General features: G+C 36.1%; 3 protein-coding genes across 5 annotated transcripts; all 3 read right to left on the bottom strand.

The window, feature by feature from the left end:
- Nucleotides 1-25,231: 25,231 nt before the first annotated feature.
- LOC112037823 (uncharacterized) lies at nucleotides 25,232-26,065 on the bottom strand. The gene has a single exon (XM_024070654.2). It carries the CDS (start codon nucleotides 25,869-25,871, stop codon nucleotides 25,482-25,484), a length of 390 nt encoding a protein of 129 aa, XP_023926422.1. The 5' UTR covers nucleotides 25,872-26,065; the 3' UTR covers nucleotides 25,232-25,481.
- A 3,733-nt stretch (nucleotides 26,066-29,798) lies between these two features.
- Nucleotides 29,799-45,608, bottom strand: LOC136071551 (uncharacterized). Of its 2 annotated transcripts, XM_065782995.1 has the most exons (9): nucleotides 45,134-45,608; nucleotides 44,166-44,234; nucleotides 43,720-43,815; nucleotides 43,378-43,502; nucleotides 42,624-42,819; nucleotides 42,142-42,317; nucleotides 41,630-41,759; nucleotides 38,675-38,835; nucleotides 29,799-30,114 (listed from the first exon to the last, which is right to left on the bottom strand). In XM_065782995.1, exons 1-9 carry the CDS (start codon nucleotides 45,458-45,460, stop codon nucleotides 29,883-29,885), a joined length of 1,512 nt encoding a protein of 503 aa, XP_065639067.1. In that variant the 5' UTR covers nucleotides 45,461-45,608; the 3' UTR covers nucleotides 29,799-29,882. The 2 variants fall into 2 exon arrangements, with proteins under 2 accessions (XP_065639067.1, XP_065639068.1); XM_065782996.1 differs by lacking the exon at nucleotides 29,799-30,114 and having other exon boundaries at nucleotides 38,758-38,844; nucleotides 45,134-45,607.
- A 6,665-nt stretch (nucleotides 45,609-52,273) lies between these two features.
- LOC112039599 (uncharacterized) lies at nucleotides 52,274-55,701 on the bottom strand. 2 transcript variants are annotated; one of them, XM_024072489.2, is made up of 7 exons: nucleotides 55,203-55,698; nucleotides 54,888-55,098; nucleotides 54,204-54,274; nucleotides 54,035-54,112; nucleotides 53,491-53,578; nucleotides 53,260-53,315; nucleotides 52,274-53,174 (listed from the first exon to the last, which is right to left on the bottom strand). In XM_024072489.2, exons 1-7 carry the CDS (start codon nucleotides 55,504-55,506, stop codon nucleotides 53,098-53,100), a joined length of 885 nt encoding a protein of 294 aa, XP_023928257.1. In that variant the 5' UTR covers nucleotides 55,507-55,698; the 3' UTR covers nucleotides 52,274-53,097. The 2 variants fall into 2 exon arrangements, with proteins under 2 accessions (XP_023928257.1, XP_023928258.1); XM_024072490.2 differs by lacking the exon at nucleotides 54,035-54,112 and having other exon boundaries at nucleotides 55,203-55,701.
- Nucleotides 55,702-72,089: the final 16,388 nt, after the last annotated feature.

The raw sequence follows: 72,089 nt of genomic DNA, 5'->3' as shown, positions 1-72,089 counted from the left end.
AATACATCTTAAATTTGTAATATTTAATTTAAATCATTAAATTAATTCATTTCAAATTCTAACACATTTTGTATGAATATTGTCCTTTTTAGACTAAACCTGAAGAATATTTTCCGCAAAAGCAAAAGGACATCCAAACGTAGCAAACCACATTCAGTGTTGTTGTTTTTGTTGTCTTTTTTTTTTTCTTTTTTTTTTTTTTTTTGAGAGATAATTACAACAATAATCATGTTATTGTGTTGCGGTTGCTTTTGCAAATTTTTTTTTTAATACTAATTAAGGACACAACTTTATATCATTTTGCATGCTTTTTCTATTTTAGTAATATTAATGAGCAACTATTTTCACAACTATTCATATGTTTTTTTTTTTTTTGAGATAATTACAACAATAATCATGTTATTGTGTTGTGGTTGCTTTTTAACTATTCATATGTTTTGTTGTATAGTTGAATCCAATACTCAATTATGCATCAACTATAGTAAGTCATAAGATACTAGTACGTATGGAAAATGTTGTGTGCCTTGACTCTTGTTTAAACAATATTGTTCTAGATGATGAGAATAATAAAATCTGTATTTGTGTATATTAATTATCAAAACTATACAGAGAGGCATATATATGAGTTGAGTTCAAGTTACATATGGTATAATTTTAAGCAATATTACACTACCTAATAACTTGTTATTGAATTCATATTTTGAAAATCTAACTATTCTTGTCTTTTTATATTATGAAACTGTCAGCATTTCACTCCGCCGAAAAAAAAAAAAAAAAAAAAAAATCTGTCTGCAGGCTGCATTTCCGCCTTGTTTCACGTTTGCAACGCGTTATTAGTGCATAAGCAAGCTCTTAGTTTTCTTCTATCGAAGAAAAAAGGCTCTTACTTTTCTATACAAAGAAATGTCGCAGTAAATAGTAAATACAATATGCATTTTGGCCTTTAAATAAAATGGAAGCTTCCCGCTTTATCAAAAAATTTTATTCTATTCAAAAAATAAAAAAAAATAAAAAAAAAATAAAAAGGAGGCCATTCTATCAGATCAGTAAATGCTAATAGGAACATCCATGATATTCCCTTCCTTTTTTTCGATAAATCTTAAACTCATATGCCGCAACCAGAACTACATGTGGCAATTAGTTGTGCAAAGCGAGTTTTAAGGCAAGAAACACACCACACGCACCCGATGTGGGACAAAAGCCAATGATTTTTTCGATAAACCTTTTTCCCTTCCTTTTATCCCATCAAAAAATAGATAAACATTGTAAAATTACACATTTAATAAATTATTCAATACCTTTATAACTAATTTAAAATTAATTGTTTGATAGCTTTATAACTAATAAAAATAAAAATCAAAGATGTATGGTCTAAAAACCAAGCAACCCAATTTGGGCTGGGTTTCTATCTGGAACAATTAATTTTATAAGGGGTGAATCTTTGAATTAATAGTTAAGAAATTGAAAAATGCTCAAGTAAAGAGAAGAAACTTTAGGGTTAAGACTGTTGACAAAAAATTTCTTTTCGTTTATTAGCTTTTCATTCCAAAGAAAGTCACTATAATGGTCTGAATACAAGATGAAATTCTCCTTAGGGTTTACAATGATCTCTCTCTTTTCTCCATCTCCCACCAATCCCACAACATGAGGGATATTTTCCTATTTCTAGTTATAATACTTCCACCTTAGCCGTCCATCTGTAGAGTGGACGATCCTTTAGGCAAGATACGTATCACATCATTCTCCTTCCCTCCTTTTGAGGTTGAGCTAAGTAGATAACAGGTTATTGGGACACTGTTCAGAAGCGTATTTAGCCATTAATGCGGCATGCTTGATTGGTACAGTACATTTAATGTGGATGGGACATTGGCTTTGTTAGGAAGCTTCTTCCAAATTTTGTTCGGACTAGTTATTGTTCCTTTCACCAGTTATCAGCCTAGGCACGGCCTGACAATCCCCGGTCCTCTTCGTGATATCCCGAGCTTTTTCCTTCCTTAGCTCAATCTCCAAATTTATACTCTCCTCGAATTACTTGGGCCCAAACATTCTCGCTCCTATGGGCCCCTTTTGGCTCCAATCCAGGCCTAGTCTTCTTTAGCTCATCCTCAACCACACAACAAAATTTCAAAATAATTTTTTATTAAATTTTAAATTATAAATAATTTCTTATTAAAATGCAAGGATAGCCATTACATGTAATCCATAGGTGAAAGTGTATTTTTCTATTTTTTTTTTCTCAAAAAGAATTAAGACAATAGTTATGAATAAAGGGAATATATCATTTTTTTTTTTCTTTTTTGTAGATGCTATAGAAATTTTAACTTATGGGAAATTGTTTATTGGGATTTAGAAATATGGTGTTCTTGCTTAAGTTAGGTTACTTTGAAAAAAAATTGAAACATAATGTTGTTCCTAAGAACAATAATTGATAAATAAATAATATTCGAATTAACATTTAAATAATAACATATTACATAAATTATAATTGACCATAAAATTAGAGAATAGTGGAAAGATATTACCTCAATAATGCTTTAAAGTAGTCTCATAACATGAGAAAAATTTATTGGCAATTCAAAAGTTTTTAGATGGCGGAGTTGATACATGGATCATGTCATTATCTTGAGACGATACACGTCATCTACATGGTGTTTGGTGTAGTAGACTAAAATACTGTGCGTGCTACCCCTAGAATACAACAACACATCCACCTTGCTGATTATCCTTATTAGCCTACACAACTTGTAGTATCAAGAACTCTCTCAATAGTACTTTCTTTTACCCAGAAATATAGTATATAAAAAATATAGTGATACGTTTATAAAAGCTAAAAGTTGATTGTGAAAATGTAAACTGTGTAAAAAGCTTAGAGATAAAAAAATATGTATATAATCTCATTGCTTACACCAATTATATAAAAGGTTCCGAACACCCTTTTCATTTGATGATTGATATCAAAATACATTTTAGAATTTCTTTTTTAAAAAAGTTTCAACCTATGACGTTCGCTACTGATGATAGCTTTTTATCATCAAACCAAGACACCAATTAGTTTTTCGTGTAGGCAATGATTGAATCCCAAATTTCTTATACAACCATTAAAGACTCTACCAGTTGAGTTAACTGGAATCCACAAGAACTTAATTACTTTTTTTTTTTTTAGAATACTAAGTATCGAACTTAATCATATATCTACTCAATAAAAATTATTACACTTTCTATCTTATTAAAAAAATTAGAATAAAAATGATCACAAGTAGTATTAAACTTAGGCAGAAATTTTAACATGAATGTAATTATGTTTATTTTTTGTAATAATTCAATCAATTATGTATATATTTATGATTAAAAAATGTGTTTATTTTAAATGCATCCATGTGTATGTACATGCTAGTGAGTATTATACATAAGTCATAAAATAATTTTTTACTAAATTTTTTAAAATGAACTTATAATGTACACACCTATTGTGCGGGACATAGACTTGTGTTTACAAATATTAGCAATGGGCCTGCGCGATGCGTGGATAATGTTATAAGCTTCTATGTGAGAATATTATATAGAATATTCAAAATATTTTAAAGTAATAACATGAAGTAATGTTGCCATAATATGAAGAGATTTTGTTTAATTAATGATGTAATACAAAACTAAGGGAACGGAGAATTTAGACTATAGAGTAAATGTCATATAAAATAGAAATTAGTTATTATGTACATAGAATAAACTTCTTTTGTGGATTTGGTGTGAGAATCTATCACATAAATTTTTTATAGCTCAAGATTTATTGCGTTCGGGTCACCATCAAACAAGTGTGAGTAAGAAGTACCAAATGTTGTTTCTCAACATCTTGTCAAACAGGGAGTTTTTTATACCTTAAGTAAGGCTAAATTAATTTCCTTACTCAGTTTCTTAAAAAATCAATACAATATAATTTAATGGCTGTAGTTTTAAGATATGATAATCGTGGGAGTCAGGTTGTTTCAATCATCTCTAGTTTGTAGGGCCCATTATAAACCATTTTTATGGCAATGATTGATGACATATTTGATATGGAAAAACAAACATCAGCTTCAAGCTTAATTAGTAGGTACAAGCATGTTTCTGACAATTTATGATCAGATTTTATGTAAACCAATTATAAGATACAAAGCATAAAGTATTTGATTTTCCAGCCAAACTAAGGTGTTAATAATGGCTCTTAGGTGAGAATCTGAGGACATTTTTCTTAAAGAGCATCAAGGTATAAAGTTTGCCAACCATGCCACACACAATGATCATTCAAATTAGCTGTTTGTTATTTGTGGAGGCCTTTCCATTCTTGTTCTTTTACCATTGTCGGTTCTCTCTCTCTTCCATGGCTACACGCGTGCACATGGAGGCACGTGCATAAAGTTTTTTTTTCTTCTTCTTTGTATTTGTTTTTGGTAAAGATAAAAAAGAACATGGTGATATATTTTTTTTGTAACAAAGTAAAAACATGGTGAAATCTTTCATGGGTTTAAGTCCTAATTAGGCCCCCAATGGTTAGGTTTTCCCTTTTCTGGTACAAGCATGGTGAGGAATTTGATGGGATTTCAATTAGGTCACCAATGGTGAGAGATAGTCAATTTTTTGTCACAAAAATGGTTAGAACATTTGGGGGCCAACACTGGCCTCTAGTCCTAATTTGGTCATCCGCAAGGGCCTACATTAATTCAATTTTATCACTTTCCCAACTGCTAACTGCTAGGTGAATTTCAAGGTCCCGAACAAGGATTTTCTTTTCAATTAAGTTTTCTTTTCTCCCTTTGCTCTATATATACGAGGCATGAAAATTAGACAAAGAGTAGCATTATTCGCATTCAGTAACCAACAACAATTTTCATTTCTTGTACCCTTTCATTGTTTCTGAGGATTAGTATTGCTAAAAATTCAAGGTTAGTTGGGGTGGTTGGGCCGGGAGTAAACTTTTTAAACTTTAATTGACGTTCCTCCTTATCCCACTAAATAATCATAGCCTCTTAGGCATATTGGTCGTATACTTGTTTAATCAATGAAATTTGACTCTTAAGCTGCGCTTTACTACTAGTCCTATCATTTGTGTGTAAAGGATAATTTACAAGAAAAGAATACTAAAGCTGACGTGCACTTCAACACAAAAACAAAGTTTAGTTCTAATTATATACATCACATTGAAAAGAGATGGCAGGCGCAGCTAAAGTATAATGAGCTGAAAGAAATGTTTAGCTGGAAATGTCCTTGAACAGATAATGACATATTCCAGTTAGCAAAAGATACTGTTGAGACTGATTTAATCCATTACTTAATCAAGACTTTTTTTTTTTTTTTTTTTTTTTTTTTTTTTTTTTTTTTTTTGAGCAGAATGGCACCGTCAACTAGAATTGAACTTGTTCGTTTGTGTTTACATTTTTTTTTTTTTTATCTCATCGCTTTTATTTTTACTTTTTTAGAGAGTATTTCATTGCTTTTATAGTTCATATAATTGAAAACATTTTTTAATCCTTTTTCTCTCTTTCTTATATCATCACACAAGATGGTATATTATGAGATGGTTTCATAAGACTTATTCTTTACAATATACGTGAAGTATGAATTCCACATATTATGAGAGGGTGATCTTATGAGATTGTCTCATAAGATTCTATCTAGTGTGAGAGAGACAGTGATAGAGGAAATAAAGAATTAAAAAAAAAAAAAAAAAGTTTAGCATTGAATCACATCACAATGGCACCGACAACCTTTGCGTAAAGTTCTATCAGATTTGCACTTCCGGAAAAAAGCATGAGAACGACAATCCCACGATGGTGTTACTTTGCTATCATACGTTATTGACATATAAATTTCATTCCTTACAAATTTTAATTATTTAGATAAGACAATAACTGGACTAATTTTTTTTTTTAATTGCTGATAAGTGGATTATCAACTAACAATGTTCAATTGTAATTTATATGTAAATATATACTAAATTGTAATTTACACCGTGATAGTTTTAATTTAGCCTTTTTAAAGATTTAAAATTTCAATCCATACCCTTAATATTATGCAACATTTGGAACCAAAAAAAAGAAAAAATCATTCCCCCATATTTGCTAATGAAATGGTGTTAAGTGTCATCCCATCTCAAATGATGTAGTTTTATTGCATTGAAACTTTTTTGTTTGTCAACAGTCTTATAACTCAATTGACAACTCTTAATATTTTTAATGAAAATGTCTAGATTCAATCACTCATTTTTCATTGGTGTAACTTGTAACTATTGAATGATAAAAATGAAATTACGGCGTTTTGTCCACAAAAAAAGAAAATAGAACTTTTTTTTTAAATAAAAATTTTCTGTATCTTTTAGTGATATATATTTTTTCTCTTCGCACTTTTGTTTTCTCATTTTCTCTCTCATTGGGCTCTTCAAATTGGAGAGCCTAGAGCAACATACGTGGTACATTTGAGCTCCAGGATGAAGCTGTGTTGGGTGTCAGAGTGTGGTGGCTGCGAAGCTCCAAGATAGAGGTTGGATTTAAGAGTTGGTCGAGGCAAGAAACTATAGCCTTGAAAAGCTAGGGCCCCAAACGGGCCTTAGATATCTTAATGGGATTTAAAACATTGGTTGTTGTCATCTTATGTGGCTTTGTCTACATCGTTTAGGTCATTCAAACCATCACAGACAACAAGGAAAAAGGGATCATCGAACACCCTTGTCAATTTCTTTTTCTCCTTTGATCAGTGGGCTTTTGTTTGCTAGTTAATCGGGTATGCTCAGTTCAATTGGGTGAGAATGAGGAGGCTTAGAGATTATATAAGCAAGCTGTTAGGGGTCATTTTGGAAACAAGTCTTTGAAAACCAAGCCCAAAACCAAGGTATTTGGGCCAATTTCATTACCACATTACCACACATTACCTCATGCACCTAGGGCTCACGTTTAGGGCCTAATCCTTGACTAAGTGATGTCTGTTAGCAAAGACCACAGGCCCAAAATTCACAAATCACTTTAAAGCTCCAAAGGGCTGCAAGCTGCAACAGCAGCTTTGAGTTCATTCAGAAAAGAAATGATAAGTCCATTATTCCTTCACAAAAGCAGAGACCTAGCCCACGAAGGCCCACTAGAAGAGAAAGGGAAGAGAGCCCAAGACTTCCTTTGTCTAACGCAAGGCCCATGAAGCCATTGGTAAGGCTATCCGACTTATGTTACCGTTGCTCTGCCATTCTCTTTCTTCTCCTTCTAGCTTTCCTGCGTAGAGTCTCTCTCAAAAAAATGCTCTCCTGCATAAAGTAAATCAAATGGAATAGCAGACTTTAATTCCCAGCTATAAGCAGAAGGATCTCACATTCTCCATGAAATCTAATCTCCATTTCTAATAGCATGCATCAGTCCCTTTCAACAAAAACTAGTAAAAGCAATCTGGATTTTTGGCGGCATGCATTTGTCTTTCTCAATGCTGATCTTCGTTCCACTTCCACACAATCCAAATCTCTAACAACACAGAGAAGAATAATTCCTTCTTCATGAAATCTCATAAGTCCAACTCAGGCAGCAGAACACATGATCCAAGCCATGGGTTTACAACACGAATATAGTGAAAGGGAGGGGGATACGGTATGATAGGATGGGTTACCTTACAGCTATAGAGGGCATGTGTTTCTCACCCATTGGCTCATTGTGAGCTTGGAATAGGTGTAGTTGGGTTGAGGTATACCGTGCTGGGGTGTGTGGTTGTTGTCAGTGCCTGAAGCACCAAGCAACTGGTCAAGCAATTGTTGGGAATATTACACAAAATAATAATGGAAGAGCAAGATTAATAGAAAAGACAAATAAAAAATAGATAACTTGGAAGCACTATATTGTTTTCCTTAGACAATATTTTCCTTCCACACTTTTGTTGCTAAAGGGTTATCGCAAATTGGTCTTCAAGATGTAAGGTTCTACAAATAGCAATTCTAGAAAATGACTACAGGATTTCTTTTGTTTCTCTCTAAGTTTTGATTTTTTGTGGAGTTACTTTAATTTTCTTGGAAGGTACTCTATTGTGCACATGACATGCTATAAGTAATGTCTCTCCCCTAAATTAAATGGGAGCTCTGCACTTAAGGTCATGGCATTTACCATGTCTACAAGAGTCCCATTTTTTCTTTCAGCCAAACCATTTTGTTGGGGTGTATATAAAGGGCTGAACTTTGGTGTATTATACCATATTCCTCACAAAATATAGAAAAATCATTAGGAAAATATTAACCACCTCTATCGCTTCGTAGGATCTTTATTTTCCTATCCTTTTGATTTTCTACTTCAGTTTTATAACGTTTGAACATGTCAAAAGATTCATCTTTATTTCTCATTAAATACACATATGTAAATCTTGAGAAATCATCAATGAATGTAATGAAGTATCTTTTACCTCCTCTAGTTAATATACTATTCGATTCACATACATCAGAATATACAAGTTCAAGCATAATAGAATTTCTATTTGATTTAGAAAAATGTTTCTTTGTCATCTTTGCTTGAATACAAACCTCACATTTCTTTTCATCATCATGCTTATATGAAATTATACCATGCTTTGACATAAACTTCAAGTATTTGAAATTTCAATGTCCCAATCTAGCATGCCACAAATATAAAAAATCAACAATATAAGCACAACCAAAAACTTCTTTATTAATAATACTTAGTTTGTACATGCCATTAGTAGCATATCTCTTTCCTACAAATATCCCATTCTTGGACAAGATTAACTTGTCTGATTCAAGTACAGCTTTCACCACTCTTACATAACAAATTGACAAACACAAGATTCTTCTTGATATCAGGCACATAAAAAACATTGGTCAAGATTATCATCTTGCCGGAACTCATCTTCACTTCAACAGTGCCCTTTCCAAGAACCATTGCTTTATTATGATTGCTCATTAGCACTTGTTGTTCTATGAAAGACTCATCATAAGTCTTGTATTGCTCCTTGTTGTTACACACATGCACCGTTGCACCCAAATCAAACCACTATTCAAAAGGATTTGCAATTACAGTCATATGAACTTCAGTGATCATATCAATATGTATGCCACTTACCATAGCAACAATGTCCTTAATGACATTGGTTTCAATGACATTGCCTTCTTCATCATTTTTCTTGTTCTTTAAGAGTTTACATTTGCGAATGTAATGGCCTTTCTTTCCATAATGGAAACATGCTCAATTCTTCTTGTCCTTGTTGGGATTCTTGGAGTTATTCTTCTTGAAACCACTCCCACTTTTGTTCACTTTCAAGTGTTTATTGGTCTTACTTGAACTCCCACTTTGAACATTGCTCACATTGTTCACATTCACTTTAGATTTTGTGTTAGTTACATCTCTAACTCGACTTTCCTCTTCAATTTGAAGATGTTGTCCAAATTGTTCTAAAGTGAGATCTTCCGACATATGCAGAAGCTTCTTCCTAAAATTATTCTAATTTGGTGGGAGTTTCGCAATGATTGCACCCACTTGGAATGATTCAAGAATATTGATTGACGAATCATGAAGTTTATTAACCAAAATCTGTAACTCATGCACTTAATTTAAAACTGAGACATTATCAAGAATTTTATAATTAAAATATTTTTGAATAATAAATTTATTTGTATCTATTTTCTCAATTTTGTACTTTGCCTCCAAAGCATTCCAAATCTGATTCGATGATTTCATTGATGTGTAGAGATCATAGAGATGATTCGAAAGAGTATTGAGAATGTGCCCTCTGCATATTAATTCATCTTCCTCCCGTTTCTTTCTTTGTGCCTTAATCTCATTAGTATCTTCATCACTCGCAGGAGGAAAAGGCATCAAATTCGAGTCCAAGTCATAGAAAAGTTTTAGTGCAGTAAGTAAGAATTTCATCTTGTCTTTCCATCGAGAGAAATTGGTACAATCAAAGCGATCCAATTTCACCAACTCATGATTCAACATCTTTAATGCTGAAACATCACTTATTCCTTCCATTGTAGAAAATATTGTCTAAGATTGTTGGAAATATTACACAAAGTAATAATGGAAGAACAAGATTAATAGAAAAGACAAACAAAAAATAGTTAACTTGGAGGCACTATATCGTTTTCCTTAAGACAATATTTTCCCCCCACACTTTTGTTGCTAAAGGGTTATCGCAAATTTGTCTCCAAGATACAACAAAGATGTTGGGTTCTACAAATAGCAATTCTAGAAAATGACCATAGGATTTCTTGTGTTTCTTTCCAACTTTTTTATTTTTTGTAGAGTTAGTTTTTCAAGAGAACATAAGCCTCTATTTATACACATAGGGTTATGTTTCATGAAAAGGCACATATGGAATGTTAGTTATTTTTTAAGTGAACATAAGCCTGTTTCATGAAAAGGCACGTATGGAGAGTTAGTTATTTTTTCATAATATGGTTATCAAAGATTGAAACCTCTTTAACATTTCTGAATAGTCATTAGAAATTTCAAGAAAATTCCAGAAAATTTAGATTTTCGTCTTTTCACTTAGAAAATTCCAGAACTTGAATTTTTATTTTATGAAATCATATTCTGCAAACTCAAACATCGTTATTACAACCTATCTTTGTATATACTTATATATACAACAGCAATGTAGTCAAAGCTTCAGATTCCCAGAACTTGGTTGAAGCTTTGAATCTCTAAAACAGACGCAAGTAGCTGATGGTTGAAAAACCATTTTAACTAGCCATTCTCAGAAAACTCATTTAGTATATGGAAATTAATTAGGAAATACAAACTATGGAAAAGGAGGTTCAACACTCCTATTTCCCATAAGTAATCTGGGTTACTTAAAAGAAGAGCTTCATAAGCTTACTATGTCTAGAGGACAGCTCATTGGTCCAACTATTCACCCTTTCCCACTATAAAGGATGGGGTGATGTTGAAGGAAATCAAAATAACCAGAGAGAGAAAACACACATCATCGAAATAATTATAATCAATTAGAAAATTAGAGAAAGGTAATCAAAGATACAAAACATCAATAAATAAGAAGAGAATCATTCTCTAAACGCTACTTCACTATTAGAAAACAACCAAGACACAGTTGTACTCTCTCTCTCTCTCTCTCTCTCTCTCTAAACTCAAATCATCTCTCTCTCTCTCTCTAAACTCAAATCATCATTCACATCAGTGGAAGTATAAGCAAACATGAACCAGTAATAGAAAATGAGCTCCATTAGTTGCTAGAAGTCACCTTTGTTTCCCTTGCAACACATTTTTTAGAAAGTAGAGGCATCACTAGATGAGCAAATTCCAACTCTGGTTACATATATATCATAGCAGGAGGGGTTGTATCATGGATTAGTTTCAAACATAAACTAACAAATTCCTCAATTATGGAGGCGGAGTATGTAGCTTGTTATGACTGTGTCAGGAAATTTGTTTGTGGAATTTTATCTTAGGGCTAGGTATTGTAGATACCCTTGTGTGGCTGTTGAATATATTTTGTGATAATTCTACAAATGTTTCTTTTTCTGGGAACACTAGGAGCTCTTCTTGTTCCAAGCATATTGAGATTAAATATATCTTTGCTAGAGAGGAAGTAATCTAGTTTTAGATTTGTGTTGAGTACGTTTCCACAAAACATATGTTGCCTTATCCACTAACAAAAGGTTTAGCTCCAAAAGTGTTTAAGGAGCATGTGACTCATATAAATTTATTGGAGTTTTGTTGTATTGAGTTATTGGCAATTTCGAGTATGTGCATGTTGTGAACACTATTTATCTTGTCATGTATATCATTGTGCCACATTTTGTTGATCATGGCATAAATATCATAATGCGAGACACTCATATTAAGTCTCAATGGGGCTAGCTTCTTGTTGAATAAAGTGTGTTAATGATGTCTTTGTGTTTTTTCTTTTTTTGGATAAGTGTGTTATTTTTGTATCACACTTGCATTCTAATACCTGTGTCATGTATTTGTAAGCACTTGATTATGTTTCATGGATCTCTTGTCGATGTATTGTTTATATAAGTAGGTACTTGTAAACATATTATGGACTGGGTTGTTTTTTGAGATGTTTTCTCACATCTAATATATATATATATATATTTTTTGATGACTTGTGTCGTCAAAGTGGGAGAATGTTATATTTATTTATTATTTTTATGTAGACTAACATAGTAATGAAATATGTGAGTATGGGCCTTTAGAGAACTCGTAGATGCTTCTTCATACATTAAAGCAGCAAACAATTTTATCTAATCAACCAAAACATAACACTCATCAGACTCAATAAAGAAACAAAAATTTTTAGCAATGAACATTCCTATGCTACTATTGTCAAGCTCTGTTCAATGCCAAAACTAAAAGACACTATTTCAGTATTTTATTTTTGCATTTGACTCTCTCTCTCTCTCTCTCTCTCTCTCTCTCTCCTCTTCTTTTGAGTCTCTGTGGGTTGAGAGGAAGATAGAGACGAAGAAGTCTAAAAAGACCCCTAAACCTATGTGAAAGAAAATCTCTAACAACTTAGACCCATTAGCAAATACAATGAAAATCCAGCACTCACTACCTACAAACCCACACACCATCAATTTTGTCTCAAAGCACTCGTGTGCTTTCAATTTCATTGTCACACATTGTTGACTTGCAACTTTTTGGAGTGCAGTTTTTTGGGTTTGAGACCCATGCACTGTCTATGTGCATCTTAGAGAGAGAGAGAGAGAGAGAGAGGGGTTTGCTGTAGGCTGACCGGAAGAAGAATTAAGTAAGGAGAGAAAAAAAATTATTTAAAGATAAAGTATTGAGTCTGATGTAAATGTATCTACAATTAAATTAGTTAGAGCAACCGCATTAATCCGTGCAAAGTTTCTGTCTCCAAAATATCTCTGACACTCTATCTCTTTATTTTCCACCTTCTTCTTGTTTCTTGTTTCTTTTTTTTTTTCTTTTCCTTCTCCTTCTTACATCTTCGGCATCTTCATCTTCTTCTTCTCATTCTCATTCTTCTTCTTTTTCTTTTTCTATTTGAGTTTGATTATGGCTGGTGATTTTGGGTTTGCAATTTTGGTGGTGATTTTGGGCAGTTTTTCTACTACATGGATGGTGGTTTTGGGGCTCTCCATTGATTGCTGCTGCTACTACCTCTTCTTCTTCAACACCTTGTTCTTCTCATCGATCCACTTGCTGATCCAAGCACCAATCCACACTCTCTGTCTCTTTTGGTGTGTCCGTGTGTAGGTGTGTTTGGTTTTGTGGTGTCTGGGTTTGATTTTTGATTTTGTGTCTGTGGGAGTGTGTGTATCAGAGGAAGAAGAAGATGATGAGGGTGTTGGTTTTGTAGATTGATAGGCCACAAACATATTGACCCCTTGTGATTAAATTTATTAATTAATTAGCCAAGTTATTAATTAATTAATTTAACATGCAAACGCGTGGTAACACAAACAAATTACCAATAAACTAATTATGCAGTGGAAAATAAATAACACGGTCATTTGTTTATAAATGGGGAAAACCTAACAGCAAGAACTCCACCGGGTGATTTTCAGGTCACCACTCTCAAAATTCCACTATTATCACAACAAGTGGTTACAAGTAAAGGAATCCCAAGTACCTTACCAACCTACAGTTGAACCCTTACCCCAATACCCAATTGGATTTTTTCTGTAGTAACAGTTTCCCTTTTTGATGCACGGCTCCCAAGTACGTGACTAACCAATGTGCGGATCCCAGTACGTAACTTTAATCACAAACTAGAAAGAGTTGTTGGTTGCAAAGTTCTTTAGTTCATCCACAATGAAGATCAAGAAGATGCTTGGTCACAAAACCCAAAGGTGCACATACATAGCAAATTCTTGAGAAGAGATGAACTAGGGCATAACTTTGTCTCCGATCACAATTTGCTTGAACAGAGTTTGCTTAATGCTTGTCTAACTTATGTACACTTTGATGACCCTTAAAACAATCCTTTTATATGCCTAGGGTTAGAAGAAAAAAGGGCCAAAGACACATCCACGGATCCAAGAAATCAAATCAGAAATTTTGATTTTATAAACCCCGACAGATAGAAAGTATCGAGAAGCTGTCGAGCAGGTGTCGAGCTTTAATGACTGTGCACTTCTTCATCTTGTTTCTTGGACAGACTTGATGACTTCAACACTTGATCTTGAAATCTTATTTCTTGAAGTATTAAAAACACCTAGAACTGCCCAATTACAAGTTGAGTGTGTTTTGTCAAAAGATTAACCAATTACATAAAAGAATGACATATGTTCTTAACAAATGAAACACATATGTTCTAACAATCTCCCCCTTTGACAATCCGTGACAAAACCACAACAAACAAATGAACATATGAGAGGAGTCATAAATCACTCAACTCATATTCACTTGTTGAATACAATAAAATCTATCCTAACACAAACTCTTGAAAAACTTTACAAGAAAAGAGTTTATGACAAGTAGACTTTGACAACCTGTATTTCTGAAAAACTTTAAATAAAACTGATCAAGGCATCTTAGTGTGAAACAGAAATAATAGATTGCATACAAGTAATAAGAAAAATGTGTATAAAGATAGAAAAGAAACAACACATGTAGAGGTAGGTGAAAGAAACATACATTCACATATAGAGAAAATAAGTACAATGTATGCAAAAACTGGTCAAAATACCTAATGTACAAGAACAATGTATCTAATAAGGTAGAAAAGAAAAAAGATAAAAAGATACATCATATCCTCACTGCATCCCTCATATCAGCACTCTCTCCCTAACAAAAAGTCCTACACTAGCTCTCCCCCTAAGAATGACTACTTTCAATATTCAAAACTACTCCCCCTTTTTGTCACGAGTGACAAAGGGTGTGTCAAGTAGACATCTCATCGATAGAGCTAGCATCCCCATCATCATTTGAAGCATCATCGCCATCACCATCATCATCATCATCATCCTCAGCATCAGAATTAGAAGCCACTAGAGGAGGTGGAGGAGGAGAAGCCTTAGGAGCAAAGCCACTCATAGTCGTTTACCGTCGTACAATACGACTGACACAAACGTTCACTTGATAAAACTAAGTAGAGAGTGTATCAAGGCAAGCATCCATGCATTACAATTGCGCTATGATGTCTCCAAGTGATACATTACCAATGGAAGTGGAGGGAGTGGATGTGGATGGAGCTGAACGAGATGGAGCCGGACGGGAGGGAGGAATGGAATCAGGCTGTCGCGACCTACACTACGCTGCACTACATTTTACGGTAGCGGTATCTATGGCATAAATGTGTGTAAAGTAGTTGGACATAGGAAAAGGGACAGAAAAATGGCGTAAGATCCTCATGATAGCGGAAGGAAAGATGAGCTTATCACGAGATGCCGAATCTAAATGAACATCTATAATAGAGAGAAAGATGAGAACGAAAGTCTATGGTAAGATGCTCAAGTAGAGCTAACAAAAACCAAGCACGAGGCTCTGTGATGGAGTTACAGTGAGAAAGTGGATAGAGTACAAAAGTCATCACCATGTTCATGAAGCGAGGGCCTTTAGCAAAAGGCTTACATGGTGTATACTAACGCTTACCTTAGTTAGCGGGTGCTCACAAAAAGCAATCATGAGCTCATCTTTGGACACAGTCCGCAAACTCTCACAACTAGGATAGTCAGGATGCTCTACCCTCGGAACACGAAGCACATCCGCAACAAGCTGCGATGTGACAGCAAAGCGCATACCTTGAATGCGAGTAAAGAAAAGAGGTACTGAACGATCAATCCCGTACATGTTGGAGTAAAACTCTTGAATAAGCACAAGCGGACAAGTGACCAGGACGTCACACAGTGACTCCCATCCCCGACTGTGAATGACAGAAGGAAGGTCAGTGTCAGCGAAGTTTGCCAAAATGACTTGGCATTCCGAATGAACACCTCGTTTAGAGAAGTTTTCCGAGAAAGCCTTACGAGCATCCTCATCACGGAACCGAATGTTAGAAGGAGTAGGATTAGAAGATGAAGATGTCCTAGAACGTAGAGGGTTTTAGGACAGAGCAAACTTACATTTAGGTGCCATAGACACAACTAACATAAACAGAGAGAGAGAGAGAGAGAGAGAGAGAGAGAGAGATAATCAGAAAAGTCCCAAGCAATTCAAATATATCAAATATATTGAAAAGAGAGTACATATGCATGGGGAATGCATGAACATGTGACATGCAAAAGAAAATACATCATGGGCTCAGCCCAATCCAAACTTATAGCATACAAACAAATTGCACACATCTAAATGCATGAAAATACTGTTATAATGCTAATGTGATGCAATGCATGAGATTTTAAACACATGTAAGTGAAAACCCATCCCAAAATTTCAATAAACACTCATCAATTTTGAAAAATCCCAAAATTTTTCAAAAATCCCAAAACCTAGGTTTCAAATCATGAAATACATGAAAAATGAAGAGATAAGAGAGCATACGAAGTGATTTGAAGCAAATAAAGCCCGAAAATCACGTGGATTAAAGGTTTTGAGTGAGAGAAGAGTGTTTGGGAGAGAAAAGAGAAAGTCTATTGAGGGAGAGATCGAGAAAAGTGAGAACCGGATCGCATGAGGAGCTTATATAGAGTCTTCAATAAATCTTGATAGCTAAGGTGTCGAGAGGTGTCGAGACATCTATCGAGGAAGGTGTCGAGAAAATGAATGTCGACAGCTACAAGTGTCGAGAGGTATCGAGGAACAAGAATCACCTGATTATGAATTGAAGTTCGATCGATCCACCAGGTGTCGAGAAGCTATTGAGGAGGTAGGAACTTTCTCGATCAATCCACCAGGTGTCGAGGAGGTGTCGGAATTTCGATAAGAAAAAGCTTGAGAAGCTAGATAGATAGCTAGGTATCGAGGAGGTGTCGAGCTTGCTTTTAAAAACAGTTTTTCGAGAAGTGAAAAACACAAACATGAATGCAATCCAACATGCAACTCAACCAATGATCCAATCAACATATTTAGCCCTCAAAATTATCTCTTAACAGAAATTTTAAGCACATGGATCCTCAAAAACACACACACACACACACACACACACACATACTAAACAAGTCTAACCAATTTTATATTTCAAAAATAAGTCAAGACAGTTTAGTGAGCATACATTAGCACATGTAAAATCTTGTGATGGCCAAATCACATTGTACCTGCACATGTATTAAGAGTAGCAAAGAATATTGCGTGTTGTGTGTGAAAAATATCGCAAGATTGTATATGTGTATGCATGTTATGACGATTTGAGATATAAAAAAATCACTTTAACTCACACACAATCATAACTATTTGATAAGGATTATCACCTTCGAGGTACATCCTATAACTTCCACATCTCCTAGAATACACGCTTGCAATCATATTTAAAGCATTTTTTTTTTTAAGATGTTAAGCATTTGACATTGCACTTTTGCTATGCCGAAGCATACGAATGTCTTTGACACTGCACTTTTGCTATGCCAAAGCATACAGGTGTCATATTATGATTGGTGGGCAACAGTAATGAGATAGTTATTTATGCCTTTCTCTTAGAATTTTCTAGTCATTCCTATTAAAAAGAGTGATACAAGTTTTAAATTTAAGAGATAACTTAATCTTACTCATCACAAACAAGAGCCACAAAGCTCACTTGCTTAGTTGTGCATAAGAATGTTCATCTAAGTTACAGATGATAAAAAGTTTAGAAAACTTTGTTTCAATGGCCATCCAAGGTACACAAGTACCAAAGTACACAAAACACACACTGTTTTTGTATTTTTCTAATTTTTCAATTTTTTTATATATTTTTATATGAAAAACAAAATAAAAAAAACTGAAAAACAAACAAGTAAAAACATGTTAAACAAAGCAAAGCATAAAACTAGATTGACTCAAAATAAATGCAAAACACACAAGTAATGCAACAAACAAAAACAAGAAGATAGAAGAAAGTGATAAAATCACTTAGAGTCCTTTTTCTTCCACACCTTGGAAGAACCTTTCCTTTGATTAAACCCTTGAACTGGCATTGAGGGGAAAGAATTAAAATCGTTCAAGTTCAAAAGAAACATGAGAGCTTTGAGAAGATTAACAAGAGGAGCAACAGAGGATTGAAGCTTGATAGGTCACAAACTGAATGACCCTTGTGATTAAACCAATTAATTAATTAGCCAAGTTATTAATTAATCAATTTAACATGCAAATACGTGGAAGTACTAACAAATCACCAAAAACTAAATATGCAGCGGAAATTAAAAGACACGGTGATTTGTTTACGAATGGAAAAAAATCTTGCGACAAAAACCTCATCAGGTGATTTTTAGGTCACCACTCTCGAAACACCACTATTATCAAATCAAGCGGTTACAAGTAAAGGAATCCCAAGTACCTTACCAACCTACAGTTGAACCTTTACCCCAATATCCAATTGGACTTGATCTGTAGTGACAGTTCCTTCTTTTGATGCACGGCTCCCAAGTACGTGACTAACCAATGCGCGAATCCCAGTACACAACTTCAAACACCAACTTAGAATGAGAGGTTGGCTACAAAGTTCTTCAGTTCATCCTACACGATAAAGATTAGGAAGATGTTTGGTCATAAAACCCTTTGGTGCAAATACACAGCAACTTCTTCAGAGAAGATGAACTAGGTCAAGAACTTCGTCTTTGATCACAAATTGCTTGAACAGAGTTTGCTCAATGCTTGTGCAACTTGTGTACAATTTGACGGCTCTTAAAACAATCATTTTATATGTTTAGGATTAAGAGAAAAGAAGACCCAAAAGCATATTCATGGATCCCAAGAGATCAGATCAGAAAATCTGATTTTATAAATCTCGACAGATAGCAGGTGTTGAGTTTTAATGATTTTGCACTTCAGCTTGTTTTTCTTGGACAGATTTGATGACTTCAACACTTGATCTTGAAACCTTATTTCTTAAAGTATTAAAAATACCTAGAACTACCAAATTATAAGTAAAGTGCATTTTGTCAAAGGATTAGCCAATTTACATAAATAAGTGACATATGTTCTTAACAAGTGAAAACACATATGTTCTAACAAAGCTGATTTTGGCTTCCAGATGCGATCATACCGTTGCTTTGTTGAGTGGCTAACCACTTGTAGCAATTTGGTTGTGTATGACCAGCAGCTCCACAATGGTGACAGATATGCTGTTTCTTCTGTTTAGGCTTTTGAGAATTAGCCTTCTTAGCCCTAAGGTTTTTAACATCTTTCTTATTCTACTTAAGGGGTGCTCTTAAGATAGATTTATCTTTGTCTAAGTTCTCACTAGCTAATTTAGTTTTAACATCAGTGTTCGCAATTTCAGTATTATTAGTAGGAGAAACAAACACAGTAGTACTAGTAGAAGCAGTATTAGAGGAAGAAAGACCATACCCTAAACTTGTTCTATCCAAAGCAGATTTCTAAATGCTGAGCATCTTATCAAGTTTTGCACTTGAAGTCCTCTCTAATTGAGCTCTGACTTGAAACAGCCTCGCTTCAAGCTTCTTGGTTTTCTCAGCCAAGAAATTGTTCTCAAATCTCAGTGCACCAATTATTTGATTAGCTTCATCAAACTTTGTGGAAAACTCTTTATGATCAAGTTCCACATCACTGAGCTTTTTGATGGCCAGTCTATATAGTTTCTCATGCTTCTCAAAGAGCTTGTAAAGCTTCTTATAGGTTGTATGGATATCATCTTGATCATCCATCTTTTCACACTTAGAATCTACCAATTCTTCTTCTTCTTCCACGTCTTCAACAATCCTTCAGTAGGATTGACTATGGCAATGAAGGCATTTAAAATTCCGTCATCCTCATTGTCGGAATCATCTTTAGGCTCAATGTCACTCAAGGTTGTAGCAAATGCCTTACTCTTCCCAATGCTCTTGAGATATGAGGGGCATTCTTATTTCATGTGATCGAATCCATGACATCCAAAACCCTTTGGTCCTACAGGAACAGTGTACTGATCGCCATCCTTAGCATCATTTTTCCCTTTGTCTTGGCCCTTAGACTAAAAAGAACTGGATTTTCTGCTGTCCTTATCGAAGCTCCTCCCATTGGCATTCTTCATAAACTTCTTGAACTACCTTGTAATGTAGGACTTCATCTTGGAATCTTCATCATCAGAAGACTCATTTGTGTCACTACTTTTTGCCTTCAAGGCCATGCTCTTGCCTTTACCCGACTTGCCAATCCTAGATAATCCTAGCTCGTAGGTCTGCAAGTTTCCAACCAGCTCAGTCAAAGGAATCTTGTCATATCCTTTGATTCCTCTATAGCAGTAATCTTCTCATAGAATCTCTCGGGTAGAGATCATAGCATTTTCCTCATAATCTTGGGTTCAGGAATGGTTTCCTTAAGATTGAAGGTTGAGTTCACTATGTCCTTGAGCTTGGCATAGAACTCATCGAACAACTCATCCTCCTCCATCTTTATTTCTTCAAAGCTTGTAGTAAGTCTTTGAAGCTTTGAATCCTTGACAGCCTTTGTACCTTCATAGGTTGTCTAGAGGATGGTCCATGCTTCCTTTGCAGTTTCTGTGGAGGATATTTTCTTAAACTCCTCATTGATGACTGTACTAAATAAGGCATTCAACGCTCTGCTGTTGAAGTTTGCCGCCTTGATCTTAGCTTCATCCCAATCGGCTGGCGCTTCTTTGGTTTGGTCCAGCCAATCTCCACAGCTTGCCACACCTTTTCATCTAAAGACTGCTGGAATGCTCTCATGCGTACTTTCTAGTATGCATAGTGCTATCAAATAAAGGAGGTATGATTAATGACTGTCCTCTATCCATGACAAACAAGAGTCAATGAATCAACACAACAAAGATTAAACCTAATTAGAGTGTGCCTGCTCTGATACACTTGATAGGCCACAACCGTATTGATCCCTTGTGATTAAATTTATTAATTAATTAGCCAAGTTATAAATTAATCAATTTAACATACAAACACATGGTAGTACAAACAAATCATCAATAAACTAATTATGTAGCGGAAAATAAATAACATGGTGATTTGTTTACGAATGAGGAAAACTTGACAGCAAAAACCCCACCGGGTGATTTTCAGGTCACCACTCTTGAAACTCCACTATTATCACAACAAGTGGTTACAAGTAAAAAAATCTCAAGTACCTTACCAACCTTCAGTTGAACCCTTACCCCAATACCCAATTGGACTTGTTCTGTAGTGACAGTTTCCCTTTTTGATTCACGGCTCCCAAGTACGTGACTAACCAATGCGTGGATCCCAGTACGCGACTTCAATCACCAACTAGAAAGAGTTGTTGGCTGCAAAGTTCTTCTGTTTATCCACGATGAAGATCAAGAAGATGCTTGGTCACAAAACCCAAAGGTGCACATACACAGCAACTTTTTCAGAAGAGATGATCTAGGACATAACTTTGTCTTCGGTCACAATTTGCTTGAATAGAGTTTGCTCAATGCTTGTGCAACTTGTGTACACTTTGATGGCCCTTAAAACAATCTTTTTATATGCCTAGGGTTAGAAGAAAAGAAGATCCAAAGACACATCCACGGATCCCAAGAAATTAGATCAGAAATTCTAATTATATAAACCTCGACAGATAGAAGGTGTCGAGAAGCTGTCGAGCAGGTATCGAGATTTAATGACTGTGCACTTCTTCAGCTTGTTTCTTGGACAGACTTGATGACTTCAACACTTGATCTTGAAACCTTATTTTTTGAAGTATTAAAAACACCTAGAACTACCCAATTACAAGTTAAGTGCGTTTTGTCAAAGGATTAGCCAATTACATAAAAGAATGACATATGTTCTTAACAAGTAAAACACATATGTCCTAACATAGATGGAGAAGAGAGAGAAAAAAAAGAGCAAAATTAGAAATTATTAAAATAATGTATAGAAGAGCTACAGTAACCGTGCATATATGCATGGTTACTGTAGCACTTGTGCATTTATGCACAATTTTACACCTGTGGGTGTTTTTTTGGTCAAAATGTGTAAAATGAGTTACTTTTTGTATTTTGCAAGATTATCCATAAACTGATGCGGTTGCTCTTAAAGTAACATTTTAGAAGAAATTTGACTAAAGCACTAGTAGCAAGCCTTCTATGAATGCTCTTATTATGTGTCTTTTATTTGTAGACCCATAATGAGATGGACCAATATTTTGCACACAAGGAGAAGCTCCTACATCGCCCTTAAAACATAACAATTAGTCTATTTTGATTGTTATGCGCTCTCTTCATTATGTGGTCTAGCGTAGAAGGTAGTACGTTGCTCCTCTCACATACACTGAATTGATCTTGCAACCACCATTATTTTTTAAATCAAACTCTTTTCTTTAGGACTTTAATGGAATTTCTTCTCTAAATAATCCTACATGCTATGTTTTCATTAAGTATATTAGAGTAATTTTTAACAAGGAATTCATGCTTTTGGCTTCCTTCGCCATTAGTCTTGGTATGTGGGGCACAATCTTTAGGCTAGTGACCAAACAAATTGCATTTGGTATACTTCTTTGGAATCCAATGATACTTTATACCAACCAGAAAACTCCCTAATTTTCTATATTCTAGTTTAGAGCAACTCATCTTTTCCTCCATGAACAGAAAATGCCAATATTCATCTTGGCACAAGATGGGCAATACATTAGTTAAAGGCTCATATGAATTATTGGGCATAGAACCATCCTTATTAATCTCATTGTGGATTTTTTTTCATTGTAGGATCCTCCAACCCAACAAACTCAACCAGATGTGCCACATTGAAATCCATGACAACCGATTTCTCCGTGTCCCTTTAAGTTTTCTTAATACATCCACACATGCACATCGCTCATCTTCCCCCCTAAATAGGGTCTCCAACATCCCTTGTTGGTGAACATGGTAAATCTTCCTCAAAATGAAAGGAAACCAACAATTCACCTACGAAGACACCCAAACTCATACCTAATTTCACAACATACTTGCTTGTTAACTTGTGAATGGATTATAAGGGTTACACATGGGACTACCAAGGGTAAAACTGTGCAAAAGTAGCTTGTGTGTAAGATGTGTGTAATAGACATATGTGTAATAAACATTACCCTTTTGGGGAAATGTTTCGCATATCACAAATTTCTGTGCAAAAGTGTTGTATGTGCAAGGTGTGTGCAACAAGCATTTGTGTAATAAACATTTCCCTTTCCTAAATTTGTGAACTTAGGTACACTAATTACAAGGTGGCCCTTAAGCATGTTGTGGATTTAGGTGTGTCTTGAGTTTTCCATCCAATTTCTATCCTCAACATAACATTAGAGTCTTAGTTACAACTTTCAGCTCTAACCATAGGGGCAAAACTATGCATAACATAGGGGGGCCATGGCTCACACAAAAATTTTTAGAAGTTGATTTATAGTGGGTTAAAAATAGGAAATATCATCATCATCTTCTTCTTCTTCTTCTTCTTTTTTGTAAGACCCCCCCACCCCTCTCCTTCTCCAAGAAAATAATTGCCCTCACCCTATTTATGACTTTTTCATGTCTATCTCTTACTCTCTCTCCTTCCCAATTTGACACCAATTCTTTTTGAGTTTTGACTGTTATTGTTTATCTTTTTTAAAGAAGTTTCAACATCTTTTTCTAAAAATTTTTACAACTTTCATTTCCCTCTCCTATAACTTAAGAGTTTGTTTGGTCGTGAGTATGGAAAAGTGGGAAAATAAAAAATGGTGAGAGTATGGAAAAGTAGGGGATAAAAAATATTTAGTTTTCCCTTGATGTGTGTTTGGTTCGAGGAATGAAAATCTGTTTTGTGTGGTTGAGGAGAAAAGTGGGATGATATAAAATGTAATTTATATAAATTTACTCTTATACCCTTTTACATAATATGTAAAATATATTTTCTTTGTACTCATTAAATAAGAAGAAAATATTAATTATTATTAATTAAAATTAATAAAATAAAATTATATATAATATATTATATTAATTATTATTATTTTGTACTCATTATATTATTTTCCTTTGTTATTTATACTATTAATAATAGGATTCCTTGTTTGGATTTTATTATTTTGCATACTAAAATATCCTCACACAAATTCTTAAACTCTCTAAAATGCCCCTATCTTTTAGTTAAATAATTTTAAATTTAAAAACACAAACAGGTTAAAAGAGTAATTTACTTTTTTTTTTAAATCCTAAATTTTATGATTTTTCCTTATCTTCTCCAATTTGAATTACCATTTTTTTTATTTTAAATTCAAATTTTCAAACTTTTATCAAAACTCACATAGAAAAAGATCCTAAAAATTAAGATACTATCTCCATCTCACTTTTAAACATTATGACACCCAAAATAAAAAATAAAAAAGACCATCATCGCACGCCCAAAGCACGTGTAATAAGGCTAGTTATATATAATATTATATATGTTATATTGCTGGAAAAAAAAAAAAAAAAAAAGAATTGAAAAAGAACAAACCTAGACAGGTTGTTTCACGTGGTTGAGGTTGTGCTAAAGAAACAAAAGAGAAGCAAGAGAGAGATACCTGATATGTCTTTCATGTGCTGGAATGTAGGTGAGACTCATTAAATTAGGGCAATTTGGTAATTGGGTAGGCAACAGGCTTTTCATGCCTATGATGGATTTTTTGTGGACCCGGGCGGAAAATGCCTGGCCCTACCAAAAAATATCCTCTCATTCTCTTCTTACCAAACACCCACTTCTATTTTCTCTTATTTATTTTCTATTAACCTTATTCCACCTCCAACTAAACATACTCTAAAAGTCTTCTCTTTTGCTCAATGTTCTTCTCTTGGCTTACCTGGTGCTCTCCTTTACAAATATCTAATTTGGCTCTCTTCAATACCTATCTTTAGCTTACCAAATACCATTTAAAAGTGGTATGAAACTCTGAATAAAAAATTGGCATTGACAGCATAGTGTTTTTATTTGAAAGTAAAATTTATTTTTCTCAGTTTTTCTCCCTTTCTATTTCTATTTGTTTATGTTATAATTTATGGTTTTTTTCTTTAATTTTTTCAACCAATGGGTAGGCTTTATTCACTATTTTTGTCTAGAATTCCATATTGGCTTCTACTGAAATTTGTGTGTTTGAAATTTGGAGAAGCAAATCTTGAAATTGATGAATGAGTGTGAAAATTCAAAATTACTTATATGAGAGCCACTTCCTAATTGTTATTGCAAATTTAATACTTTGGAATTAAAATTGTAAGACTTAAAAATAAAAAATAAAAGCCCTATTCATGAAGACGTATGTATGTATGAATGTATTTGATACTTGAGTTTTTATTGAGTTACGAATTAATACGAGACTATAAAAGTATAAATCTATAATACATGTTTAGCTCCTCTAGTATTAACGGCACAGTACAGAGTAACTATTCGATTCCACAATCTCAAGCTTTTCATGTTCTTATTTTCACAAAAACATGAGAAAAACTCACCTCCACTTCGGGGTTTCCACAAGCCCGAAACGAAATTCCACTTTCCCTATCACTCCTAAGTCCTAATCTTTCTGTTTCTCGACTTGATACTTCAACTCCTCGACCCGAACCACGAGCTTGGTGACCGAGTACAAAAGCCAGTAAAAGAGCAACGCCGAAGCGATCAAAATCCCATTCCTCTGGCTCTTCATGACAGACTTATGGTGGCGAAGATGCTCTGCATGAGTGCAAGCATTAAGGGACACACATGAAGGTCTCATTTCGTACTTCCAGTAAATGTCCAAGAGCAAAAAGAGGCAGAATGGGATCACTGAGAAGAAGGGTTTGAGGAGAGCTTTGGTGACAGAGATAAGGCCCTTGCGGAGAGGTTCGAGGCCTGGGAGGGTCAGCAGGAGGATCATTATGGCCTCTGCAGCCGCAGCATAGCCTAGGACTACCCATTCCAGTGCCATTTTGAAGTTTTTAGGTAGAGAGAAGAAAAGGCGTAGTTGATTTTCTGGGAATGTAAGAGATTAGTGGGCAGTGGAGAGTGTTTGATGGGGGAGCTTGACTCAACTATGAAGGAGTTGAGAGGGCTTTAATAAGGGAATGGGTTGTTGGAATTGCTGCGTTTTCTATGACTTTTTGGGACAACGGGACTGTTATGTATATGCAGGGAAAATGACTTTTTTCTTAGCACTGAAGGAATGCTTTTCGCAAGTGAGACTATAGGAAGAAGCGAGGAATTTTTGTCATGAATTTCTTCGTGTGAGAGCAAAGAAAACAAAAAGATTTTTTTTTTGGTAAATTACAAAATTGATCCTTATCTTTGACACCATATTTCAATTTAGTCTCTAACATTTCAATTATATCAATTTGATCCTTAACCTTTCACTGCTGTGTCAATTTAGTCCATGCCATTATTAAAAATTTATTTTTTTCCATATCAACGGACACCTGTACTGCCACATCAGTTTTAAAAGAACCCAAATTAAATCTGGAACATGTATTTTTCTAAAATCCAAAATCCCTAGTAACTCATCTTTGTCTCTTCTTCATTCTTCCTCTCTCTCTCTCATTAGTCACCACCCAAAAAGCATGATTATATGATTGTCGGTATGGTTGGAAGATGTAAAAGGATATATGTAGCCAATCTCAATTCCTCAAGATTAAGGCTTAGTTTCCAAGGAATTGGATTTGAAAATGATACGCTAACATATGCCTGGGCGGGGAAAGTAGAGTTGATTTATGATTTTTTTCTCCTTTAATGCAAATAGTGTTTTTTTGAAAGTATTTTATAAATGAACCACTACAAGATATAGTGCATCTTACTTGATTTCTTTTTGGAGGATGCCATAAGATCACCCACATTCGTTTTCTTTTTTAATGATGCGAAACTTTTCCTGAGATTTACCGGCGCTATATAGAGAAGCAACTATGTACAGATGCAGGGTTTGTTGGTACTCTAATTCATCTTCTTTGCCGCAGCAGACGAAAAATGGAAAAAGATAAAGGTCAGTAGCAGTCTAAGATAGAGATGAGTGGAGACTAACAAGAAAGAGAGAGGGAGAAGAGATGGAGAAAGTTAGGGATTTTGGATTTTAGGGAAATAATTCAGATTTAATTTGGTTTTTTTTAATTGACGCGGCAATTAGGTGTTGTTGTCAAAAAAAAAAAATATTTAAGTGTTTGTCACGTCATCAATTTCCATCTAAGAAATAACGGCGGAGACTAAATGGACACGGTTCTAAAAGGTTGAGGACCAAATTGATATAACTGAAAGGGTAGGCACTAAATTGAAATATGGTATAAAGGATAAGGACCTACTTTATAATTTACCATTTTTTTAAAATATCCGTGAGACATAAGCAAGAGACATAAAATTGGATTTTTTTTTTTTTTTTTTTTTAAGAAGAGGCTTTTGGGTGTTACAACCACATAGAGTTGTTGAATTTGATCTAAGTGAAGATTTTAAGTGAGTTTACATAAATTCCAAAAAATAAATATTACTATATTTGATGTGGATTTCAAATTAGGCATAAGCTAAAGAGGATATTGTAATTGATTCAATAATAACAAATTATGCATTTTGGCTTGGTAATTTGGTGATAATATTTTTTGAAAATTAATTAAAACTATTAGTTTATTTTCTTAATTCATACAACACTATATTGGAATCCAACAAATATTATTCGAGCCCATGGTGGTGTAAAATAAGGTGGCAAAGTCATCATGGTCCCTTTCACTAGAACGAGCGAGGACTAATCTTTTTCACAATTGAAGTGAGGACAGGGTGCATGTACTTGGAGCCCCTCAAAAGTATAAATCACATAAGGCAAGCCATAAAGCTCACACAAACAATCCTGGAAAAAGCTCATAGGCAAGGGGGAGTTAGTAGGACTTGTTCATTACCAACATAGACACAATGATTCATGTGTGAGTGGGAGATTGTAAGATATAAACGTGTAAGTGTAGTCCTATATTGAATAATAATGAAAAATTGGAGTAGTTTATATAATATAGTTGGGACAAAATGGGCTTCTACCCTTTTTGGGAAAATTATATACAGGAATGCCCCCCTTCCCAAACTAAATAGGGAAATGCCCTTCTTTTAAAACTCGATTTTTGATAAATTGAGTTAGACCCTATTGTGGCATTTTTAAAGAGTTTATAGTGATGTTTTTTAACTCGACTTTAATGAAATCGAGTTATAGGCAATGAAATCAACCTATAGTGGCGATTTTTTTTTTTTTTTTAACCTATAACTTGATTTCTTTGAAGTCGAGTTAAAAATCGTCACTATAGGTCCTTAAAACGTCATAGTAGGCTCCTTAAAACATCACTGTAGGGCTTCAGAAATTTTTTTTTCTAACTCAATTTATCAAAAATCGAGTTTTAAAAGAGAAGTATTTTCCTATTTAGTTTGGAAATGAGGGCATTTCCTTATATAATTTGTCCGAAAATGGCAAAAGCCCATTTTGTCCAATATAGTTGGGCCCAAACTTTTAGGCTTATGTTTTTAGGTTTAGTGTTGTTATATATTGTTATATTAACCATTCAATTGGAGAATCCCCAAAATAAAGTCTCCCCAACAATAATTATTATATGAGAGGCTTTGAATTAACTGTTTGATTTTCTGACAATTACTTCCTCATTCTAAGCAAAAAAAAAATCTCTAAATAGAGCTTTCTCTTGCTACCATATTGTTTTTTATTATCTTGGTAACCAACTTTGATTTTCTAACAATTACTTTCTCATTCTAAGCAAAATTTTCTCTCTAAATAGAGCTTTCTCTTGTTACCATTTTCTTCAATGACTAACAAATTAATTTATGAACAAGCTCTAAATGAAACGCTGAATTTAATTAATATTTTTTTGCTTTTTTATACTTAGTTACTGCCCCAAAAAAGGAAAATGAATAATAAAGATGCACAAAGACTTCAAATTGAAACAATTTCATAAATTTGAGGTTTTAATTGTTAAAATTAAAAACTCAAGACTTAATCTAAACTATATTATTCTTAGATGCATTCATTTCAATGTATTAATATGGTTTAAAGAATTTATTTCAAAGTTTAAAAGTTACTAATCTCTTATCATCTTAATATTTTATAAACATAAACAATATAAAGACAATTTCCAATCAAGAAGTTACCTTTTTATTCATTTTAGTGACATTATATATATTATTTACAAACATTGTATAAGTGTTACTTTTACATAATGGTACACTACCTAATAAATTTTGATAGGGAAAATTAATTTAAACTCCAAATGCAAAGAACATTATTGTTTTTACAACCATTCAAACCATCTACAAAGATGTACAACCTGATATACAGCCACTACTCACTGCAACTCAAATACTAATTAAGTTGTGTTTAGTACGATGGAAAATGTTTTATGACCCTAAAATACTTTCAGATGAGAATATTTTTTGGAAAATAAATTATTTTTAAGTGTTTGGTTGCATTCCAAACAATATTATAAAAAAACATATGACACCAGAGACCACAAACATTAGTGGGGGGAGTGATGGTGGTAGGGTGGCAGATAGTAGAGGGTGAGAAGGAGGTTCGGTTGATAAGTTTTATATAAGGCTGAAAATGGTTTGCTGTTTTCCGTAAATTGTTTTCAACCATAAGTACTGTTATTTTACGGTTAAATAGAAAACAATTTCCGGTTGATCAACATTTACCGTTGCCCCAAACGCCTATAAATGCAGAAAACATTTTCTAGAAATCAATTTCCACACAGAAGTCAAGTCTTGGGCAATACAGAGATCCATGTTCCCACATCAATGGCATTGACATATATCGAATAAGCGACAGTAAGCATGAAAGAAAACGCAACAAGACCATGTCACAGTTCCCAAGACTTTAGAAGACAAAAAGGGAGGATGCAGGCAAAATTGATACATAACTTCAAGTCCCATTGTCTATTACAGTATAGAAAGCAGATAAAATCTTATCAGTTATCTGAGCCTAAAAAATTCTGTAATTACGTTCTTTTTGTTTTCTGCAGGCCCTAGGGTTATCGTTTCTTTTTTGTACAGATGTGCAGTCATCAGTCTTTCTAATCAAGGTAAATATACAAGTAATAATAAAAAATAAAAAAATTGAAAATGCCAATGAGGAATCTGGCTTGCTACACCTCCACAATGATGAGGATGAGTCAAAGCTGACTGATGCAAACCCTTCTTCAGATCGCCTTTGCCTGTAAACGAGCAAAAGATTAAGATCCACAGGAAGAATAAGGGCCTGGGAAAGCTTGAACCCAATTCTGACAATGATGAATATAAGATTGGGGCTTTGCCTATGACATATCTTGGTATGCCGTTGGGGGCTTCCCACAAGTCCCCCTCTATTTGGAATCCTATCTTGGAAAAAATTAAGCGAAAGTTGGCTGGGTGGAAGAAGCTGTACTTGTCTAAAGGTGGAAGACTGACGTTGCTTAAGAGTACATTAGCTAGCCTCCCTACTTATTATTTATCTCTTTTTACCATCCCTTCTCATGTGGCTAAGAAGATTGAGAAGATGCAAAGGGATTTCTTGTGGGGGGATTCGAAGGCTCATTTGGTAGGGTGGGATAAGGTGTGTGCCCCAAAGGCGAATGGGGGATTGGGAGTAAGGAAAATCACGACTTTCAATAAAGCCTTATTAGGAAAATGGTTATGGTGGTTTGGGGTGGAGGAGACTCGCCTATGGAGGAGGGTTGTAGCTTTGAAGTTTGGGGAAGAGTGGGGGAGTTGGTCTTCCAAGGTGGGTAGGGGTGCCCACGGGTGCGGTTTATGGAGAAGCATCCGAAAAGGCTGGAAGGTGTTTTGTAAATGCACTCACTTTGAGGTAGGGATGGGAGATAGAGTGAAATTCTGGACGGATCGGTGGTGTGGGGAGTTACCACTCCATCTATCCTTCCCGATGGTGTATGGGATTGCTTATAATAGAGAGGCATCTGTGGCCTCGTCTCTTGAAAGATTGGGGACTGGGGCTCAGAGAAGCTGGAATGTTCGTTTACTCAGGGAACCAAATGATTGGGAGTCGGGAGAGGTGGAGGATTTCCTCCGTACCTTAGGCTCAAATTTACCTCAATCTGAGCACGGAGACCGTATGAGGTGGAAGTTGTCAAAGAAGGGGAATTTTAATACTCGCTCTTTCTATAATAAGCTTCGTTGTCCCTCATCTATTATCTTTCCTTGGAAAGGTGTTTGGAAGGTTAAGGCTCCTCCGCGCGTCTCTTTCTTCGTTTGGAGTGCTGCTTGGGAGAAGATTCTTACTGGGGATAATCTGCAGGGTAGAGGCTTTGATTTTGTTGACTGGTGCATTATGTGTCGTTGTAATGGGGAATCGGTAAACCATTTACTACTCCATTGCGACAAAGCTTATCAGCTGTGGAGCTGGGTTTTCAGATCTTTTGGGATCAACTGGGTTTTGCCATGCTCGGTTGCAGATACTCTTTTTGGTTGGTGGAACTGGCTGGGAAAGCACTCTTCTAGTGTTTGGAATTTAGTTCCTCCGTGCCTAATGTGGTGTATTTGGAGGGAATGAAACTGGCGCACTTTTGAGGACTTGGACAAATCCGATGACCAGCTGCTCGCTTTTTTTACTGGTTCCCTTTTTGATTGGTCTAGGGCCTGGGGACTCACCTCTAGTGATTCTCTCCCTATGTTCCTAAATTCCCTTCTTTGTACTTAGTTTTCTGTTGACTGTTGTTTGTTTTGTTGTTTTTTCTTGTTTGTTTCCCTCTCTGTATTCTTTGTTCTGCCTTATGTTGTTTGCATGAGGTAGCCTCTTGAATATACTCTCTCTTATCAAAAAAAAAAAAAAAAAGAAATGGCAGTGATACAAACTGTTCTTGATGTTTGCTATCTCAGTACACATCTATTTTGGGGGGCTTTTTATTTTTTGAATTTTCTTTAATAAATTTTCCCACTGATAAAAAAAGTGATGGCAGTGATACAGAACGTGCACTTGTTAAGGAATTAGCTTCGCTTAGAGCATCCAGCAGACTTCATTCTGATTCTGCCAATACAAATGGTAATGTCATCATATTTCTTAAATTAAGACCTTTTGATTAAGAATAGATTGTAGGTGAACGTTCTGATGAATGTTTATTGGATGGCTGAAGTGAGTTAATATCGAATGTCCATTCAGAATTTTATATGTCTGCTTTATTCTACCTTTTTCAGGGACAATGCATGGTGATTTTGATGAACATAAAATTAGAGACCTTAAAAACCATGCTTCAAGCCCAGGGATCAAAGGTGTTGCATCTTTGTGGAAATCAATTAAGAATTTCTTGGGGTATGTTTCACTGGCCTTTCTTACCATGTATTCCTAGCTTGACTTGCCAATTGGATGTGAAAAACAGTTGAAAGTAAATCACAAAAAGTATATTTAATCAATGAAAAGTGCTAAATTGTTTGGAATTGAGACATCAATAAATAGTAAAGTCATGTTTTAAATAAGAAAGAATTATGATGTACCACATTCTTGTAAAAAATTATGATCTAGTATACTAAGCTAATTTGTTTCTTGAAAATTGATTTATGTCGCTTGATAATCAAGTGATATCTATTACTTGGGATTGAGAAATGTCTATGTTGAAAGTATCTTTACTTCTTTAGGGACTGCAAGTTATGCTAAAAACATACACACGCACTCACGCATGGGTTAGTGCATAAAAGAGGGGTCTTGAGTTTGTTATCTTTTTAAACTCAGGTTATCATTCTTGAAAATGATTTGCTTTTTACTAAATGCGGGAATGTTTATCTTCTTGAGGATTTGAGTGGAATGTTACATAAAAACCTAGACATGGGAGTCCCACAGTCTTAGGCATCTGATTCTGGAAATCCAAGATTCCAAGAATGTGAGTTTTCCTGGAAATTCAAGATTCCACTAACCAAATGACCCCTAGACGATTATGTTGGATGACTAAAAGCCACCCTTTCTAATCTGTTTGACTGATTTATGATTTATTGCTTGAAGCCTATAACCATTTTCTTTCAGGCCTCACCAATACTCAGATTGGTACAAAATAGTATTAAAGTTCTCATGCCCATCCTCCCAACCAACCCCCAGAAGGTCAGTGGGAAACCTGTAACCATAATTAGGCATGGTGATGATCTTTGTATTCAAAAATAGGATTCATCGCGAAAAAATCAATGACATTGATAAATACAATTATCATATGATCTAGAACGAGTTTTGAATTTGCTTGTCCTCTATTAGTCCTTGAACAAATTATTTCGTGGATTGAATTTCACTTGACTGTCTACAGCTCCATTGTGTGTGCTCAGGGTAACTCTCTTTCAATTACGCTTATATTCATCATTGTCAGAATTGGGTTCAAGCTTTCCCAGGCCCTTATTCTTCCTGTGGATCTTAATCTTTTGCTCGTTTACAGGCAAAGGCGATCTGAAGAAGGGTTTGCATCAGTCAGCTTTGACTCATCCTCATCATTGTGGAGGTGTAGCAAGCCAGATTCCTCATTGGCATTTTCAATTTTTTTATTTTTTATTATTACTTGTATATTTACCTTGATTAGAAAGACTGATGACTGCACATCTGTACAAAAAAGAAACGATAACCCTAGGGCCTGCAGAAAACAAAAAGAACGTAATTACAGAATTTTTTAGGCTCAGATAACTGATAAGATTTTATCTGCTTTCTATACTGTAATAGACAATGGGACTTGAAGTTATGTATCAATTTTGCCTGCATCCTCCCTTTTTGTCTTCTAAAGTCTTGGGAACTGTGACATGGTCTTGTTGCGTTTTCTTTCATGCTTACTGTCGCTTATTCGATATATGTCAATGCCATTGATGTGGGAACATGGATCTCTGTATTGCCCAAGACTTGACTTCTGTGTGGAAATTGATTTCTAGAAAATGTTTTCTNACTGTGAAGATAGAACTCCTCAAAAACTGCTAGAATATCTCTTTCCACCACTCTCCAACATTGGTGAAAAAAGGCCATAGAGAAACCGTCTGGACCTGGAGCTTTATCTCCAGCCAACTCGTTGACAGCTAGAAGAATCTCCTCCTTCTCAAACCTCCTTTCAAGCCAGCCCCTCTCTGACTCGATTATCTGATCAAACTCCAAACCTTCCGCAAAAGGCCTCCACTCCTCAGTCTCCTGATACAACTTTTTGTAAAATTGAACCACCTGAGCCGCCACCTCGGACTCCTCCTCAAAAATCACCCCATCCACCTCCAAAATACTTAGATGATTAAACCTTCTATGAGAATTAGCCACCTTATGGAAGAATTTGGTGTTATTATCACCTTCCTTGATCCATAACATTCTTGATTTCTGTCTCCAAGAGATTTCTTCCAACGAGAGAAGTTTCTCTATTTCTGATCTCAACACAACTCTCTCACAAGACTTTGCAGCAGAGAGGCCAAACTCCCCTTCCTTGGCATCTAGCACTTTCAAAGCCTCAAGAAGTTGAGACTTTTTACGCCCAACATGACCAAACTCCGAGCGATTCCACTGAATGATGTCTTCCATCAGAGCCTTCAATTTTTTGGCAAACACAAAGCTGGGAGTGCCAGAGAAAGAATGTCGATTCCACCAAAAATGAACTCTATCAGTGAACCCGTCCGTCTTTAACCACATATTCTCAAACCTAAACGGACTTTTCCCCCTCGCCATTCCCCCTACCTCCACTAGAATAGGGAAATGGTCTGAAACAGGGCGAGGTAATCTCCGTTGGACCACATTCGGATATTGCTCCTCCCAATCATGAGACACCAAAACTCTATCTATTCTAGACATCGAAGGCTGTTCTGAGCCACTAGACATATCACTGCCATTTCCATCCAACTAAATTTCAATTGGGAGGAAGCATCACAAGATAACAGAACAAAATAGGATTATGCAAGTAAAACTTTAACATGTAGATAGACAGCCACTTTATGCTTCCAGTAGGCCTCATATACATTGCAACACAACATCATTCCTAAGGTAATTCTCAGTTTGGCCTTAATATTTATATTAAGAAAATGAGTTTCTTCACAAGCTAATGTCATTGGAGCTAAAAAGCAAGTAGATTTCTAGTTTTATTTAGTCTATTTAATCTACTTGCATTACAACATGCATTCTTTCCATATTTCCACCCAAAATTTCTTGCATGAATATCAGTGATTTAGAAGGCCTTGTAAAGTGGATTTGTATTTATGATGGCATCAATCATCATAACACAGGCAACTTCTGAGAGACAGTGTTGACTGTATAGTTTGCAAAAGTGTTCCTTTGAAAATATAAACACAACCTATAATTTGGTCATCTACTTTCTATATCTTATCCAAAAAAATGAAAATGGTCATCTCCTTCTTTAAGAGAGGACAGCCACCTCGGATGAAGTATTGATAAAGATAATTCTTTACTACAACATAAAAAGATTAAATCAGATATTAAATAAATTTTTAATAATCAAATAGCATGATGGCATGTTCATTGTGTACAACTGAGGAGAAAAAGTACTAGGACCCAGCAGACAATATACATAAGAGACATTGCAATTAATCAAGACTAATGAGTCCGGTGCCAATTTTTTGTTCAGAAGGAAATCAGCAATTTCAGTTTGTCCACCATGGCCTGGCCATACATTCTGGTCAAAGCATTTGTATGGATTTTATTATTTTCTCACCTCCTCCTACCCGTGCTGCATGTATATATCGTATGTATAAGTTATTGATAAATATATAAATAAATAAGAAAAGCCAATTGCCAATTTTGACCTAGCAGAGCATGGAGAACCTAGGGCTTTAATGTAGGAAGTTGATGTTTGGATAGTATTCACCAAGAAAAGGGGAGGAAAATGAAAAGGAGGAATTTTGTGACTTTGCTGACACCTAGGCTCCAGTAATATGTTCCTATTACTATTTTGTAGAACCCACTACAAAATAAATTTGCACTTGGTTAACTTATGATGCATCTGCTGGTAAATTATCATTTTGAAACTACACAGCTTAATCCATCACTGATATCAATAAAAATCATTATTTAAAGGAAACTGCAAAGTGCAAGGCATTATGCACCTACAAAACAAAGCATAAGCATCAAGAAGATGTGACAGTGACAAAGAGGGTGAGGGGGGAACAAACGAACACATGCACATACATCTATGTTGGATAAACTAGTATGAATGGGCACAGTTTCCAAAAGATAGCTCCTATTTCCTCGTTCATTATAATATATGAAATTTGCACAAAAACATATATAAAACATTAAAACATATACCACAGAAGAAATGTGTTTTTTCTATAAATAAAATAAAATTCAATAACAGAGTAGTAAAGAAAAAACAGAAAGAGAAAGAGAAAAAGATAAGGAATAATAATAATAAAATTACACAGGCCTAGAGATTATCGACTGACAATCATCTAAAAAGTCCATGAAGGAAACCATGGAGAAAGAATAGGAGGTGGAGCTCCACTCGTAAAGGGACTTCAAAAATAGGAAGTTAATATATGGTAATGATAACAATTCCCTCCAAAGTGAAATGATTTCTCTCGTTCCAAATGCGCCACAAGAGATATGAAGGAGTTGTGCCCCACACTTCCAAATTACCTTTCCAAGACTCCAACGTAGCAAGTACAGAACTGGGCATTACCCAACTAACCCCATATATGCAGAGTAATACATCCCACATATCCCTAGCAATAGAACAACATAGAAGATGATCCACTTGACTCCCCATTGGACTCACACATACAACACCAGTCTGCAATTGTAATTGTCCTCTTTCTTAAATTATCCGTTGTCAAAACTTTTCCTAGTGCGGCAATCCAAATGAAGAAAGCAAGTCTAGGTGGGGTTCTAGCTTTCCAAATGAACTTCCAAGGAAATTGGGCTGATCTGACATTCCCTAACTTAAGGGCTTTATAAAAGCATTTTACTTGAAATCCTTTCTTTGGTGATGGTAGCCACACCAATCTATGACCCCCCGTATGGGTGACATTCTGCATGTAGGTTATCTAAAAAAATTTCCAACGATTTACTCTCTCAATCTTGAGCTTCTCTAATGAAAAGCAACTTCCAATGTAACTGTCCATTAACCCACTCCAAATAGCCTGACACAAGGGCATCTCTATCTCTAGCAAATCTGAAAACTAGGGATACTTGTCTCCGAAACTTCCCTTGCTAGTCCAGTGATCCTTCCAAAACAAAACTTTAAAGCCCCCACCTCAATGCGTGTATAAGAGACAAATCTCTTCCAACAATATCTGATATATTTCCACAAACCAACCTCATAAGGGACTTTGACAATACCTAAACACCAATTACCCATATCAGTAATATATTTACTATCTATCACTTTCTTCCAAAGTGAGTCCCTTTCTACCACATAACACCACAACCATTTATCAAGTAAGGCTTACTTAAAAATCAAAAGTTTTCTAATACCTATACCCCCTTTTGAATTCAGGTACACATTTTAGACCAATTCACCAAATGGAATTTATGCTCACCACCAATATTACCCCAAAAGCAACAGGTCAGGCCTCAATGCAAAGGCAAGTGTCTTCCACCAAAAGTAGGAGGTGGCGGGTTCAGGTCTGGAAATCAGCCTCTCCAAAAGAATTGGGGGTAAGGCTGCCTACCATCACCTCTCCCAAACCCCATAAAATTGAGAGCTTTGTGCACAGGGTACAACCAATACCACCACAGAATAAATCCCTTTGTATTTTTTCCAATTTTTGGGCCATGCTAACCAGTATGGAAAACAAAGAGGAAGTAAGATGGGAGACTAGAGGGCACACTATTAATTAGTGCGAGGTGAACTATTTGTAAGATAAGTTTCTTCTAACATAACAATGTCTATTCCATCTTCTCTAGGATGCCATTCCATATGCTACTACCTTTGAAATGAGCCCCCAAGAGAGAGTCTCAAATATTCCATTGCGACAGAAGAAACCCTACATCCCAAAATGTTAGTCAGCACCCTTTTCTCTGTGATCACCCATATAGGTACCAACTCAGATTTGGTCAGACTTACCCTAAGGCCAGAAAAAAAACCCTCAAAACATAACAAAATACATCTCATATGGCAGATTCAATTGATATTCACATAACAAAAAAATCAGAGTATCAACAGAAAAAAGCAAGTGCGATATTACCAGACTCAATATTTCCCAAAGATACAGAACCTCCTACCATCACTCTAGACATCAATCCACTTAAATCCTTCAATACTGCAATGAACAGCAATGGGGAAAGAGGATTACCAGAACTCTACTGCTGTCAAAGACAGTTTACCACACCTTTGTAATAAGTAAACCAAAATATCCCAATTGACATGGTCATATGCCTTCTTCAGATCTACAGAGAACTCTAGGGATTCCGAATTGTAAGCAACTATCCAAGGATTCATTAGCTATTAGCACTGAATCCATAAAATATCTACGTTCTATAAATGCATTTTGAATGTCTGAAATGATCTACCCTAAAACTTGTTTCAGCCTGTTTGCTAGACCTTGGCAAGAAATTTTGTAGACACCACAAAGGAGACTAATACATCTGAAATCTTTCAATTCAAAAGCACCATATATTATATGGTTAATAACTAATTCACTATAAAACGTCTTAAACAAATAGTTAAAGCTGGACATACAAAGCATATGCTCATGAGTTGAGACAAAAAAGCTGCTTCAATGATAAATTTAGTTTAACATTTTATGCAAGAAGTACATATCGATTTAAAGTCAAATACTGTCCAAGCCAAAATAATGTATAAAATTTTGAAGTGTAAATAGTGAAAGGACACTGACCTGATATCTTTTGGGATCAGAACATTCACGATAAAGTGATGATCACCTCTAAAAGAAGGTTTATTGATGTTTGGAACACCCATGCGTGACATTTTAACTCTCTCTCCAGGCTGAATCCCAGAAGGAATTTGAAGATCTCTTATACCCTCAACAGTTTCTACCTGAAGTTACTTCAAGATTTCTATGTCAAACATGTATTCATATTTTGGGCGCACCAGTACCAATAGCCAAAGTGCTCTGGAAAATACTACAAAGATTCATGCTTATCTGGAGCATCCCACAATTCAAGAATAACAGAAAGTAGGAAAAACAATGCATTATCACACTGAAGCCATGCGTACTATCGAAGAAATGTAGAGAAGGAATAAAATTTAAAAAAATTTAACAATGAAAGAATGGATCCTACTCCAACGGATATTAGAAGTAAATATCACAATCCGCACACTTACTGGTTGGCTGAAATAAGCCTTTCTTCTTCCTCTATAACAGTTGGGCCTTTTTTTTTATAGGAACAATAAGTCACTTCAATTTCTCCATTTCATGTAGTAAAAGTTACCATTATCTAAAAATAAAAATATACTGGACACAACTCTGCATTTTAGTCCATTACTTTGAATCTCTACAATAATATGGCACAGTGACACCATAAATTTCCAATACAACACAGTGTGAGCGACTTATTTCAGTTGACATTAAGCAGTAAAAGAAGATGATATATGACAGTTTAAATAACAACAGAAAAAGATGTTAAAAAATTAAATATTTAGCTAAAAGGTGAAGTTTGCTCCACTTTGCTGGAATATCACATACCAAGTAGGCCTATAAGGTAAAAGTAGGAGGTACTCCTTTCCCTTAAATACGCCTAATGGCTGGTGAAGGCAAGATTTAATCTAATCTAGGTATCCAATGCGAGACCAAGATACTTGACCAATTGAACAACGAGCACCTTAAGTTTGCTACACCTAATTCTACTTAAATGTCTACTACTTGGATAGCCCTATTGGCAGCCTCATAAAGTGATAATATAACAGCAAATGGCTGATTCTTTCATACCATTGTGATCATTTTAACATAACACACCAGGGGCACTATAGCATGGTGACTAAAACCATACAATTACCTAATGCAGGATGGTTTCAGTTAAGATTAAAATTCTGACTGTTTGGGTTTCTAATCTTCCCTAACATGTATTTTATTGCCCTTGAAAAGTCATTAATGTGTAATTAGAAGTATGCCTTTATGAGTGGAAAAATAAAATAATAATAATAATAATAATACATTTAAACCTAATTATGTATTCCACCACTCCCCCTCAAGCTGATGCAAAGATATTTCTCATGCCCAGCTTGCCTAAAATAGTAGGAAAAACTCTACTTGAAACTCCTTCAATTAAGACGTCAACTAGTTGGTTCTCAGTTTTCACAACTTGAGTACAGATTACGCCATCACCTAGCTTATCCTTGATGAAGAGTCTATCAATTTCAACATCTTTGATTCTGTCATGTTGTACAAGATTATGAGCAATATCAATTGCTACCTTGTTGTTGCAATAAAATCACATAGTTTCCATAGCATTAAACCCCAATTATTTCAACACAATCTTCACCCAAAGAAGCTCACAAATCCCATAAGCCATAGCTCAAAATTTGGTCTCTGCACTCAATCTAGCTACAACTACCTGTTTCTTACTCCAAATGACCAAATTACCTCCAAAAAAGGTACAGTATCCTGACACAGATCTTCTATCAGTAATAAATCCAGCCACATCAGTATAAGATTCCACTGATAAGTAACCATGGCAAGAATCTGCCCAGAATTGATTTCGCATGCCAAAAGAATATGGTAGACAGCATCCATATGGGATTTTCGTGGTGCACGCAAGAATTGGCTAACCACACTGAAGTAAGCAATATCAGGATGAGTGTGTGACAAATAGATCAATCTTCCAACTGAGCATCAGTATCTCCCTTTATCAGCTAGTACACCCCTTGGATCTTCTTCAAATCTGTGATTCTATTCTATCATGGGTCTTACAGGCAAGCATTCCTATTTCTTCTAGGAGATCGAGAACATATTTCTAGTGAGATATAAATATACCTTGCTTGGACTCTGTTACTTCGATAACCAGAAAGTACTTCAAAACCCCAAGGTCTTTTATTTCAGATTCACTTCCTCAGGGTTATCACCTGTTACCAGTAAAAATGTCTTTTAATCTTCCACTCCTCTTTCTCCCTCCAAACTTCCAAAAGCCAAGACTGTAGTACTCTAATACTAGTAGGGTTTCTATTCTTCCCTAAAAGATATTTTATTATTTTTAAATAGTTATTAATTTGCAAATTACAAGTATGCCCTTATGAGTGGCAAAATAACAAAACCATACATTTAAACTAAATTATGTATTCCAATCATTTCAACTCCCATTTACATTTCAACCTAGCCCATAATGGGAGTTTGTAAGATTCCTCATTACTTGTTTCTAACTCGAGCATCATCCAGGAGTATGGAAAGAATAGAATGGTTCATTCGTGTAAGTGGACCCGAAAGGTTTGATCAACGAAATTGGCACAGAAATGATTATATTGTTCACCCAATATCCTAGTCATTGACACTCTGTAAATCAAGAATTTCCCAAACACTGAATTATTATCTCGATTTGCTAAGTATAAATATATTTTCAAAGTTATATATGGGGAAACTTATGGATTTCAATCAACAGAATTTTTTATATAAAGCAACCAAAAAATGTAATCAACACTTTGGCATGCAGACTAAAAGTCGTCCTTAGCTGGTGATAAATCATAAATGTTAAATATAATGAAATCAACACAAAAAAATAAAAAAATAAAAAACAAACAAACAAAATAAACTATTGTAAAGCAGAAAATCAATCACCAAAAAACTTAGAAAAATGACAAAATTTGCTCCATGTCTAACAATTGTAGTAACTATTTTTACCTTTACTACAGTTCCTAGTATTGCCTCAGTATAGTCAATATTAATTTTTGAGTACAAATGAAGACCATCCCTCCAAATTCCATGCTTTTTATTTACATGGACGACCAAATAGAGATCACCAGCTATGCCCCTGTCAGAAAAATAAAATAAAATAATATAAAAGGAAAGAAAGAAGGAAAAGGAGAAAGGGGGAAGGGGAGGGGGTGGAAGAGCCAAAGTATATTCAGTTGCTTTCATGATACCATATTTTCCCTTATGTTTGGAAGTTTAGAGGGAGAGAAGAGGAGAGGAAAGGATTGAAAAAGGGGAGTACCCTCCTCTTGCAATGTGGGCTTATGCTGCTGTATATTGTCTCCACTTCCCAGGTACTTAAATTACACCCAAGTAACAAAAAATTACTAATTTAAAATCATCCCTTGGGGCAAAATGCAATCTAGTTATGGAAGTAAACAGCCACAACTATGCCCTTTAAAAAAAGTGTGGGGGGTGGGGGGCTTCATTTGCTTACACACCTTTTCTTATCAAGATTTCCCTCTCCTTGAATTTGCATTGTGGCTCCATCACTAATGCCAGGTGGGATGACAATTTTCATATTACGCTTTGACCGCACTTGACCACTGCCACCACAGGATTGGCAATGATCAGTGACTATCTTGCCATCACCTCCACACTTTAAGCAAGTTGATACCTAAAAGTCATATAATAACATTCATGCAGCATAATACATATGTCAACTATAGGAAGTGAATTAAAGAATAAATGGCAGGAGTAAGATTAAATGATCAGCCCATCCTTTTGTGCCTATAGTTGATAATATCAGCTCATATAGAACTTTTTGACATAAGAGAAAAGTAGCATTAACCTAATAAAAATCCATAACATAAACTGTAATTATTTAGCTATTTAATTAAAAAAACAAGTTTTTATTAGAGTATACACATCATATCATAATACAGGCTATATGACTATCTTCATTGCAAATGGTTCATTTTACCTGCGACATTACTCCAAATGGTGTTCTCTCACTTTTCATTACCCCTCCTCTACCACCACATGCCGTACATGATTTTATGGAACTACTAGACTTCGCTCCTGTTCCATCGCACTTATCACATGTCTCAGAACAAGGGACTTCTATTTCCTTCTGTCCACCAAAAATTGCTTCCTCAAAGCTCATATAAAGGTCATACCTGTATTAAATGTATTTTAGTATGAGTAAATTATACATTTAAAGGGGCTCATAATCCAAGGATAGAAATATGGGTTAATGAATATGGAAAAAAGAAATTCCAAAAAGTGACAATTGTAAAGATACAAAATACATGCAAACTTTTCACTTATGTATATGCATTATTGAAAAATATGGCTTTGGAAAGAAACCAGAAATTCACAAGTGAATTATAAAAATCCAGCAATCCCATATTATCATTTCAAATGCAAATTATGCTGCATGGAAAATTTCTTTTGCATCTCTGTGGCTATGCATAGCTGTACAGTGGATTTTGTTAGAAACATAGGTGTGTGGTTCTGAAATGGTAAGGCTGCATCTGTCAGTAATACTTGTAAAAACTGAATAAATAAAACAAACAAACAAACAATTAATTTCATTGGAAAAACATGGAGAAAGTAGCCTTTTAGTATATATGTAAAGTGCTATTAACTTCCCATTCTCATTTTAATATCGAGTGGGGGGACTAATTTCATAGCTTCAAAAGCAACTCATATCAATTTTGCAGGCAGATAGTTACCGAATGTCAAGAGCCTGGTTTCCCCTGTTTCTAAAGTTGAAATTGATGCCTCCTTGTTCACCCATTCCTCCGAAAAGCCCATCAGACCCACCAAAGAATGCATCGAATATTACGGATGGATCCACCTAAAAAAAAACAATAATAATTCAATGAAACAAGAAAAGATGCCTCGTGAATTACATGAAATGAGGGGGAGGAGGGGGGGATCAAAAATAAAAACCCCATATAAGAAAGTGTCAAAAGAGAACATGTAAGTATGTATCAGAGAACTATAATAATGTAATCGAGCAGATTTGCTTATTTGGACATTGTGGAAAGTGGAAGAGTTGCTTATGAACTTACCCCCTGTGAATAATTGCTTGACCCTCCATTTTCCCCCTGTAAACCTGCCTCACCAAAGCGATCATATAAAGATCTTTTCTCATCATCTGATAGGACCTACACAGATGCTTTATTACAACATGAATGAAAACCGAAGGACAAAAAGATAATCCAGCCGCATATGATCATTAAATTTTGTAAAAACTACACTTTAATCTACTTGATTCATCATCAATTCATACATCCCAGCAGGACAAAATTTATTGATCACACATGAAGGACAAATTCAAAGTAACATAATGAATGGATGAATGGATGAAAAATTGATTCCCAAAAAGAATGTAAACCACAGAAGCTCATCAGCAAGATATGGTACTAGGATGAGCAAATAGAAATGATTGCAGAAAAGGATTAAATATATATATATATATATAGCAGAAAAAGCAGTATGTTACGAGAAGAATTACCTCATATGCAGCACTTATCTCTTTAAACTTCTCTTCTGCACCAGGACCCTTATTCAGATCCGGATGATACTGTTCCAAAGGATTTTTTTTTTTATAAGTACAAATTTTTAAAAAAAATGAGAACTACTTTATGTTCACAATTATGAAAACAAAGTAATTAAAGAATACAAAACAATTACATTTTTTTTATAGGAAAAATTAATAAAAAAAGAAATGTATCAGCCTTGTCACCGAGAAAAATATCCTAAGAAAAGGAAACCCGGAGCTAAAGGCAGAATTACAAGTATGGAATAGATACAAGTAACATTAAACTTCAATATAGCCTAATGATAGATTAACTAATTACATAAGAGGTCCTAAAAGAGTTTTGGAAATCAAAAATGGAATGGCATGAAGTACAACTCCATGTCTTTGATATAATTTTTTTTAAAGCAAAACCTAACTTGACAATCAGTGAATAGAAATGCAAACTATCCCAAATTAATTAATCTAGTGGTGCTGCAAGCACCAAGAAAACCACATAATCTTTCACTCCCTTCCTACAAGCAATCACATCACCTGGATCCCACTGCAATACAAATGTATGAAGGGAGTGAAAATTAGGCATAGGTTTTCGGTGCCTATAGCACTTTAATTAATCAGGGCTGGTGAAATGATGTGTGAACCATATCTTTGTGGCACGATTCATGTAAAAACAGCTTAACTGGACAACAACGGCAATAGTCTACAGTCACAAAAATTTTAACAACTGTTGTAAAAGAACAATGAAGCACGAAGAACAACGCTATTCTAAAAATAAATTGATTGATTTCCATATAATGCTTCATTATGCATCTACCAAATTCAACTGCAATAGTAAAAGAAGCACTAATTAACACTCAGAAAACACCTTAGTCAAAACACGAATTAGGCAAATACACATTGTAATGTTGGCAAAGTGATGGATAAGCTTAAAGAAAGGCACAAACCTTACGAGCGAGCTTTCTGTAAGAGGCTTTGATTTCTTGCAGAGTGGCATTGCGACCGACTTTGAGAGTGGAGTAGTAGTCGGTTGCTGCGGTGGCGCTGGCTCGGAGCGAAGCGCGGCGGAGTGGTGATCTCCTGCGGAGGAAACCACCGGAATTAGGGTTTGGAATTAGGAGGGTTTTGTTGAAGATGGTGGAAGCACCGGAGCTGAGGGATGATGAAGTGTGGAATTTAAGGAATGAATTAGGGCGAAGTGCAGAAGAGTTGGGAAATGGAGGAGGGAAGGTGGAGATAGAGGAATGAGGAGTGTGGGTTATGGCTATGGGCATGGTTATGGTTGGAAGTGGGAAGTGTGTTGATGAGGCCTGGTTTTTTATTGGGGTTTTAGTGGGGTTTATGTTTTGTTCTTTGCATTCCGCAATCAAATGTGGACATTTATGTGCTATTTTGATAATGCCATTAAAATTAAATTTACTCTTCTTGTTGTTGATATGCGTTTTTTTTTTTTTTTTTTTTTTTTTTTTTTTTTTTTTATAAGAGTGTTTGGTTGTTTAGATAGAAAAAAGAAATTATGAAAACTATTGCGCTGATATAAGAATTTTATGATACTGTCAATTTGTTTTGCTTTCATTTCAATATATATAATGTCCTTTGTCTTCCTTTTTTTAATTCAAAGGATCTAAAGTTAAAAATTTGAGATTTTGGAATTTGGGTGCTATCATTCTGCTATCTAGCTTTACCTATATTATTATTATTGTTGTTGTTGTTGTTGTTATTTTATTTCGCAATGGATTAAAAGAATATTAGCCATTATATGTAAAGAACATAGGCTAAATATTAGTGCACACTTGATTGTTGCACACAACTGTACACACATAATTTGCATAACATTTGTGACTACTATTCTTTGCAACAACAGATGTGAAATAAACATTGTTCATGTAACATAATGCTAAGCGATACAGCTGAAAGGTTACAAATTTTTGTCTGTATGCTTTTATTTTTTTTATATATAAAAATAAATTACTTGGTGGTAGTAATTAATTTTGTTGATTAATCTTTTTAGTGCTATCAAGTAATATTTACCATTCCATAAATAATTTTTTTTTTTAAAAAAAAAAAGGTAATATTTACCACATGTTGAAGTTGAAAAAGCCAACAAACGACATGCTATAGTAAACGATAGTGGCAAGTGTAAAGTAAAGAAGAAAACGGCAGGGATTAACAAAGCCATTGCACGTGCCAATGAAAGAAGAAAGAAGAAGTTAGTGGAGACAGCTGTCAAGCATTAATTGGTTGCATAGTTAAGAGATTATTAGTTAGTTATTTTAGGCGGCAAATCGAAATCTGTTCTCGGTGTATATATAGAGTAGTTTGTTAATTATTTGTAACAAAATTCATATCATTCTCTCTCAATAATCAATAAGATTTTTAGTTTCTTCAAGAATCTTTTCCTTTTACATGGTATCAAAGCATTTTGTTTCTGTTTCAGAGCATTTTCCTTTTGTTTCTTAGTTTCCAAACAAAGCTTGAATTTACAAAACCAGAGCTTCTTGAGATTTTCTTTCTTGTTCATGGCTTTCCAATTCCACAAACAACACTCAATCTCAAACTACACATTTAGTGCCTTCTTAAAGTGTAGTAATGGCAGATGAATCTACAAACAATCCTTTCTTTCTCCTAGCGAATGAGAATCCTGGTCTTGTTCTCACATCACAGCCTCTAATTGGTCCTGAGAACTACATGAGTTGGGCAAGATCTGTGTTCTTGGCTTTGAGTGCCAGAAACAAATTTGGCTTTGTGAATGGATTGACTCTTAAGCTAGATCCATCTTCTCCATTGTTCAATTCTTGGAGTAGATGTAACATTACGATGCTTTCATGGTTAACAAATTCATTTAGCATGGAGCTTAAAGCAAGTGTCATGTATATCAATACTGCAAAGGACTTATGGATTGACCTCAAGGACAAGCTCTCTCAAGGCAATACTCCAAGGCTTTTTGAGCTTCAAAAGGAGATCTCTCATCTTTCACAAGGATCACTCTTACTGAGTTCTTATTTCACAAAGTTCAAAACTTTGAGGGATGAATTTTCCAATTATCAACCTTTCACAGTTTGCACTTGTGCTTGCACTTGTAGATCAAAGCCTTCTCAATTGAATGCTCAGGGAGCATGTATTTCATTTTTTGATGGGATTGAATGATAGCTATGGGAATATCATTGGTCAAATTCTATTAATTGAGCCTTTTCCCTCTCTTAGCAAAGTATGTTCTTTGATTTTGTAAGAAGAGAAAAGGAGTATTGGTCATGGTTTCAACATGATTCAATTTGCAAATGTTGTTGCTATATATGTGAGTAATAGCAAAGGTTTTCATGGTAATCAAGGTCATAATCATGGTGGAAAAGGGTTTAATTCTAAGAAAGAAAGACATGTATGCACATACTATGGTCTCACTAGTCATATAGTAGATAAATGCTATAAGTTTCATGGTTATCCTCCAGGTTATAAACCAAAAGGAGGTAACAAAGCTATGACAAATCAAGTTTTTGCAATATTGCCCTCTGGAAACTTTGGATTGGATAGTTTTCCTTCACCACTGAATGTTGGTTTACCTATTGTTGGTGCTTTACCTACTAGTGTTTTGCCTAATGTTAGTGCTCAATCTAACATTGTTCCTACCTTACAGAACTTTCTTGGTCATTATTTAGGGGTTCTCATTTGCAAGCTAGTCCGCAAACTTCCTTGTCTCAATGCCCTCTTTCTCAAGCCCAATGTGAGTAGTTCCTTAACTTTTTGAAGAATTATGTAGCTCCTAGATCAAGTAATGGTACTCAGGCTGCCCATCAAGTTGCTTCTATCATGGCACCAAATTCTTCCATTCCACAAATCTCAACTTCCACCTCCACTTCACCTTCTTGTTCATCTAATTTTTCAGGTAATCCATGTTGGACTCCACCCAATATTTCTCATTCCATTTTTTTTTTTTGCTCAATTCACTGCAATTACTTCTATAGTCCAAACTTGTGTCTATTTGACAAATGGGGAAGAAGCCTAAATCACACATGTAGGCACAGTGCAAGTTTCTTCCACACTTACTCTCACTAATGTTTTTGTGTGTTCCTTCTTTTAGTTTTAATTTGATATCAATTAGTTAACTCACCAAAAATCTTTCTTGTTGCCTCATCTTTCTTGGTGATTGTTGTTTCATTCAAGACATTGCTCAATGGAGCACGATTGGTTTGGGTAAGGAAAACAATGGATTGTATTTGCTACAAGACTCAAATTCTAGAACAGTTGCATCTGCTCTTGCTGCTACTATTAATCACATCTCGTCCTTCAGATTTGTGGCACCATAGACTAGGTCATCCCGCTCATTCAAAACTTCATTTGTTGAAACAAGTTGTACAGTTTGATGTTTCCAATAAAACACGTTGTTGTGATGTTTGTCATTTTCCAAAGCAAAAGAGCCTTCCTTAGTTCCTTTTACTCCTAGTACTCATGTATCATCTAAACCTTTTGAATTGATTCATTGTGACCTAAGGGGTCCTTTTGCTACTAATACTATTGATGGTTTTAAATACTTCTTGACTATTGTGGATGATTTCGCTAGATGTACTTGGGTTTACCTTCTTAAACATAAATCTGAAACTCAAATTTTTCTTCCTCAATTTGCAACTATGGTGAATACTCAATTCAATAGCAAAATCAAAACCATTAGGAGTGATAATGGTACTAAATTTTACTTAAAATATTTCTTTCACTCCAATGGCATTTTGCACCAATTATCATGTGTTGATACTCCTCAACAAAATGAGGTTGTTGAGAGGAAGCATCAACACATTCTTAATGTTGCAAGAGCTTTAAAGTTTCAGTCCAAAGTTCCTTTGTGTTTCTAGGGTGATTGTATCTTAACAAAAGTACATTTAATCAACAAAATTCCCTCAAAATATTTCAGATATAAAAGTCCTTATAAGCTTCTTTTTAACTCTCCACCTTCCTATCATCATCTTAGATGTTTTGGATGCTTGTGTTTCATTTCTACCTTACCTCATAATAGGAACAAATTTGCACCTAGGGCAAGAAAGTGTGTGTTCTTAGGCTATCCCTATGGCATAAAAGGCTACAAGGTTTTGGATCTTGAATCAAATTTTGTTCACATTTGTAGAGATGCCATTTTTTATGAGCATATTTTTCCAGATGTCATTTCTTCTTAACCTTTAGGTTTCTATCTAGATGATTTTGTCTACCTCAAATAATCCTACCTCTATTCTTGCCTCAGACTCATCCTTACCCCTAATTTAGCCATTAGTTACTCCTCCCTCACCTAGTATCCCCACTAAAACTAGTACTAATTTCCTAGGTACCTCCACTACAATTTATACAGAACCTACTGTTTCCACTGAGTTAATTCCTTCTAATTCAATATCTGATCCTATTCCATCTGATTCTCCTTCACCTATTCCTCCTTAACCCATCTTAAGAAGGTCTACTAGACCTTATAATCCTCCACCTTATCTTTCTGAATATTCCTACAAGTCTGTCAGTGCCAAGCCTGGTTCTAGTTTGCCATATAACATTTCAAATTGTTTGGATTACTCTCATCTTGGTCCCACTTTTCATTCTTTTGTCACGGCAGTCACCACAACTCCATCAAAACTTGTCTCTTTTAATTAGGCAGTTCAATTTTCTGAATGAAGGGCTGCCATGGACAAAAAAATTGAGGCTTTAGAGGTTAATAATACTTGGACTTTAACTCAATTACCTGCTGTAAGTCCCCCATTAGTTGTAAATGGGTATACAGAATTAAATACCTTCCAAATGGCACTATCGAAAGGTATAAGTCACGTTTAGTTACCAAGGGATTCACACAAAAACATGGTTTAGACTATTTAGAAACCTTTTCCCCAGTAGCTAAATCTGTCTCTGTCAAAATTGTTCTTTCTTTGGTTATTGTGAAAGCGTGGTTCCTCTACCAAATGGATGTCAACAATGCATTTTTGCGTGGTGACTTAGTTGAGGATGTTTACATGTGCTTACCACCTGGTTTTCACAGCAAGGGGAATAATTTGGTTTGCAAATTGAACAAAAGTCTTTATGGCCTTAAGTAAGTTGCAAGGCAATGGTTTGAGAAATTTCCAACCACCATTCTGCATATGGGATTTGTTCAATCTAAATCTGATTATTCTTTGTTCACTCACACTCAAGGGTCTTCTTTTACAGTGTTGTTGGTCTATGTGAATGATATACTGCTTACTAGGAATAACCCTATATGTGTTGATAGTTTAAAGAAGTTGCTTGATGACAGGTTTGGGTTGAAAGACCTTGGTTCACTAAGATATTTCTTAAGACTTAAGGTAGCTAGAAGTGATGAAGGTATAAGTTTGAACCAGAGAAAATATGCCTTAGAGATTTTGAAGGACACTAGTTTCATTGGTTCTAAAGCTGTAAAGTTCCCTATGGAGTAAAATTTAAGGCTGTCTAAGTATGAAGGCAAGCCACATACAGACCCTGGTCAGTTCAGGAGGTTAATTGGAAGGCTATTGTGCTTAACTCTAACAAGACTTAACATCACTTATGTTGTGCATAGGTTAAGTCAGTTTGTATCACAGCCAAGGAAACCTCACTTGCTTGCAGCCCACAGAGTGCTTTGGTACATAAAAGGGTCACTAGAAAAAGGAATTTTCTTCTCTAGTAACTCTAATTTGCATATTAAGTCCTTTTGTGATGCAGACTAGGCTAGATGCCCTGACAAGAGAAAATCATTGACAAGTTATGCAATTTATCTAGGAGAATTCTTGATATCATGGAGATCAAAGAAACAAAGAGTGGTCTCAAGGTCCTCAGTAGAAGCCGAGTATAGAGTAATGGCCAGTGTAACATGTGAGATAACTTGGGTGCTGCAACTGCTCAAAGATTTGAAGATTAAACATCCTAAACCAACTATGTTATTATGTGATAATCAAGCAGCATTGTATATAATTGCTAATCCAGTCTTCCATGAGAGGACTAAACATATTGAAATGGATTGCCACTTGGTTCAAGACAAGATTTTGGAAGGGATGATTAAGACTTTTCATGTGGCCACAAATGCTCAAGTAACCAATATATTTACCAAAGCTTTAGGCTTCAGCTCTTTTACAAGACTTTTTGAGAAGCTAGGATTAAAAGATATATTTGTACCAAGGCAATTGAAGGGAAATTCTTCACTTCAAGTCACTGACCTTAAGGCTCAGGACTTAAGGGGGAGTGTTGAAGTTGAAGAAGCCAACAAACGACATGCTATAGTAAACGATAGTGGCAAGTGTAAAGTAAAGAAGAAAATGGTAGGGAGTAACAAAGCCATTACACATGCCAGTGAAAGAAGAAAGAAGAAAGAAGAAGTTAGTGGAAACAGGTGTCAAGCATTGATTGGTTGCATAGTTAAGACTTTGTTAGTTATTTTAGGCGGCAAATTAGCCTCTGTTCTCGGTGTATATATAGAGTAGTTTGTTAATTATTTGTAACAGATTTTCATATTATTCTCTCTCAATAATCAATAAGATTGTCAGAATCTTCAAGAATCTTTTCCTTTTACACCACAAAAGGCCCCCATAGTCCCTTACTACAATGAAACTCTCCCTGTTTTTACTACACATGGCATTTTGGGGAAGACATATGCATAACAACTTTTTTCTACATATTTGTTTTTGGTTTCCCACGATTGTCCGGGTCAACTTACGCACACCTCGACTAATCCCCACTCGCAGTGGGAGCCTGCCGCTGGCCGCAAGGTGTTGCAATTGCTGGGACTCAAACTGGGGAGCAAACCAAGTCAAACCCAGAGCCTTACCCAATGGTGAACAAGCCACTAGGCCACACTTGGTGGTTACTTTTTTCTACGTAAGCTCATTCATGGACCATTCTTTTACATTTACCAAAAAAGAACCGTATTTTTTTTTTCTTTCAAACCCGTTATACTATTTTCTTGCAATCGAAAGTCTTCAGAACAAGCTACTTGGTTAGGCTAGAAGTTTGGTTGTATTCATTACAATTATGGGTTAATTCTCCACAGAACCTTGAATTTCCTTTCCATGACTCATTTTAGGGAAAAAAAAAATGACCGTAGGTGCCAATAATTGATTTCAATTCTCCAAGACAAAATGTAATCGGGCTAATGCAATCTGTTTATTTTTGGAATATATTATAACATACACAAATGCATATTGGTAATCATATTCATACAATCATCATAGAAGCTGTGCACTAGAGGACTTGTAGTTGTAGAACACAGTATCTTCTAGTACCTCCCCTGTACCCAAACTACTTTGCCATATTTGCCTGTTCAATGCTTGATTCATTTCATTTCAATCTTTCTGGTCTGCAAACGGCTTGACAACATACTCATTGCCCTTTTTTCATATAAAAAAAAAAATTTATAATATAGCTCGTCTTTTATGGCAACTTCAGTTTACCAAATAAATGTAGTATTCCATGGACGAAAATTGAAAGAGATGGCATGCATCATTGCCTTTTTTTGTTGGTAATGGTTACCATGGCAACTGGCAAGATAGTCATAGCACATCCAAACGCCAAATCTTGTGCCCTAACTCAGCCGCACTACATCTACAATTCTGCATTCAAGAAGTTTTGCATTCAATTTCCATGTGGTGGACTGCTTCAACCTTAACGGGACATCATATAGCCTGCTAGGTAGATTTATGACAGTCATTTGGATCCGTGAGTAGATTTATGAGTCATTGCTACCATGCATATAGACACACGTTTTTGTGAGGATAAAATCAACTAGTATCATTTCAGTTGAAAATGGACAAAATACCAGGACCTAATTTTTGTTACAGGAACAAAATAGTTGATGTTAAAATGGGCATTAGAAGCAAGAACAGCCAGTTCTATTCTTCAATTGCACGTGTTTTCTCTATTCTAGCTAATACTTCATGATCTTGAACAAAGAACATCCTCCTTATCTTCACGCAATCACCTTGTTTGTTCGTTGAAGCTCATCCATTAGTAAATGTGCTACAGATTTGTACCCCATCTCCCGAGCTTTGATGTCAATACAATTGTAAGTAAGTTTAGCAATAACTATGAGAAATATACTACACATTTAATAGTAGAAAATTAGACAAACCTCTGAATATTGCAATGCCAGTTGGAGCCATCTTCCGCTTCCTTAGGCAAAGTGAACTATCCAAAACAAACATGAAAATCTTCGATCAGTCCATAAAAAAGGCTTATAAAATGATTCTGCAAAACCATTTGGATATGATCATATTGGCTAAAATGCGATGACAGACAGCAACAGATTGAGATGACTAATAATTGAAACTTGAAGGCAATTTTCATAGAGTGATTTTCGTACCTGTTACATATCCAATAAGGGTTAATTCCTTTTTCTTCCACACAATGTGGGCACATCCATTCTTTGTCCTTTCTCACCTCATCCATCTCTAACAAAGCATTAAAACATAAATGTTAAATGTAATTATTTCAAAGTCTCTCCTCTCTGCAAATACAAAGTAAATTATTTTGCAAGATCACCATAAAATTTTATAACCCCAGAGCCACCGACTTTTATTTCATTTGCTTTTCCCTCTCTTGCAAAAAATATTCAACCAAGTACAGGTCAGTCACCTCATATCTGATGCTTCTAAGTGGAACAAAATGAGTCCACTCAGTCACAAGATATGGAACACAAAATTGGTGACTGCTTCATGTGTAAATTCAACTCATTATGATTGCATGATTTGTGGGGCTAATGTTATATCCATTGTTTTGTCATGGGGGGGAAAAAGCAAAGGATACTCGCTTTAGATAAAAGAGTTTCATTTTAATGAACTTCTAAATTGTTTACTTTCATCTGATATATGAAACATTTTCCTTAATTCTTTATATTTGGGACTTACCTTCACCATACCTAACCATGAGACAGGCTCGACAGAGAACACCATTACTAGAATGACAAGCTGAACAATCCGTCTTACCTGATTCGAATGTGTTCCAGGAATGTCAAAGCCATTGAATGGAATGTTTACTGTTTAGATTGCAGAAAGTGATTTCAGAAATAAAACTAACCTATGCAGGGCTCATCCATATCAAGATCACTACATCTCTTGCAATCTTCTTCTCCACACAGTTTCTTTTGCCTGCAATTACGTGTTTTTGGATTCACAATGACATATAATCTCCAATCACCACTTCATTTCAGACAAAAATATACTGCAAAATTAAAAGCAAGGGACACTAAATCTGAAACCAACTATGCAAAACAATTATCCTAATATTTCCAAAATGTCACAACAAATTTTGTAACTATAAATGACTTGCATTTTAACTCGGATGCTATTATAGTCTCCATAAAAAAGTGCACAACCAAACACATGGTTAGTGCTTTTGAAAATAAATCAATTAATTAATTTAAATTGTCAGAAAGCGAAATAGTTCACAACAATGAATAAGGGAACTAATTGAGACCCTATGAAAAAATTGAGGAGGCAGTTAAAATAACAGAACAAAATTGATTGAAAAAAGAGAAGTAAGATGGTTATCATGGTTATGTTGACGATATCAGAAAAATTCATCATCCATTAACACAAAACAACTAATTCTAATGACTTGTGCATTCCAGGTATTTCTAACTCAAATTCAATTATATGTAAAAAAAGAAGTATACAATGAAACACATGCTAATTAATTTTGAACACTAATCAAAATTGATTGATAATGGAGAGACAGAGACTATAAGGGCATAAACAAAACCTGCAGAAGTGGCAGCAAATTCCATAGACAGGGTCATAGAGACTGCCCCTTCCTTTGCTATTGCAGCGTTGGGCAGAATATTCCGGCGAAAGCTGAATCTCCAAACCACCCAGTTTCACCAAAGGCATGTTGGCAGGCCTCCTCTCTTCACTACTAGGAGTAGTAACATAACTCTCTTCACTTTCTTCTACACTCTCCTCTGAAACACCACCTACTTTCCCAACATTCCCGTTAATTAGTACAAAACAACCCAAATAGTTATATTACATTAACGACTCAAACTTCATTTTCTTTATAACAAAGAAATCTACGCACCTTCTTTTCCTCTCAAGCGATCGGACCGGCGCAAAGAAACGCGGTTCGGCCTCTTGTTGGCGGTGGCAGTTGAAGAATGCTTTAAGCGATGATCGGAATGCTTTAAGCGATCCGAGCGACGTAGTGGCGTGAGTGTGTAGTCCTTTTTACTGTGTTTTCTAAGATTGGTGGGTTTTACAGAGGAAGCGATTGAGCGGAGCTCGGAAGCAGTTTTGTGGAGTCCAAGTGAGGCCATACGAGCCTGATTTTCCAAGATTCTTGCATTTCGGAGGTCTTCGTAATCACTTGTTCCAAGCCTTCCCATTGTTGTGGTTGGTTCAATCGAATGGGAAGATAGGCACGGATTCAGACAAAGTTCAATCGAATGAGAAGACGGTGCTGATTGGGTAATGTGGGCAAATCAAGTTTAAACTCGATTTTGATTGTGGGTTTTCTAACTTCGCAGGTTGTCCTCGGGAGAATTCCCAACGGTCACGTATTTTAAATTTCAAATTTCGAAACGCTGATAGTGTGATTGGTTAATGTGTCTGTTTTTATTTTTGTTAGTAAATTTTTTTTTTTTTTTGGGGAAAAAAACATTTTTATTCATTACATTTTTTTTTAGAAGTGTTACCTGTGTATTTTCACAACAAATTATAGAGTTTAGTTGTTATTAGTTCTAATTTTTACATACCACTTAAATTATTTTTTTTTTTTTTTGTTATTGGTTCTAATTTAAACCAACTAAAATTACTTTTTTTGCTATATTGGACCACCAATAATAATATGTCATTGTATAACATTTCTCTTATATTTTGGGTAAGTTTACAGTTTTTTTGACCATTAAAATAATATTAAAAAAATTTATTTGGCATTTAAAAATATCGAGTAAGCATTTCAAATAAAATAAATAAAAATGTCAAGTAAGCCTCTCTAATTAAATTTTTTTTCCTTTATATTATTTTGTCAAAAGAATATAGACTAACATGTTCTTCTGCAACTTGGTTGCCTAGAAAATTAAAAAATCAAGATTTTGTTTTCTTTTCTTGCATTTTCTTAGCAAATAATATGCAGAAACACACACAAAATCCCTATCCCCTACCAAAAACATCGGAACCTCTAGTAAATCAAACTCATAAACTTAGTAATAAACCCATTTCCAACAAACCAAGTAGTGATCTTCAATTGAGAAGAGTTGGGTTTTTGGCTATGAGAGAGAGAGAGAGAGAGAGAGAGAGAGAGAGAGAGAGATTTTAATCTTGATTGTCAGTGGTTTAGGGACCTTGGGGTTTTGATTTGGGTTTTTGGGGTTTCTAAGGGTTTCTTTATTTAATATAGTATTAGGTTGATTTTTGTGCCTACCACAATTAAAGATTAGTAAATTTGATTTTTGTGATGTTGTGTTTGGTTGCCAAGAAAGTTCAAGAAAAGTTGAAAAAGTTACTACAAATTGTTTTTCTCTATCTTTTTAACTAACAAAGTTTTTATTTTTTTCAATTAAAATTAAAATTGAGAAATTAAATTATTTTATTTTTAATTTAGATGCTTGACATGGGAGTAAAAGAGGTAAAGAGGAAGTAAATGTGCCGAGGAAGCCAAGGAATGAAATGGGCTGGCACAACAAGAATGTTGGCCAATAAAGCCCAAAAGAGGTAAAGATGTGGAAAGTGGGCTAGCATGGCAGGAGCATCAACCCATAAGCCCACAAGTAGCAAGAAATAAAATAAAGGTAATGCTATAGCAGGAACGATAAGGTGGTATGGCAGGATCCATAGCTAATAGGCCCAGAAACATAGGAAAGAAAAGAACATGGGCTTGGTAGGAAGGTGAGGACCTTCACCTAAGCAATACCCAGTCGAAGGAAAGGATGAAAAGCAGGGAACATGAGCCCAAAAACCCACATATCCTTCACGCCACAAGAGATAAACACCAATCAAAACGTACAGCAGAATCAAACAAACACAGAGACAATAAAAATGGTGTAAAGGCCAGAAAGAAACAAATTCAAACGGAGTGGAGCATGCACAAAGAGCCAAGGTACCACCTACTTGTACCTAGTCAATACATGGGAGGTGGGCCATAAGTCAAGGGATTCAGAGGGTGTGGTCTAGCTGTGGGGAGAAAGAGGAGGTCTAATTTGGTGTTCCCGCTCAAACTTCTTTGGGGAGGGATGTCCTGCTAGGATAGCATCTCACCCAAAAAATATAAAATGGGTTGGGACCACCAAATGTATGCCATAAAAGTAGGTGATGGAGAGACTTAATCTTTATCCAGATAAGAGTAGTGAAAAACAGAGAGAGGTAAAAAACAAGACAATCAATTTTGTCTGGGAATAGGGAGTGGTGCAACCAACGAGTTCAGAGCAATGGTAGTGGTTGAATAGCTGGTAGGCCAGTGGGCAATCTCGGAAGGACGCCTATAAAGAGCCAAAAGTAGTTAAGGGGTAAAAGTGGTAAATCCAACCATGGCAGATAGTATAAAAAACAGTGGTTGTGAACAGTAAAAGGAAGACGGAGAGGAACAAAAAAAGGAGAAAAGGTAGAACAAAAGAAAAGAAAAGAAAAGGAAAAGAAAATACAAAAATCAGAGAAACATGAGTGGTAGGAATAGAGGCATGCATCAATAGACTACTCATTTCTCTTCCTCTAGACAGGCCCACTCTTTGGGAGATTGAGGATTAAAGCTTAAACCATTTAGGTCATTCTTCCAAAGTGTGTAACTTTTATGACAGAAGCCTTCTTTGAGGTTACTCACGCTGGGGATCAGTTCCCTTCTTGGTTTTCCATCTATTGAGAAGCTAAGCTTTCTTTTATGGCAAACAAGTTTTTCTTTCATGCTTGCTGGGTGAATAGTTTACAGTTATTAAACTATCTATTGTAGCGTTATTTTACTGTTGTATTATCCTGCCGTAACTTTATCAAGCCATTTTTCCTTATTTAAGTGTTAATGTTATTTGTTTAGTATTTTAGTTATTTTTGTCGTATTGTATTCCTGCTATAACATCTGTAATAGCTGTTTCTACTATGGACACGCCATACACTCAATGTCTCAACCAGGATGCGTTCATATTGGGATGGCTCAACTTGTGCACAAACTAGCCTAAAGTGAGTTTCATTTAGACAAGCCTCAACTTTCTTACCTTAGAAGTTGGGAAAAGATAGGGAAAGCAAATAGATACCTTGCAAGTTATACCCCCAAGATCAAAGACGACGTGAAATATGAGTACCGTGCCATCGTAGACAAAATCAAGGCCAGCTGCGCCGCACCAACCCAACCAAGTAGAGGGTGCTAATGGAGCGAGGGTTGGGCCATAGTAACAACAAAAGAACCCTGTTGACAAGACTAACTTCTTCATTAAAGTATTGCAATCTGTACAACATTCCCAGCAGCAGCTAATGGAGTAATGTGCTAGCTGAAGGCAAATACGAATAAGGAAAAGGGGAGCTAACATGACTTTGAGCACATATGTTAGGACATATATGTTTTCACTTGTTAAGAACATATGTCACTTATTTATGTAAATTGGCTAATCCTTTGACAAAACGCACTTTACTTGTAATTGGGTAGTTCTAGGTGTTTTTAATACTTCAAGAAACAAAGTTTCAAGGTTAAGTGTTGAAGTCATCAAGTCTGTCCAAGAAAAAGCAAGCTGAAGTGCAAAGTTTTTAAAACTCGACACCTTCTCGATAGCTACCTCGACACCTGCTATCTGTCGAGATTTAAAATTTTAGAGTTCCAATCTGATTTTCTTGGGATCCGTGAATATGATTTTGGGCCTTCTTTTCTTCTAACCCTAAACATATAAAAGGATTGTTTTAAGAGCCATCAAGTGTGACACAAGTTGCAATATCATTGAGCAATCTCTGTTCAAGAAAATTGTGATCAAAAGACGAAGTTCTTGACCTAGTTCATCTTCCTTTAAGAAGTTGCTGTGTATTTGCACCATAGGGTTTTGTAACCAAGTATCTTCTTGCTATTCATCATAAAGGATGAACTGAAGAACTTTGCAGCCAACCTTTCTTCCTTAGTTGGTGTTTTGAAGTCGCGTACTAGGATCCGCGCATTGGTTAGTCACGTACTTAGGAGCCGTGTATCAAATGTGGGAATTGTCGCTACAGATCAAGTCCAATTGGGTATTGGGGTAAGGGTTCAACTGTAAGTTAGTAAGGTACTTGGGATTCCTTTACTTGTAACTGCTTGATTTGATAATAGTGGAGTTTCGGGAGTGGTGACCTAAAAATCACCCGATGGGATTTTTGCCGTTAGGGTTTTTCCCATTTGTAAACAAATCACCGTGTTATTTAATTTCCGCTGCATATTTAGTTTTTGGTGATTTGTTTGTACTTCCATGCAATTGCATGATTAATTGATTAATTAATAACTTGGATAATTAATTAATTAGGGTTAATCACAAGGGGTTATTCAGATTGTGGCCTATCAAGTGGTATCAGAGCGGGCACACTCTAATTAGGGTTTAATCTTTGTTGTGTTGATCCATTGACCCCTGCTTGTCATGGATAGAGGACAATCTTTAATTATACCTCCTTTATTTGATGGCACTAACTATGCATATTGGAAATTACGCATGAGAGCTTTCTTGCAGTCTTTAGATGAAAAGGTGTGGCAAGCTGTAGAGATTGGCTGGACTAAGCCAAAAGAAGAACCGGTCGATTGGGATGATGCTAAGATCAAGGCGGCAAACTTCAACAGCAGAGCGTTAAATGCCCTATTTAGCGCAGTCACCAATGAGGATTTCAAAAAGATATTCTCAACTGAAACTGTTAATGAGGCTTGGACCATCCTCCAAACAACCTATGAAGGAACAAAGACTGTCAAAGATTCAAAGTTTTAGAGGCTCACTACTAGCTTTGAAGAAATTAAGATGGAGGAGGATGAGTCGTTTGATGAGTTCTATGCCAAGCTCAAGGACATAGTGAACTCAGCCTTCAATCTTGGGGAAACCATCCCTGAACCCAAGATTGTAAGGAAGGTGCTCAGATCTCTACCTGAGCGATTCCATGCCAAGATTACAGCGATAAAGGAATCAAAGGACATTGACAAGATTCCTTTGACTGAGCTGGTTGGAAACTTGCAAACCTATGAGATAGGGTTATCTAGGATTGGCAAGTCAAGTAAAGGCAAAAGCATGGCCTTGAAGGCAAAGAGCAGTGATACAGATGAGTCTTCCGATGATGAAGATTCCAAGATGAAGTCCTACATCACCCGGCAGTTCAAGAAGTTTATGAAGAATGCCAATGGAAGGAGATTCGATAAGGACCGCAGGTAGTTCAGTTCTTCTCAGTTTAAAAGCCAAGACAAAGGGAAGAAGGATGCTAAGGATGGCGGTTAGTACACTGTTCCTGCAGGACCAAAGTGCTTTGGGTGTCATGGATTAGGACACATGAAACATGAGTGTCCTACATATCTCAAGAGCATTGGGAAAAGTAAGGCACTTGCTGCAACTCTAAGTGACACTAAGCCTGAAGATGATTCCGACAATGAGAATGACGGAATCTTAAATGCCTTCACTACCACAGTCAATCCTACTGAAGGGATTGTTGAAGAAGTGGATGAAGAAGAAGAACTGGTGGAGTCAAAATTTGAGAAGATGGATGATCAAGATGATATCCATTCAGCTTATGAGAAGTTGTACAAGCTCTCTGAAAAGCATGAGAAATTATATAGGCTGGCCACCAAGAAGCTCAGTGATGTGGAACTTGATTGTGAAAAGTTGTCCACAAAGTTTGATGAGGCGAATCAAACTATTGGAGCACTGAGATTTGAAAACAACTTTTTGGCTGAGAAGACCAAGAAACTTGAAGCGGAGCTGGTTCAAGTAAGAGCTCAACTGGAGAGGACTTCAAGTGCAAAGCTTGATGAAATGCTTAGCAATTAGAAATCTACTTCGGGTCGAATTGGTTTGGGGTATGGTCTTTCTTTCTCTAATACTGCTTCTACTAGCAATACTGTTTTTGTTCCTCCTGCTAATAACATTGAAATTGAGAATATTGATGTTAAAACTGAATTAGCGAGTGAGAACTTATACAAGGGTATATCTATCTTAGGAGCACCCCCTAAGTAAGATAAGAAAGATGCTAAAAACCCTAGGGCTAAGAAGGCTAACTCTCAAAAGCCTAAACAAAAGAAGCATTATCTCTGTCATCATTGTGGAGCTGCCAGTCATACTAGACCAAATTGCTATAAGTGGTTAGCCACTCAACAGAGCAATGGCATGATAGCATCTGGAAGCCAAAATCAGCTTCAATCCTCTCTTGCTCCTCTTGGAGATCTTCTGAAAGCCCTTATGTTCCTTTCGAACTTGAACGGTTTAAATTCTTCCCCCTCACTGCCGGTTCAAGGATTCAATCAAAGGAAAGGCTCTTCCAAGGTGTGGAAGAAAAAGGACTTCAAGTGATTTCATCACTTTCTTTTCCCTTCTTGTTTTTCTGTTTGTTGCGTTGCTTGTGTGTTTTGCTTTTCTGCTGAGTCAGTCTCGTTTTTGCTTTGCTTTGTTAACATGTTTTGTGTGTTTACTTTCAGTTTTGTTTATTTTGTTTTTGAAAAAAAAAATTAAAAAAAATTGAAAAATCAGAAAAATACAAAAAACAGTGTGTGTTCTGTGTACTTTGGTACTTGTGTACCTTGGATGGCCAATGAAACAAAGTTTTCTAAACTTTATATCTCTTGTAACTTAGATGAGCATCTCTATGCACAACTAAGCAAGTGAGCTTTGTGGCTCTTGTTTGTGATGAGTAAGATTATGTTATCTCTTAAAACTTAACACTCATATCACTCTTTTTGACGGACAGGACTAGAAATCCTAAGAAAAAGGCATAAATAACCATCTCACCACTATTGCCCGCCAATCATAATATGACACATGTATGCTTCGGCATAGCAAAAGTGCAATGTCAAAGACACCTGTATGCTTCAGCATAGCAAAAGTACAGTGTTAAAGACATTCGTATGCTTCGGCATAGCAAAAGTGCGATGTCAAATGCTTAACATCTTGGGTATTTCTTTTCTCCTTTTATGCCCATGTATGATATGCTAAAAAATAAAAAGAAAACATGCAAAGAAAATTAAAAGCAAAAAGATTAAAAATGTTTTAAATATGATTGCAAGCGTGTATTCTAGGAGATGTGAGAGTTATAAGATGTACCTCTAAGGTGATAGTCCCCATCAAACAGTTATAATTGTGTGTGAGTTAAAAGTTATTTTCTCATATCTCAGATCGTCATAACATGTATACACATATGCAATCTTGCGATATTTTTCACACACAACACGCAATATTCTTTGCTACTTTTGATACATGTGCAGGTACAATGTGATTTGGCCATCACAAAGGTTTTACATGTGCTAATGTATGCTCACTAAACTGTCATAACTTGTTTTTGAAAAATAAAATTGGTTAGACTTGTTTAGTGTGTGTGTGTGTGTTTTGGAGGATCCATGTGCTTAAATTTTTGTTGAGAGATGTGTTTGAGAGCTTTATATGTTTAAGGTGATAGTCCCCATCAAACAGTTATAATTGTGTGTGAGTTAAAAGTTATTTTCTCATATCTCAGATCGTCATAACATGTATACACATATGCAATCTTGCGATATTTTTCACACACAACACGCAATATTCTTTGCTACTTTTGATACATGTGCAGGTACAATGTGATTTGGCCATCACAAAGGTTTTACATGTGCTAATGTATGCTCACTAAACTGTCATAACTTGTTTTTGAAAAATAAAATTGGTTAGACTTGTTTAGTGTGTGTGTGTGTGTTTTGGAGGATCCATGTGCTTAAATTTTTGTTGAGAGATGTGTTTGAGAGCTTTATATGTTGAGTGGATCTTTGGTTGAGATGTGTGTTGGATTGCATTCATGTCTGTGTTTTTCCCTTCTCGAAAAACTGCTTTTTACTGCTGGCTCAACACCTCCTCGACACCTCCTCTATACTTGGTCATCTATCAAGCTTCTCAAGCCTTTTCTTATCGCAATCTCGACACCTATCTCGACACCTGATGGATCGATTGGGAAATCTTCTGTCTCCTCGATAGATTCTCGACACCAGATGGATTGATCGAGATTCACTTGTTGTGTTTGATTCTTCTTTCTCGACACCTGTCTCGACACCTTGTGGATCGATCGAGAAATCTTCTGTCTCCTTGATACCTCTTCGATACCTGTGCGATCGATCGAGCATCTCATATCTGAAATTGGTATTACATCTCGATATCTCCATCTATCGATGGCCAAATTCTCGATAGCTTTCTCGACAGCTTCCTCGATACCTCTCGACACCTCAGCTGTCGAGAATTACTGAGGTGCCTATATATTGGACTGATCGCGATTTCTGTCATTCTCACTCGATCTCTCTCGATCTCTTTGTGGCTTTTCATCTCCTTTTCACACTCTTCTCACTCAAAGCTTCAAATCTTCATCATTTTCGATCTTCCCTTGCATTCGATCACCTGGTATGTTCTTTCTCCCTTCCTCTTTCATGCATTGCATGTTTTAAAACCTAGGTTTTGGGATTTTTTGAAATTTTTGGGGTTTTTCCAAATTGATGAGTGTTTCTTGAAATTTTGGGTTTAGTTTTCACTTAAATGCTTTTAAAATGTCATACATTGCATTTCATGTGCATTATAATGATATTTACATGCATTTAGATGTGTGCTATATGCTGTGTGCTGACAGGATTGGATTGGGCTGAGCCCATGATGCAATTTTTGTTTTGCATGTCACATGCTCATGCATTCTCATGCATACGTACTTGTTGTTCTATATATTTGTCATATTTGAACTGTTTTGGGAACTTTTCTGAGTGTTTTCCTCTCTCTCCTTCTCATTCTTTTACGTTAGTACTGTCTATGGCACCCAAACGTAAATCCACTCCTGCTCGGAACCTTCTGTGTTCTGGAGCTTCTACTTCTTCTAATTCTGCTCCCCTTAACCTTCGGTTCCGTGATGGAGATGCCTATAAGGCATTTTCGGAGAACTTTTCTAGACGAGGTGTTCATTCGGAACGCCAAGTCATTCTGGCGGACTTCGCCGATACTGACCTTCCCTTTGTCATTCACAGTAGGGGATAGGGGTCACTGTGTGACATCCCGGTCACTTGCCCTCTCGTGCTGATATAGGAGTTATACTCCAACATGCACGGGATTGATCGTTCAATACCTTATTTCTTCACTCGCGTTCGAGGTGCGCGCATTCCTGTCACTCCGCAGCTAGTCGCGGATGTGCTTAGGGTACCTAGAATAAAGTTTCCTGATTACCCTTTTTGTGAGCGTCTGAGGACTGTGTCCAAAGATGAGCTCATTTCGGCTTTTTGTGAGCGCCTTGCTGTTTGGGGTAAGCATCAGTTCACATCATGTAGGCCTTTTGCTAAAGGTCCTAGATTTATTAACATGGTGATGACTTTTGTTCTCCATCCTCTTACTTACTATAACTCTATCACAGAGCCTCGTGCTCGATTTTTGCTATCACTTCTAGAGCATCTTACCATAGACTTTCCTTCTCACTTCATCCTATCTATCATAGATGTTTATCTTGATTCGGCGTCCCGTGATAAGCTTATCTTTCCTTCCGCTATTACGAGGATCCTACACCATTTTTCCATTCCCTTTCCTATGTCCGACCACTTTACACACATATCTGCCATAGATGCCGCTACCGTAAAACGTAGTGAGGCGCAGTTCAGGTCGAGACAGCCGGATGCCACTCCTCCCTCCCGTTCGGCTCCATCCAGATTAGTTCCATCTACATATGCTCCTTCTTCCTCTTCGAGCGATGTATCTCTAGGAGATATTATAGCGTAGCTGCAGCGCATGGACACTCGCCTTGATACACTCTCTGCTGAGTTGTATCAGGTGAATGTTTGTGTTGGTCGTATTGCACGACGGCAGGCAACCATTGGTGGATTTGCTCCAGAGGCTACTCATTCACCACCTACTCCAGCAGCTTCAGATTCTGAGGATGATGATGATGATGATGATGATGATGGGGATGCTAGCTCTGCCGATGAGATGTCTACATGACACTCTACCCTTTGTCACTCGTGACAAAAAGGGGGAATAGTTTTAGGGTTATGAGAGTAGTCATCTTAGGGGGAGAGTTAGTATAGGACATTTTTGATAGGGGGAGTGTTGACTTTTCTGAGGGATGTAGTGAGGCTTTATATGTATCTTTTCTTTTCTTACCTTTTAGATACATTGATCATGTATATGAGGTCCTTTGACCATTTTACATACATTGTACTTATTTTCTATATATATGGATGTATGTTTCTTTCACCTCTCTCTTCATGTGTTGTTTCTTTTCTATCTTTATACACATGTTCTTTATACTTATATGCAATCTATTATTTCTGTTTCATACAAGATGCCTTGATGAGTTTTGTTTAAAGTGTTTCAAAATACAGGTTGTCAAAGTCTACTTGCCATAAACTCTCTTTTTGCAAAGTTTTTCAAAAGTTTGTGTTAGGATAGATTTTATTGTATTTAAACAAGTGAATATGAGTTGAGTGATTTATGACTTCTCTCATATGCTCATTTGTTTGTTGTGGTTTTGTCACGGATTGCCAAAGGGGGAGTTTGTTAGGACATATATGTTTTCACTTGTTAAGAACATATGTCACTTATTTATGTAAATTGGCTAATCCTTTGATAAAACGCACTTTACTTGTAATTGGGTAGTTCTAGGATGTGGGTTGATATGGTAGACGTGTTCTACACCAAGTATTTCCACGGAAAAGAATTGGTAACGCTTACAACTCTGCAAGGTACTAAGCAGAAAAGCGGTGAAGACTTAATGGAGTACATCAAAAGGTTTAGGGACATAACCCTCGATTACTATGACCAACGTGAGGAAAAGATGCTGGTGGAAATGTGCATGGAAAATATGGTCATGAAGTATAGAGCTGTCCTGGAAAACTTGGAAATTTCACAGTTTGCGCTGCTTTTGCAAAAGGCTAGGATGACCGCCCAATTAGTTAGACCCAGCTCTGATAAGCCCAAGTAGCGAAGATCCATACCGCAGGCCATGACTGTGTCCACTAGCGAGAAGAAAAGGAAGTTAGATGGAAGGGAGTATGAGAGCCCTCCACCAATACCATGCACACCAAAGAAGCTGGATGTGCTCCTAGACAAATGGATCGCAGATGGAATTTTCAAACATAATCAAGTTTCTAGAGAGCCCACTAAAAAAGAATGGAGGGCCCACGTTTTTGCCGTCTGCATAACTATGTGCAACACGCCACCATAGAATGCTGGGCACTCCATAAACTAGTGCACCGCAGAATCAGAGAAGGAACCTTTGAGTTGTCCCAACCTGAAGTACAGAGAGACACACTCCCCAATTATAAAGGGACTGGAGTAGTAGTAGTTGTCATTTGCAAAAATTCAAGAGAGGACGAAGAAGAAAGGCTGGCTTCGCTTGCTGCAGCCATTACTACCTTACAAAGAAGCTCCCGGTTCAAGAACTTATTTAACCAACTGGAGCTCACAACAAAAGAACGAAGGATTACCACAGAGGCCTTAGTAAGCATTGCCTCAGGAGCAGGAGTAGAATGTCTTGCTATAGAAACCAGAGCTGACAAAGCTTTCCTGCAAGACACCAACAAGATTACTTTCAGTGATAAAGACATAGAGGGTGGGTACTCAAACCACAAAAAGCCCCTTTACTTAGCAACCTCTATAAACCAAATTCCCATTAGGAGAGCCCTGGTTGATACGAGCACTTCAATAAATCTCATCCCACTCAGAACACTACAAGCAGCGGGAATTCCAGAAAGCAAGATTCAAGGTTGCCCAATGGAAGTAATGGGGTTCGAAGGAAGAGGTAAGTATACCGCAAGCCACATACAATTATGGTTGAACGTGGGTCCAACAGCCTCTTTGGCTCATTTTCATATGGTAAAGATAGAAGTTTCCTATCATATAATACTGGAAAGACCGTGGTTGTTAGAGGTGTGCAGCCAACCTGCTAAAACTGACCTAACCTAACCCAACCTGCAGGGTTGGGTCGATTTTAGGGCTTGGTGGATTGGGTTAGGTTACAAAATTTTTTTTAATAGCGGGTTGGGTTGGGTTTGGGTCATAAAATTCCAAACTCGCCAAACCTGACCCAACCCACCCATATATTTAAAATATATTATATAATTATTAAAAATTTTTAAATAACCAACTCTTCCTCTTATCCTATATAAAAGCCAATATTTATGTATATAAGTTCATATATTAATGTATATTTTGTTTATCAACTTAAGTGGTAGGTGTGATATATTTTTTTTCTTCTTAATTTAATAATAATAGTAATTAAAAAAAATTGTCCAACCCATAGGTTCAACTAGACCCATGTGGGTTAGGTTAGGTTGGGTTGGACTTATGTGATGGGTTGGGTTGGGTTGAATTTTTTTTAACCCACCATGGTGGGTTAGGTCAAAAAATCCACTTAACCCAACCCAACTCAACCCATGCACAATCCTAATGGTTGCACAAGCATTGCCTAATTCCATCTACCTATCACTAGTATGTGAAAAAGAGATTGAATGGCAGGATGATATGGATAGCAGCAAACCCATCACCATTTAAGCAGGCAGAGGCTCATTTGATAGAAACCATGTTCTACAACGAATGGGCACCGTTTGAAGAAAGTTCAATATCCAGGCCACAAGTGGGAGGACATCCAGGACAACCTAGAGCTTGACTTGAGAAAGTTGCTGATGCGGAAGAAGAAAAAGAAAGAAGTGCCAACTTCGGAGCAAAGTAGTTTGCCACGTTGTGTTAGGGTCCAAACACCTGACGGCAAGATAGTATATAAATTATGAAAGTGCGCAGGGCCCACCTGCGGTATGCAAGGGGGTCCCGGAAAGGGGGCCACAATGTAAGAGCCTAGTATACTGTGTGGCCCAGGATGGTTCGGGGGAAGAAAATGACACGGAAAGTGAAAAGGAGATTGTGACAAAAAAGGTCGCACAAGTAATGGCAAAAGAAAAGCTAGAAGAGATTGACGTAGGCACGAAACCACAAAAGCCAAGACCAATTTCAATAAGCTCAAAGTTATCAGAAGAAGAAAAGGCAAAATTAATAATGCTGTTAAAAGAATTCAGAGATGTTTTTGCATGGGACTACAGTGAGGTGCCTAGGCTAGACCCAAGGTTAGTAGTACACACACTTAATGTGGATCTTGAGGCCAAGCTAGTGGCTCAGCCTGCTAGGGTATTTCACACCGAAATAGAGAAGCAAATAGTGAAGGAAGTGCAAAAATTTCTAGTGGCTGATTTCATCAAACCGATCCAACACCCACGATGGTTGTCCAACATTATATCTGTGAAGAAGAAAAATAGGCAAATACGATGCTATGTCAATTTCAGAAATCTTAATCAGATCTGCCCCAAAGACGAGTTCCCATTACCCAACATAGACCTGTTGATAGATTCTGCCGCGGGAAATGCCATGTTTTCTTTTATGGACGGATTCAGCAAATACAATTAGATTTAGATGGCACCAAAGGATGCAGAGAAAACTACTTTCGAGACACCCGTTGGAAACTTTTACTTCACAGTGATGCCCTTCGGGCTAAAAAATGCAAGTGCAACTTATCAACGCATAATGACTGCCATATTCCATGACATGATGCACCAATAATTAGAGGACTATGTGGATGGCATAGTGGTGAAATCGAGAAGGTGAGAAGATCATGTCAAGGTATTTGAAAGATGTAGACTTTTCAAGCTAAGAATGAACACATTGAAATGTGCCTTTGGAGTGTCTGTCAGAAAAATTTTGGGATTTCTCATTCACAGCAGAGGGATAGACGTAGACCTAGCTAATGCAGTGGCAATAGCCACCATGAAGCCACCAGCCACAATCAAGGAGTTGAAAAGCTTCCTAGGTAAAGTCTCCTACATCAGGAGGTTTATCCCTAGTTTAGCATTAATCACTTCAGCTTTTACAAAATTACTAAAGAAAGGACAAGGCTTCGAGTGGGGGGAAGCATAGCAGACAGCTTTTCGGAAGCTACAGTAGATTATGATGAACCTCACCACAATACAAAGCCCTAATCCACAGAAAATCGTTGCTGCTTTACCTAGCTTCAAGCTTGTCTTCCATCGAAGCTTTGATAGCCTAGGAGGACGAAAGTGACATTGAACAGCCAATGTACTACATAAGCTATGCCCTGGGGGACGTGGAGATTCGTTATCGTAGAGTGGAAAGGGTATGTTTGGCAATTGTTTATGCGTCGCAAATACTACGTCATTACTTCCTGGCTTACGAGGTACATTTGATGACGAAATCCCATGCGATCAAAGCTCTTCTCCAACAACCCATTCTGTCTAGCATAATACGTTAATGATTATTACAGCTATCATGGTATGACTTGAAGGTGGGAACACCCAAAGCGGTGAAACGTTAGGCCATAACAAACTCATTGGCTCAATTTCCAAGAGAAGAGGAATTCCCTCTAGATGATGAGGTACCAAGAGTAGTGGCTACAGCAAAAGTGGCCGAAGAATAGTGAATCATGAAGTTTGATGGTTCCGATGGTTCCTCTACAACAAACTCAGGAGGTGCAAGGGTGGTCCTTTATCACAATGGTGAAGAGACCGTGGCATTCTCATTCAAATTGAAATTTTCGTGTTCAAACAATACATCGGAGTATGAGGCCTACCTGATAGGGTTGGCATCAGCCCTCGAAATGGGTATCAAACACTTAAAGGTGGTGGGTGACTCAAATTTGGTAGTCTGCCAGGCCAAGGGGAGCTTTTCCTTAAAGGAACCAAGCCTAGGCCTGTTTAGGATACTGGCTCAAAGAATGGAGGAAAAGTTTTGTACATTTGAAATAGAGCACATTTAGAGGAGCGAGAATCGATATGCAAATGCGTTGGCTGCGTTAGGCTCACAAATAGCCTTTGAAGGGAGCAGTACTAGAGTTGAGATTAACAAATGGAGGGAATCCATAATTGAAACACTCCAGGAAAGGTTTCCGGAGGAGCAAGGATGCGAGGAGGATTGAAGGGCTCCCATCAGGGAATCCCTGTTAAAGGTAGAATTAAAGACACTAAAGGACTATGTCCTGATGAAAGGGGAGCTGTATCGCAGAATGCCAGGAGGAATTTTGTCGAGATTTGAGGAACATGAAAAGGTCCAAAGAAAGCTGAAGGAAGTGCACAGCAGAACTTATGGGTTCTGTGGTGAGATCAGCCTATACTAAAGACTGCAAAGAGCGGGTTTCTATTGATCAAGCATAGGCAAGGATGCAGACTTAACCCAAACCCAATGCGAAGCCTACCACCTAGTTGTAGACAGGGAAGAAAGCTATGACGTGTTTACTACGGAGGATTGGAGAAGCTCGTTCATAGAATACTTGACAGAAGGCATCCTACCACAGAAACATGGAGAAAGGTATAAACTTAGGAAGCTAGTAACCTGTTATTTCCTACACAAGGGAATTCTTTTTAATAAGGAATATGATGGGGACACGCTACGGTGTTTAGGTCCAGAAGAAACCAGTGAAATGTTAAAGGAAGTGTACTTAGAAGAATGCGAAAAGCATCTAAAAAAGAAGAAGTTGTATTGGTGCATACTACAGATGGGCTACTATTGGCCCACTATAAAGAAGGATGCAATAAAATTTGTGAAAAAATGTCACAGTTGCCAAGTGCAAGACAATTTGATCCACACTCACCCATAAAGCTTGCATAGCATGGTCACTCCATGGCCCTTCCACACTTGGGGGCTTGATTTGGTAGAACCAGTCAATCCACCTTCCCACGGGTACATATAGATCCTTGTGGCTATAGAATATTTCACCAAGTGAGCAGAGGTCATACAACTCCACAAAGCCATCGAAGGAGCTGTGGCAAATTTCATTAAAGAAAATATAATTGTCCGATTTGGGGTACCTCACAGAATTATAAGCGATAATGGTACCCCCTTTGTTAATAGAGAACTGAGGAAGATGTTAGAGTTCTATTAGATGAAGCATCACGAGTTATCGCCTTATTACCTACAAGGGAATGGGCAAGTAGAAGCAACAAACAAAACCCTCATTAAGGTCAATAGCAAAATGAGCCAGGAGTACAGTAAAGGTTAGGCAACGTATCTGCCAGATGCACTTTGGGCTTACCGAAGTTGCCCAAATCTGCCACAGGATTTTCTTCCTTCTCCTAAGTGTTTGGGATAGAAGTGGTGAGCCCAGTAGAAGTAATGATACTATCTTTGAGGGTTATGCAAACACGAAAGAAAGAAAAATAGAAGGAAGTCTTTGCAGCAGAAATATGCAAAGACCTGGAAGGGTTGGATGAAAAAAGGGAGGAAGCCCAAGGGTGTAGCCACAGATATAAGCAAAGGATGACTAAGGCTTATGGTAGGACAATTAAAGAAAGAATGTTCACGGAAGGACAGTTCGTGTTAAGAACAGAAGACCATGTCAGGCGAGGTATGGTCGGACCATCTAAATTCTCACCAAAATGGCAAGGACCCTTAGGTTATGTTTAGTACACTGAATGGAGATTACAACAGGAATTGTAATCTTTATTACTAGTAATAAAGTGTGTTGTAATGTAATAACTAAACATATTCATTAGTTTGGTTGTGAGTTATAACATTAGAATGAAACTTAATATTTATTTTAGGAAATATCTTACTTATATAATTATATCTCCTTAAAAATTGTTATTTTTAAATTTAAGAGAGATATGTATTATTTTTTATGATTTTTTATTTTTATAATTGTTAGATGTATATGGAAAATTTGTTTATTTGGAAATATATTAAGTTTTGAAATTATTGCACTTACTAAAGAATAGCTAATACAACATTTTAAAGATGAATAGTTATTCTTCATTTTGAAGAATAGCTATTCATAAGGAATGATTATTCCTTGTAATAAAAACATAACCAAA

The sequence above is a fragment of the Quercus suber genome, unplaced genomic scaffold (assembly GCF_002906115.3).
Source record: "Quercus suber isolate HL8 unplaced genomic scaffold, Cork oak 2.0 scaffold_325, whole genome shotgun sequence".
In the NCBI taxonomy this organism is placed as follows: domain Eukaryota; kingdom Viridiplantae; phylum Streptophyta; class Magnoliopsida; order Fagales; family Fagaceae; genus Quercus; species Quercus suber.
The sequence above is the reverse complement of the archived record's forward strand: the minus strand, read 5'-3'. Positions and strand labels throughout refer to the sequence as shown.

Coding starts and splice junctions, on each gene's coding strand:
- LOC112039599 (XM_024072489.2), bottom strand. CDS start 55,506: ATGGGAAGGCTTGGAACAAGTGATTACGAAGACCTCCGAAATGCAAGA. Junction 53,579..54,034: donor CATGGTTAGGTATGGTGAAG/GTAAGTCCCAAA, acceptor ATGCTTTGTTAG/AGATGGATGAGGTGAGAAAG. Junction 53,316..53,490: donor CCTTATTGGATATGTAACAG/GTACGAAAATCA, acceptor TGTTTTGGATAG/TTCACTTTGCCTAAGGAAGC.
- LOC112037823 (XM_024070654.2), bottom strand. CDS start 25,871: ATGGCACTGGAATGGGTAGTCCTAGGCTATGCTGCGGCTGCAGAGGCC.
- LOC136071551 (XM_065782995.1), bottom strand. CDS start 45,460: ATGCCCATAGCCATAACCCACACTCCTCATTCCTCTATCTCCACCTTC. Junction 44,235..45,133: donor ACAGAAAGCTCGCTCGTAAG/GTTTGTGCCTTT, acceptor CCTTTGGAACAG/TATCATCCGGATCTGAATAA. Junction 42,318..42,623: donor CATTTGGAGTAATGTCGCAG/GTAAAATGAACC, acceptor TATGACTTTTAG/GTATCAACTTGCTTAAAGTG.